Source organism: Paramormyrops kingsleyae, chromosome 12 (genome assembly GCF_048594095.1).
Source record: "Paramormyrops kingsleyae isolate MSU_618 chromosome 12, PKINGS_0.4, whole genome shotgun sequence".
Classification (NCBI taxonomy): domain Eukaryota; kingdom Metazoa; phylum Chordata; class Actinopteri; order Osteoglossiformes; family Mormyridae; genus Paramormyrops; species Paramormyrops kingsleyae.
This window is the reverse complement of record NC_132808.1, coordinates 22,630,499-22,702,500: the sequence shown is the minus strand read 5'-3', so window position 1 is coordinate 22,702,500 and position 72,002 is coordinate 22,630,499. Positions and strand designations below refer to the sequence as shown.

At 44.5% G+C, this 72,002-nt stretch overlaps 1 protein-coding gene across 3 annotated transcripts; it reads right to left on the bottom strand.

Annotated features, from left to right (window-relative positions):
- Positions 1–24,060: 24,060 nt before the first annotated feature.
- ankrd50 (ankyrin repeat domain 50) lies at positions 24,061–52,709 on the bottom strand. 3 transcript variants are annotated; one of them, XM_023795895.2, is made up of 5 exons: positions 52,260–52,709; positions 50,350–51,469; positions 43,990–44,219; positions 27,602–31,152; positions 24,061–25,823 (listed from the first exon to the last, which is right to left on the bottom strand). In XM_023795895.2, the coding sequence occupies exons 2-4, from the start codon at positions 50,826–50,828 to the stop codon at positions 27,605–27,607; spliced, it is 4,257 nt and encodes a 1,418-aa protein (XP_023651663.1). In that variant the 5' UTR covers positions 50,829–51,469; positions 52,260–52,709; the 3' UTR covers positions 24,061–25,823; positions 27,602–27,604. The 3 variants fall into 3 exon arrangements, with proteins under 3 accessions (XP_023651663.1, XP_023651662.1, XP_023651664.1); XM_023795894.2 differs by having other exon boundaries at positions 52,359–52,709; XM_023795896.2 differs by lacking the exons at positions 43,990–44,219; positions 50,350–51,469; positions 52,260–52,709 and adding an exon at positions 39,159–39,623.
- Between the last annotated feature and the right edge of the window lie 19,293 nt (positions 52,710–72,002).

The following is a 72,002-nucleotide window of genomic DNA, read 5'->3' as shown; positions in this document are numbered from 1 at the left end:
AGGTTTAAAAAAGATCATGCAAATGCACGCATACATGCAAAATCCAGATTTAATAAAGTCTTGTTTAGCATGGTCAAAAATACCTGAACACCATTGTGTATCATGAGCCTCAGTTCAGGGACTGACTCGCAAAGAAACTGTTTTGTAATTTGTGTTTTTGACACGTTCAGGCATTTAATGCTGACGTTGTACCAGAGGCTTATGCAGGGGCGGGGCCACAGGTCCCATCTGAAAGCTGATTGGTTCTTCGAGTGCTCACTCACCTGTCACTCATCCCCACCTTGAAACATCCTAGAATTGCCCCAGTACTAATCCATCATACAACCACATATTCAATACAGGGAGCTTGAGACAGGCTCCCCATAGGTCAAGGCAGGGGAACACCCCAAACAGGATGTCAGGCCACCAAAGAGCACACATACTCACACAGGGAGAGTGACACACACAGCGCAGGATTCAAAGGCCAAACCCAGGAGGTTTCAGGCAACGGCACAACCCACTGAGCCACATTGCCTCCCACATTGTGCGAATGTTCCCTGGAAATATTTTCCCACTGCTCTGCGTCTGAATTTAAGAACGGGATGCAATTAGGCAGCTCTATAACACAAATGAGAACATCGGTGGGGGGGGGGGGTAGATTGGCTTAGCTGAGAAAATGTACCCCCTCGATGCCTCCTCCAGCACCCTAGGTCACGGTCCATCCCCAAGCAAGTCGTGCAAAAACCATACAGTGTGACGCCCCCTACTGATTGGCCAGACATAACATGCTATTAAAGTAAATAATCAGTCATCATAATAATAATAATAATAAACACTAAAGAAAAATACAAATAAAAACTAATCTGTATGGCACTAATAATGTAATAATGAAGAAAAAGCAGCCTGGTTATTCAACGTCAGTGCTCTCCTCTGCTTCCTACAGTTTCATTATTTTTTATGAGGGCAAATAAAATTAGCGTTCAGGCTGTGAGAACAGCAGCATTTGCACGATTCAGGCTCTGTCCTTAGGCCCCAGTAAAGGGCCCAGAAACACGACGTGCATCTAAACTTTAATTAGGGAGAGGGAAATAAACAAAAATACTGCCTTTATTAGTGGAATTATGCTCCTATGATCTAATAACTGTGGTATGAGCTGTACTTTTATAAATCATTATTTATTTATAAGAATTCAAATGATGGCAGAGCTGACTCTCGAAAGGAACGCCAACCCACCCTTGAAGTTGCATTTTTTTTAAAGTAACATATTTAGCGTGCCACACACGATCAACAGACTCGCCATGCATTCTTCCGGGTTCCAGATTTTTCCCTGGGTTCCAGTAGCCATGATGCAGAGAAATGGGATGTGCGATGCCGTCTGTCTGACTGCTGTCACTGGACCAGTGAGGAGAAATGAAAACACATCAATCAGATGCTAGTGCCTTCGGTCAGGAGGACTACATCAGGCAAGCTGTGGTCCTATGCACTATTAATAGGGTTAGACCATACTGCCGGGGCAGTAATCTATGGGCCGGGCAGGACCTCTGCCCTGACGTCATTCATCATGCTCAGGCTGGGTCAGTCACCCCCTCCTTTCTCCATCTCCTCCTCCATGGCTCTGAGGATCCATGGTGATGAAGCTATAGCCAACTCCACAACCCTGATCAAAGAGAAGTCGAATAGCACAAATATGGGGTTATGGTATGGGATGGTGATATTGATGCGTGGTGGGTTGAGGGCAATAGCTCGTGGGAGTTCTTTGCACAAAAATGTTTTGAGGGCAGGAGGGAAAAAATGATTGGTTCAGAGAGATGACCAATCAGATTGTAGTGGAGATGGGTGCAAGCAACTAGAGACGGTTGGTTTCGCCTCCTCTGGTTGCTTGGACCCACCTCCTCTACAATCTGATTGGCCATTTCTCTGAACCAATCATTTTCCTCCTGCCCTCAGAACATTTAAAACTCCCATGGACTGGACAACAGTACCCTCTGTGGTGATCCTGTCCACGGGAGCATCAGCTCAACCTTATCAGAGGTCAGCTTGGTGTTTAATAACCTGTGAATGTAAATGCTGCTTAACCAGCCAACCTGGGTCCTGCTAATGGTAGTGTGACCTTTCTTCCCCCCTCCCAATTCATGACCCTTCATTAATTCGCATTAATTATATTTTTTTTTTACTTGGCCAGCAGAAGCAATTACCCATGGCATCCTTTACTGATGAAAGGGTGTGTCTCATGAGAAATTCAGCTGTGCGTTAAATGGAATGCTAGTTAATCTTAGCGTCGTTCATCATAATGATAGCCTAAGTGCAGTTAAAATCACGGTTTAGCCGCATAACACTGATGTCAGTGTGAGTAAATGTCTACAGAGAGATTATAAAGGAAAGAAACTAATCTGGTTTAGCCTTAATGCTGAAGAAAAATACAACTCAAAAGAAAAGAGGTATTAATTACTGCTTAGTCCAGCTTAGTATAGATATCTAAGAATTATGAGGAAAAAAGTCACATTAATGCATTGCAGCTACAGCTCTTGACAGCATTTGTGTGTAATATTTTCATTTTCTATACAGCTCTTGTCAAATTTGATATTTGTCTCTGTGTCCTGTAGCAAAAACACTAATATCACTTGACATTTTGCCATGAATTTATTCAGCAACACCGTATTCTGTACTTGCATTAATATACCAGTTTCCAGTTTTGTAAATGTTATGTGATGCCTTTTTATTTATTTGCCCCCATGTGTAATTGATTTAGAACCAAAATTCATTTGCAAACAGACTGACTTTAATTAGCTTTCATTGAAATGTTTGTAAGTGCATGTAAATGTAAATGAAATAAAAGCCCATTTTTATTAAAGCCCCCTGTAATTAAGCTGTACCGTGACCGCAGCGGGGACTGCGAGCTGTGGCACAGGTTACCTTGTCGTGCTGTAATTTCGTTCGCCTTGGAAACGTTCAAATCAGACGGGTCGTGGCTGGCAAGGGATGTTGTAGATTAGATCACATGGGTGTGTTGGGCCAATCAGCAATCAAGACAAACACACAACAGAATCAGTAGGGCTGCATGACCTTGTCAGGTTAATTGTTGCAGCGTTTACCTCTCAACTGCTTCCAGCTCGCTCGCTTCAGTATCTGCCACATAGCATGCTATCTTCCTGCATCCTGCACACGTAACATTCTTAAGGTGTTTGTTTTTTTTTTGGGGGGGGGGGGGGGTGGTTGATCAGATAAAAATGACTAAGTTTGGAGGACATTCGGGGAGCCGTTGTCCATAAGCTGGCTCTTTCAGTTTTCCTGGAATTTCAAGACGCTGGTAGCTTTATCACAACATTCCTGGAATGCCTGGAAATTGCTACCTGGGTGATGTGAACCTCACCCTGTCACAGACTCTGCTCCTCCCAGAGGCTTTCCTGGCTGTCATGGACGTCTGCTCCTCTGGCAGGGGTGTGGTGGGGTCCCACAAGCTCATATGTCACCCTAATCCTATTAGAGGCATGTCCGGGGAACTCCCTCTCACCCACCTGGAGTCAAGAAGCGCAAACCCTCAATTAGCAGAAATAAGAGTGATCCCACTGCTCCCAGGTGGCTCCACGGTCAGCCCCCCCCCCCCCCCCCCCCGTTTAACCAGCCGCTCCTTCACTGCACAGACTACCACCTTGCTGGCATTACCCATAAGCCATCGTGCTCCTAGTCAGGTCCATTAGCCAGCTAATCACTCTTTTTAAAACACAATGTGAACATAATCAGTTATGAATGACCCATTTAGTGTTTTCTACCAGATAACCAATTGGTGGCCACTAAAGACACAAGGGTGTTTGATTAATGTGGCCTTTAATCGATCCAGCACTTTGATAAGTCGTGCCTTACTGACAGGAAATATTCTTTCTTTTTCTTTAAATGAAGGCTGATCTCAGAAAGCCATTGGGCACGGCCTGAGCCTTTGTACTGCACAATGTGCTTTGCTGGTTCTTTCACAGTGAGTAGCGTTTCAGTAGCTCTGTAATAACCAGCACTTTAAGAAGGGAATGTCCACGTCCAACATCTCTTAAACAGACCCCCTGAATGGGTGAACATTAACATCTAACGTTGGCCTTTGATGTATGTGCGACGGTGTGCAAACGAAAGACACATGAAGGAACGGCATAATAATCCTTTTCTCGACACAGTGCGTGACTAATTGTTTTTATGTTATGAGGCTAATACCACATTTCATTATGTCTCAGCCCACCACGAAATTTCAAGCTGATTTGTTAGGTCAAATGAGAACAAATGCAAGCGTGCCTTGCCAAATTCTGCCCTGCAAACAGTGGTCTGGGGAGAGCTTTTACCCCATGAGAATGCACTTACCCAGACACTGAAGCATGTGCTTATTCCAAAAAATAAAATACTAGTGTTAAAAACCAGAAGGGTAACTTTGCTATCTTAAGTATTTAAGGAATTAAATCATTAGGGAATCATATTTGGGAATGTACTGTGTTTAAAATGGAAACACAAAGATTTCGAAAGCCTTGTTATTGGGAGGGTAAAGAAATACCTCAATAAATATGGAAGGTATTTTAAAAGTGGAGCTCCTTATGAAGGCAAAAGACTTCCTTTCGATATATGATAACCTCACTCACTTTACACGTTAAATATAAACTAGTAGAAACTGAACGGTTTGGAAATGCTACGACAATGGCTACCATTTCATGTTTACCGTTACGTAATGGCTGGATAGTTATGCCAGTACTCAAGACTGATTTGAGTTTTATTAACTACTGCATTATCGGTATTTCTGAAGTGTCTCTGGATTTCTACCAAAAACGATAAATTAATAATAAAGAGTCGTCAATCAAGTGCATAACAATAATACTCAAGTAGCTAAAGACAATGAGCCAAAATAGTGGTTATGTGACAGTTTAACGTTACCAGTGGGTGTTATTTTACCATTCGGAGAAATATAGTCAACCCTGAAATAGTAAGCTAAACCACTGACGCGTGGCCTAGTCAGCTAGGCTTAACCAGGCTAGGCACTGCGTATGGGTACGTGTGCATGTGCGCGCCTGTGTTTACATAGCTATTCCTAAGCGTGCTTCTTTGTCTCTCATTCAGCTCCACATCAAAGGTGCCTAATCCACTTTTAACATCTGCCTTCTTGACATTTTACACAGAAAAACGTTTTCTTCTTATTTCTGCTTCCCCTTGTGCCCAGGCCAGAGGCCCCCTGCTCCAGGCGAAAGCCGGGCTGCAGAATGCCCAAGGGGGGGGGGCAGCCCCAAGCTCTGGGGCGGTTACAGATGGCCGGCCCGATGACTGACGGCTCTGTGTCCAGCTTTGTCTCGATTGTGACAGCAGGTTTATTTTAATGGTAATGGGCCGATGACAGGCCGGGAATGCAGGTGACGCCGCTCGTGCGCATGTCAGAAGGGCAGACGTTGTGTAAACACTCCGCCCTTGGTAAGATGTCCGTATACTTGGGGGGGTGTTTCCTTCACGGTGGCAAGTGTTACCCATAGGGGAAGGAGCAAACAAAGCAGCCATGTAACTTTGGCTGTCCCCCACCCCCCACTCTGTTGCTGAGGCCTAGTCCCTCGACCAATCAAAGAGCCTTTGTCATCTGTCAACCCAAACTCAACAAACACCAAGACAAAGACACTTAAGAACTCATTATCCCTGAGTGTTTTAGATGTTTTCCCTGGTGAAACAAAGACTCCTTCAAAGTTTTTTTTTCTGCTGCTATGTATAGAAATGATCAGTCCTGGGAGGAAGCATTTCTTCTTCACAAAACAAAAGCATTTAGAGGCGCCAAATTCTTTGCGAGATTGATCATTTCCTCCACTCAGGAAGCCTTTGCATGTAAAAAGCTTCACATTAAAATATAAAACATTTATGCTGCGTGTGTGTTAAACGCTCCGATCTGAGCAGCATCCTAGACCACGATGGTTATAGGGAATAAGGTGTCCAGATAGAGCATGGTTCACAGGTATGCATACGCGGAACGTGCGTTACATCGTAGCATGAAAGCATTTTGGGTTTTTAATGGTGCAGCCTATTGGCCACCGTGAGGTAATGTGTGCTTGTCCTGACATCATGCAGGCTGGATGACTTGATGACTGGTTCCACTGTTACAGCTCATAAGGAGGTGTAGAATTTTCTATAAGCATTTGCATGGATAATTGACATTCCCAGGTTTTCGAAGCATATTTTGTTCTAGTCATTGAATTGTTTTATCTGTGGATGAAGTATCTTAGAGTTTACCTCCCAGACTATCTATCTATCTATCTATCTATCTATCAATGGGGGGTGTTTCTATACTCTTAATGGGGGGCATCTTAAGCACACTATTCCCATACATATCTTGCACATCTCATCCAAACCATACAGTCTGCTATTATCCTGAATATTATTCTGTTAAACACAGACCAAAAAAGAAAGATTTCACGATCAAAGACTTTCAATGTATGCTGCCTGAGAAATTGTCATGCATAAATATTGCTTGTATTTCCCACCAGGATCTGCATTGTGCTTTGTTGTCAGGCTGCATACATGTGAAATTAGTGATTTATTGTATACTTTCATAGCTGCGATTGCCAAATCTCGGGGCCCATAAGTTCCAGTCACATCGCAAAATCCCCAGATTCCAGAGAAAACACTGCACGAAAGTGCATTCATGGTAACTGGAAAGAATCAATAAATTACACATTATTCTCCAATAAAGCCATCTGAGCACATGTCTTCTCCAGCAAACTGGAATAATTTTCATACACAGAGATGTATTTCAGAGGCGGAGCGCGTGGTCTTGGAATGTGGCCACGGCATGCAGACGTTAGCCTCTGTTTAATTGCTGGCCTCCAGAGACTTTGCATGAAAATCAGATGCCCTTCTGAGAAATAAACTAGGCAGTTAACTGTCCTAATTTGACTTTAATATCTCAAAATGGCAGGCTATTCCGTCATTAAACTTGAAATTAGACTAGCTTATATTAATTATGATATTAATATAAGCAATATAAGCAATATTAATTATGATGAAAAATCCAATAAATCCTCAGTTTAAGTATACTAAAATGTTTTAAAGTTAATATTTCAGAAGTTCTGTTCATATACACAGTTGGTACATCGTGCCATTACTGTCAAAATGCAACGGCTGTGTCTTTCCTCTGTTTTGTAAACAGTAAGCAGTACTGGGGATGTTACTTGTCTAAGGTATGCCACGTATCATTGCATTCATGTTTATGTCTGTGATTTCCCCAATGGCCCGGCACGTATGACCTCTATTAAAGGGCCAGCGCTCCTCTAGACATGTATGCCCTGAAATATGTGCTCCTAACAGAGAGCTGATGTGCGCCATATGCAACTGTCTCATGTAGAGCCCCAGAGTTTGTCTCACGGGGACGCTTGTGTTTCCCTTCTGACCTTTGACGTGCTTTCTCAAACAGTCAAAGCAGACAATGGGAGAAGAGGCTGTGTCCATCCTTTTGGTGTAGGTCAGTGGGATACGTTATTAAATATTGTTTTAATGTTACCAAATAATGTTTTTAATGTTCCTACACAGATCCCCAGTATGGGTACGTGTGCATGTGCTCGCCTGTGTTTACATAGCTATTCCTGAAAACGTGTAATATTGCATATTCGATTTAAAAAAAGCACAAAATGGACTAATTAGCTTCCCTCATACATGAAAGAATAAGCAATTTCTAATCAAAATGAACCATTCAAACTGACAGACTGCAATGAATTGTTTTGAAATGTAAAAAAAAATTATGAAATAAAATGCTGAAATTAATAAGAAAAAAATGCATTCAAATGTACTAATTCCAGCTCAAACAATATTCCGTATTTGGAATACTGTACTCATACTCAATTTCATGGATGGAAAAAAAGACACTTCTGCTTCGGGAGTAACATACGAACATATGTTTTTTCTTATTATTTTCTTGTTTATGGCCACATAAAAATATCTTTCTTTTTAATCATTTTTATGTACTTGGCTAAATCTGATATATCTAAAGCTTGCTGCTGTGAGTGTTTCTGTGGATGAGGTTTTTATTGAAGTTATTTCTGCTAACTTAAAATATTTCCTTGTACTGATTACTGTAAAAAAAAAAAAAAGTTTTAGCTTGTGGGTTCAAAACCATATGACTTTGAAACTGCAAATTTGCAATGAGTTGCGAGACTCTAAAGATCTGAGAGAATTCAGAATGGTATTGTGTGGCAAGTAGTTTAATCCATCACCAAACCCCAACACTTTTTGAAATCACTTTTAAGACTCAACACATTGCAGTAACTTAACCGTCTCTGCCATTTAATTTCTGGAGCTAAAAGCCCGGTTTCAGCGATTAGCTGAGAGTAGACGGTGGTTCATACCCACGTATAAGTATGTGGATCTGTTTCTTAGCCCTACGTTCAAACGTCTGCCATTTCGCATGTATGGAGTGAGATATGACAGAAAAAAATATGGGAAATTACTGGATTTATACCATTCAAGTCACCTGAAAATGTTTTGTATGTATTAGTGAAAAAAAATATGAACAGCCAACGATCTTGTTTATAGGATGAGTGAGTATAGCATATTTAGCTGAGTTTAAGTCCTAGCCAGATCTATACTGATGGTGACTTAAATTACGGAAGTGTATGTCCCTGTCTTCTGCATGCTTCTTAACAGTTTCTCACAAAGAGAAAACTGACTTCTGCCCAAGTACAAAGTCCACTCACGGGGACTCGCAGGTAACTATAACTGGACCTTTGGTGTTGGACTGGAAAATCTGGAGACTCAGATTTGACCCTGGTTACTGAATGACGGGATCATGTAAAGTTTATACGGCGGATGGCATGTATTTGTTTAGTCGACGGAACAATCGATGACTAATTCGACAGAAATACGAAAGCACGCACATCTGCTGTTAACGGCTTTGTGGATGCTGAATGATGTTTATAAGCAACGCTCAGACTGCAACAACAGGCTACAGCAGATGGGTGGGTTTGGCAAAGGCAGAACACAGAGCATTGTGACTCACATTTTTGGACCCTCCAGTTCCGGTCTATAGAGCAGCCTTTCTTCAAAGCGTCATTTACATCCTGATCAGTTACTTCAGCGTGGCTCCCGGTGTGAACAAAGTTTCTGCAGAACATCTTTTCCGGTCTGGTGTTTTCACGTGCCACAAATATGACGTGAGACAAAACACGACAAAAAGATGGGAGAGAGACGGAGAGGAGAGACACGGACGAGCAAGGTGGTTAATCATCATATCCTTGCTGAATTATTTATCTCTGTAAACACAACTTAGCCTGGCTGTGTATTTTTTTTTTGTTTTGCCGTGAGACTGTGCAAACTGCAGCACCATTTACAGCGCCAGTAGAAGGTGTTGGAGATCAGCACCGACGGCTGGTTTGAATTAGGGAGGTTTATGTCACTTTCAAAATTAATGGGAGTTTTGGGTGAAAAGAAAAACGACCACTAGGGAAGGATGCTTGATAGCATAGCGGTTAAGGACATGCAGATTGTGGTGGTGTCGGCCATGTGTAAACCCCCCCCCCCCCCCCCCGTGATAGTACAGCCTCATCTCATCGTATGGATTAACCCACGTCAGTCTAGATACGGGAACACACACACGGGCGTCCGAAGCTGAGGAGACGGGAGAGACGAAAAGAGAGGAGAAGGAAGACAGAGCCATATGCCCCCTGGGGGGGGGGGAGTAGCGAGGCACCCCCACTGTGATTCGATAGCTTGGGGGGGCGAGAATTAATGTGCTGTGAAGGCAAACCAGCCAGGCCACTCTCACACGGGCCCAGACACCATTTCGGGGGGGGGGGCGAAGGAGTGAAGGAGACCCAGAAGTTTGCTGGTTAGAACCCTCCCCCCCTACCCTACCACCCCCCCCGGAAATGTTGGCACGGACAGGCCGGCGGTGGTAAATCATGCATGAGAGCTGTCGTCTGGTGATGCGGGCGGAGATGGGAAGGGACTGTCGTACTGCCTATAGTGCCCCCGACTGGACTGCACCTGCGGGCTGTTCTCCACCGCCATGGCTAATGATGAGGGCCACACCACGCTGGGATGAAGGTACTTTCCCCCAGTTGGGGTAGGGCACTCAGCTGTCTCCTGATGGAGGGAATGGGGGGAGGAGGGTCTTTTTCTGCTCCCTCCACATGCTGCGTGTGACGTTTCCTGCCCATATGCCGACACGGAGCGTAAGCCTCTCTTAAGGGAAGTGTGACGCTGCACAGCGACATGTGAAGTGGATCATTTACGGATTAGTGTTCAGCTTCATTCGAGAGAAAGTCAACTTCATACGCAAGAGAACAAACCAGGTTTAAATACACACACCGGTCTCGCTCTTACAAGGAATTTCACCCAGGTTTAGTCTTCCAAAGAGCCACCTACACAGACTTGCAAGGAAGAAACAGGAAGTGGCTTCAGTAACGATTTAAGCAGGCAACACTATATCAGTTTTTATTTAGTTTTAGTGATTACAGCAGAATTCAAAAGTGCGCAGTTAGCGGTAGCAAAACTGGGATTTCCTACATATCATGCACCCATTTTGACAATTTCCTCCGAACTCCACATGCTATTCATCTACCATTAAAGTCTAGACATGCAGTTTTGAACTAGGGTTTGAAAATTGCTCAGATGTAACATGAAAACGCGTTACAGAGAAACAGACGTCGCTTCAAGGGAAGAACACAAAGCATCTGTTAGGAACTGGCAGCACGAGGCCTCCTGTTCCCGTCTCATTTCTCTGCCCACAAAGCCGCAATTTCGACCGCAACGGAAAAGTGCGACGTCGGGTGACCGGCACACATGGCCGCCTGTCGTGGCACCCTGGGGGGGGGGGCACGTGGATGCGGTGCCGATGGCCCAAGAGCTACCGCAACCGAGGCCCGTTAATCACCGTGGAATGGGCTGCCTGTGTGATCCTTTGTGGGTGGTGAAGGGACGAGAAGACCGGAGTGGGTGGCTCGGCGTTACGCTATCATCTCCCACAATGCCTGGGGGCTGCTCGTTGGAACCGTGCCACGTGCTACAAGTCGCCCCGCTAGAAGCAGCCTGTGAAATGGCTTAATGATCACGACTAACAGAGAGGGCAAGCGGAGAGAGCGCAGAGTGCAGGGCACACGTTATTGTATTAAGCGGCCTCTCTGCCGGACGATAATCCAAGCAGACAGCTGAAGGAGAGGAGGATCCCGCACAGGCCGTCCGCTGGACCGATCGACACGTCGCAGCTGCGGCAGGGAGCTGGGAGCTATTGATTCACTTCACGACGCATTACACACAGAGCAGCGGGCAGCAGCAACGGCAGATGCAGTCATGGTTGAAAGAGCAACCCGACCTGCAGATAGTCCACCTTGGACCCCCCTCTTTTCTTTCTTTCTTTCTTTCTTTTTCATTACCACTCACAATTATCAAGCCCCTTCGGGTGATGAAAATTCCCACATTTTATCTTGCACTGTCATGTCTGTCATTACATTGCTATTTTGCCCCTTATTTCCACTGTTGTCAGAAGTATTGCCCCCCCCCCCCCCCCCATGCACCTGTCCTCTCCCCTGCAGCCAGCTGTGGCAGGAGAATTTCACTGTGTTCCTCAGAACACGTGACGATAAAACTTGAAACATGAAAACCTGGAACTTCTGAGAACATCAGAAGAAGGGGTCTACTACAGCATTGCTTCACATCTTGGGCCTTGGGGACCCACAGACAGTCCGTGTTTCTGCTTCCTCTTGTCGGGAGCTGGGGGGAGGAAAAACATGGACTGTGTGACTCCATGAGGATCGGGATGGGAAACACTGTACTACAGCATCCCCATGAAAGGCAGCACTGCACGGACGACTGCTATACAGATAAACATCTATGAATGTCTATAAAGACATTGTGAAACTGATTATAGGAACTTACGTGTGTATGTGCAAAATTTAAAGTCGATTTAGTTATAGAGGTCAGTTCATTAAATTCATAGCTAAAATTAAAACTAGCAGCTCTAACCGCATTTTGGAAGCACCTGACATAAGTGGCTTACTTGCCTTAAAATTAGCCATGTATTCACATTTTTCTCCCCCTACCTGTAAAATGCTGGCTTCCTTATAGACACGACAAATGAGGTCATTTAAGAGGTCATCCAAGCATCGTCTACCTAAACCCTACAACACAGGTATACTGTACCATAATGCTGTTAAACATTTGAGTTAGTTGATAAACATGCTTAAATTTCCATTTGCATTAACAAAAATAAGACGACGACCCCAAGAGGACCCCTAAATGCTTTAAGGATTTGGTGAGTGCTGAACTGACAGCAATTTTAAATCATTTCCTAAGCTACCCTGTAGATTACATGAATATTTTGCTGCTGTTTGAAGGCAGTTCAATGTTTGTAATGTTGTTTTCAACCCATCGCTGTCATTTTCCTATTTTCTGAGTAATTTGATTATTCTTTTTTTTTTGTTGTGGCGTGATTGGCTGCTTGCACTTTGTGTTCAGAAAAAGTAAATGTTAGGTAACAGCAAGATATGAAGATTTTGTTAAAGGTCAGCCTCGATTTTAATAGAGATTGCTGTCTCTATGGTGACCTTCTTGTTTGCTAACATCTGCACTGCAGGGATAAGTTTTAATCCCACAGTTCTTCCCTCACAGGGTAAGATTGGCCTGTGATTCGTCATGCCTCCTGGCTCATCCAATAATAATCAAGGTTCGAGGCTGTTGTTGAAAGGATTGCTTGTTTTATGGTCTGTTATCTGCACTGCAATGTGGTGGCCTGGCATGGCCTTCAGGGATTGGTCCAGATGTAATAGCTTATCGTGGTTACCTTCAGTCAGCTGGTCATGTCCAGGGTCTGCTTATGAGAATCACGAAAGTCAGAAGAATGAACATACATCTGCAGCCTAGGGGAATACAGTTTCTCTTGTGAGTTTGAAGGGTTTCCTGCATAAAAATGCTCGATTTCCTTGACGGCAGTACAGAGACTGGTTGACTTCACTATTTTATGTTTCTGTTCTCTCATTACATGCCTTCTGCGGGGAGCCCATGGCACAGCCAGAGACATTTCTGTCTAAGAAACATCCTTTTGAAATGTCACTTTCGTCCTTTAGCATGAATACATGCGTTTGACATGCCGGGTCGATTCGTATTCATGGATTTCGGTGAAAGGAATGAATGGTTCTCTGACGAGTACCGTCACCTGCCGGTGCAGGCTGCATGTTTTGAGTGTGAGAAAGCTGTACAGAGTGCATTTAACTCACATCTTTAAGGAGACTGACGTTTTTTAACTGTACTCTACCCCCATGAGACTTTCTGACACTTCTGACACACACACACACACTCACTCAAGCACACTCATATACTTATGTATGTATATACGTGTGGTTTATATATAGACTGCAGGATAAATGGTTGTTATACTTTTAATGTTTTTTTTTCCATTAAAAAATGTAATAATAAATTAAACTACCCCTCTGGTCAGGATTTTGTGCATATACAAGTCCTTGATTGTTTCCACTAAACTAGGCTGACATTGCAGATGATCTCCAACAAACACAAGGAAATGTTTTTTCCACCGAGAGATATCCGAGACGGTGTCTCCTAGCTGCGGTTCCTTGAATCCGGCCGTTTGCACATGGTCTGCTTACAGCTGCTGTGGGTAGTCATGCTGGCCGATTGCAACATCAGTTCGATGGCTTTTTATGAAGATATTACAGCTTCAGTTCTAGAGTAAGTCCGTCTGGATATGACAGTTGTAGTTGTCCGTCTGAAATTTAGATGTCACTGCTATGCTAAGCGTTCTGTAAGCCAGAGGCGGAAGTTTCAGATCCAGACAGTAAAAATCCAGACCAAGGTTTTGTTTCAAGCAGCCAGTCGTGTTTAAAAAGGCACAGGATACTTTGCGGCATGGTTCTTTGGATTTTTGCTTTCTGGACCTGAAATTTCCACCTCTGCTGTAAGCTAACAATGCAAACGATTAGTAAAACAATGCAGCTTGTGCCCTTTCTGCCCGGTAACTGTGCGTGTTGTAACGCTTTGGCCCGACTGCTGTGCCAACTATGTGTGAGACCTTCCTGTTGGTAGGACTGTGGCAATAAGGAAATAATTACCATGCTATGTGGCGGGGGGCTCCAAATCGAGCAAGGAAGTGTGAGTAAACCTAAGAACGACGCTGGAGTATCGTAAGGCATCATCTTGTAGATATGTAGGCCTCACGCCCAGCTTAAATTGTACCATTAACATGCTATTTGTTAGTAATAGGATGAATGAGGCGTCAAAGACGGAAGAGGATGGGATGCCTATAAATGGGAACCAATGAAATTAATTTTGGCGGGTGGGTTGAACCAATCAGCGATTGACACCTCATGGTGATCCTGCCCTCTGCGGTGTTCCCGAATTGTGCCGCTAGGACGGTTATAGGAATCAGAGCAACGGTTCACTCTCGTTTTGGGGAAAGCCAGTTGTGCTATTCTGAGAGTTCAGGGAAGGGAAACGAGGAAGCCATTTTCATTTATTTTCCTTCCTACTCGTAGCTAATTTACCCCAGGTTCATTAAAATTTCCTCACTCGGCTCATTCCTTTCTACGGTTGCCTGAGCAGTAAATCTGTCTTTGGTTCAGTGGCTTGAAAGAAACACACGTTACGCTGGGATGTGTGTGGAAAACCTGCAGCCAATGCTGCACAGTAGGTTTGCTCACAGTAAAAATAGCCAGTAGGGCTCTGATTTGACAGGAACATGTAAGATATATGTCTAGAAAATGGGGCTATACTGGAGATGAACCATCAGTAAATATCTCCTTGATAAAAAGCCAGCATAGACCAATATAGCTGGTTCCCAGCAGGACCAGCAAAATGCATGCTGGTTATTCCAGCGTATGTTGCGTTTTGGTGTTGGTGGGCCAGCATCATTAATGGCTCATGGGACTTTCACTTACACAAAAATGTTCTGAGGGCAGAATGAAGAATGATTGGTTCAGAGAGATGACCAATCAGTCTGTAGATGAAGTGGGTCCGAGCAACTAGAGGAGACGGGACCTTGACATCTAATTGGATGATCCGGCCTCCTCTAGTTACTTGGACCCACCTCCTCAATCTGATTGATTATCTCTCTGAACCAATCATTTTTTTGTTCTGCCCTCCGATCTCCCATGAGCTCATTAATGAAATATTGCTGGTGGGTTATAGCTTCATGTGCAGGTAGACCAGCTAACCAGCTACACCACCACCAAACTAGCACTAACCAGCATAGGCCAGCATGGAAATCATTATTTTTTTCAGCAGGACTCGCTTCAACTCTGGAAGGGTCTTGAGCATATCGACGGTATTGTTTTACAAGTCAGTCGTGCTGATGGATGCTTTAAACACGTGATACTTGCTTCATTGTGTGCGCAGCCGGAAAGCTCGGAGCTCATTTTTTTTTTTTTTTGTATAAAATATACAGTTGCCAGACTGGCCCGCGGGGTCCCATCTTTGGGTGTTGGCTTCTGAAGTGTCATATGTTAGCAACGGTACCATGGCAACATGGGCCAGTCCAGGCTAGTTAATGACTTTCAGGTGGGGGTTGGGTGTGGACCAGGGTGCATATTACAAGCCATTATATCCCCAGAAGGAGTGAGGGGGGAAAAGAAAGAGACTATCTAAACTGAACAGTTCTAATTTCACCGCTTCGCGCAGTAGGGCTACTTAACCTCCTGTTCGGATTTTGGATAAGATAGAAGCTGATGGTTAAGAAGTAAAAACATGTTTTCCAGTTTCTCGTGCATTTTCCATTTCCCAGCTTTTTTTCAAAAGATGCGTCGTGGTCAAATAATGGTGGTTTGAGTTTAACAGTGTCTAATATGTTTTCGTCAATGGTGATGCAATCTAATGACAGAAACATAACCCAAACAGGATTTATTTATGTCATTTGGGGCAGAAAGGGTGAGATCATTATTTTTTAGTTGAAGGCTATATTATGTCTCCCCTTGTACACAAAACAGATTTCAAGAATGAAGACTGTGAGTGAGTAATATAATTAATATGAAATATGTTTTATAATGATTAGTGTTTTATCCATCTATAGTAGCGAGCAGAAGTTTGGACACACCTACCCAAAGAAAGGTTAACTATACTTGTAGTATTTTCTACATTTTATAATAATTATAAAGACATCAAAACTATAAAATAACATTTATGGAATTATGCACTGGCCAAAAAAGTATTAAATTAACAAAAAAAAATTGTTGGGGGGGGGCAGCTCTGTGGGTTGGGACTCAGAAGGTTGCTGGTTCAAATCCCTGGGTTGGCACAGTGATCCCACCATTGGACCCCTGACCAAGGCCCTTAACCCCATCAGCTCCAGGTGTTGGCTGACCCTGCTTTCTCCTCTATGCCAGTTCCATGAGGTGGCCTCCTGGATGCTTTTCCAGCTGTCCTGAAGGAGGTCCCACATATACGCTGAGCACCCATTGGCCGCTTTTCCTTCACTCTCTGGTCAAACTCCTCCAAAACCATCTCTGTTGTGTTTAGGTCAGGTGGCCAGGTCATGTGACACTATCACTCTCCTTTGTAGGCGGCCTGGTGTGTCCAAACTGACAGTGTATATCAACTGTGTGTTGAATGTGAGTTTGCAGACGTTAAAGTAGCATGAACTGCATGGAACATGGTCATCATGTCTATGATAGGCTTGACGTATGTGCAAGTTCAGAGCAGTCCTAAATAAAAATAAGGACAAGTCTCCAAACCTCAAATTAAAAACTAACTTAGTAGAGCAGATCCCTTCTGAGGTAGAGCCCAAAACCTCTGCATGATTAAAAGTCCCCAAAAGCTTTGTAATTACCAATCTGAGGGGTGTGTCACTTCTGCTTTAGGTCCCCAATCCTACTCTGTTGTGAGTCCAGTCATCCTGCATTACACTCCCAGCAACTGCACTGTGTTATGCAAGATTTGTGGCTTATGCAACATATTGCACAATCTGTTTGCTGCTGAAATGCTTTAAACAATGCCTTAAATGAATGCACTGTTCTAGGTGTTTATTTTTGTGTCAATCTGTAAATTAGCTCCACTTCTCCTTATAGTTGCCACTGCCATTTTCCCCAGTGTCACATGAGAGCTGGATGACAGTGTACTGTGGTAATGGATTTCGGCAATTAAAAATGTGTGCCCTGTGATGGACTGACGTGCAGTCCAGAGGGATCCAATCCCAGTGCCTCCCTGGGATGGCATCCAAGCTCTCCGCTCCCCAGCAATGGCTTCGTGGTCGATAAAGGATGAGTGGGTAGCCAACAGATATTGACGTTCAGGATTGCACTGACATTTACGCATTTGGTGTCATTGAAAATGTATGTCAAACTTATACAGTAATGATCTGAACAGACGAATGGCTCTTTGGGGAACGACGTTGACAAAAGGGCGAGAATTTTTGACAGCACATGAAATTAAAGGAATAAAGCACAAGTCCTGAAAATTTTGTTTGCATATGCTCTCCGTGCTGCTGTGTTTTTTATCACTATCACTCGTACGGGACTTTGGGCTGTAGAGAGCGTGATTTTACACAAGTAGGAGGTGGCTTCCCATCTTGAGTCTGACATCTTCACCCAGCAAACGAAAGCATTGATGAAAACCCTTGCACCACAGACACAGATAAGGCTTTTTACTGTTTCCCTCGTTTCATCTGCCATCGCGTTTCAGAGTCATTTGTTGTTTAGTTTTCGTTGGGTATCAATCTTAAAGTTTCCAATAAACATGCCACAGCGGACGATGGGAAGTACGTGCAGCTGTTTTGCTGTGGGTGGGCTGCAGCACTTGCGAGTGAGAGACAAGCCGAGGCCGCGCACTGGGATGCGGATGATGCCGCTGGTCAGTGGGCTGTTTCGGGGCATTTCAGGCCGGGGATGTCAGGTCAATGCTGTCGAACACCACCCTGCACCCAGGCCAGGACGGCTGGCTCAGAGAGAGCCCCCAGCTACAGTATGCCATGTATTCACTGAGGGGGTGTAATGACCTGGAAGAGGAGGCTGTATGGTCATGTGACAAGGGTCCCGGGCGCGACGGGATGGAATGTCATGCACTGATTGTTTTCAATGGTGGTGACTTCTGGGGTCAGTGGCACAAGAGCTGGCCGTCAAGATGGTCGGGGGAGGGGCTGGGCGGTGGCTAACATGTAGCCAGATTAGAGGGACAGACAGGGGGTCAGCGAATTCGCAAGGGGGGGGGGGTGGTGGATACAATGTGGCGTTTGTGGCTAACAGAAACAGCCACGGCGTAACGCATTCGTCGTAAATTTTTAACAGTCCCACAGCCGTGTTTGCCGGAGCTTCTCTTCTTCTTCTCCTCGTATCTGCGAGATTCCTGCTCACAAAGACAACTTTTCTGCTGGTGAAATCACAGAGATGTTTCGCAGGGCCGCTGAGGTTTCCTGTCGCTGTCACTTTAAATGATTCATAAAGGCTGCGGTTCTTAGGTGACCCTTTCCACCTGTCCTCGTGCTGCGTGGCCACGCACCTCGGCTGGTCTACACTGGGATATGTGTCCTGGGCTGAACCTGTTAGCAGCTCCAGACAGAGGGAGAGTGAAATCCCGCCCTCTGAGGGTAATAAACCCAAAGTCTACCAGCTTACCCATTCCACATTCCATTTAACTTCAACCCTTCCCCTTGATTTGATCAGTTGTGCCATAAAGACCATTTAATTTAATTTCTGTTTATAACTAATGGCATTTTTTCCCCGTTTGTTTTCACGGTGGAGGCAGCACAATGTAGCTACTGTAAACTCTGTTCTTGCTCGACGATTTGGTATAAAAATACAGCCTTCTAGACATCCAGTTTATTATTTTAAAACATTTTTAGACTGATTGAAAGAGTCGTAAATCTGTATTACGCACGCGAGGCATTCTGTTCGGTTATTGAATTACAATTACGAATTACAATTCTGAAATACGATACCCTTCCGAGCTTAGAATTTATCGTTCGTCGTAAATCGAGCGGGTTTACCGAAAGGTCACCCCGCAACACAACGGGTCTCTTTGCTTTAGAAAAAATTCGCCCAGCAAAACTTGCTGCGGGTATCGTGTGTCACACAGAAGGAAAATGCCCCCCAGTGACCTGACATTGATGTCTTATGGCCTTCATGTTTTTATAAGGAAACCAATTTATGTTTTATAAGCTTAAGAGACAGTGAGACTTACTGACTGCCCTGTGCTATTTTAAGAGCAGCGACAACAAACAGTATTAAGCAACAGGCAGATGATTGGTGTGAGAACATACAGACATATAGTCTATTGTGCCAGGGGAGGGGTAATCTGGTTCCCATGTTTTCCATTTTTCCCGCACTGGTGTCTAGCGTAACTAGGGTTAGTGAGCTATTCGTAGGCTTCTTCTCAAGCAAGACTTGTTCCTATAAAAAAAAATGCTATTTGTTGAATGGCCTGTTGATAAATTGATTCTGTAATTAAAATAGGACAAACCAGTACCAATACAATGAGCGCATTGTTATTATGATGTAATTGCGTTCAATGCGTCCATCCATCTGCATGGCACTCATTCAGTACCAGGATTGGTGGGGCCGGGATCCCAGCAAACGTTCGCTACAGTGATGGCTGCTCTCAGAGAACCGGAATGCCCTGGATCTGTAAGGCATTTCTTTCATTGAGCTCTTCGCTGCTCCTGGATTAAGGGAACAAACAGCCCTTTCAGTCACAGCGGCTCGGGGTGTGAAAAACACCAGGTGTTTTGTTTTTTTCCCCCCTTTTGCTGTGTGTTGCTGCCATCATGTCTCGTAATTCAGGCACAGTAATGAGGAACGCATCAGCTTCGCTCAGTGTCTGCCGTCGGAGGAGCAATAAATCTCTGTAAAGAGCATTTGAATCATTATCATTTCAGACGGTAAATTATCTTCTCGTTGGGCAACTCGCGTGCCCCGCTCTAATTACGCAATAATTTTGCGAGACCTCTGGTTTATTATTTTGTGCAGGCCGATCTTTTCACCACGTATATGTAACACCAAACTCAACTGAACACTGCCCTCAGCTTTACTGCATCAGTAGTGCCTTGAGTTCACAACCTGATGCCAAGAAGGTCATCCGAGTCGGTCAGGCGATCAGGAATCCTCATACACTATTGTTTAACGCAAAAAGGCATGGATGGATGGATTGATGGTTAAATAAATATATATGGATAAAACCTAAATTGATGGATAGATTAATGATGGATGGATGGGTGGATGATGGATGGATTACATACGGATAAATAAATAAATGGAATGATGGATGACTGTTGGATGATAGATGTTATATGGATGAATGGATGGATTGATGCATACTTTATTGATCCCAAGTAGAAATTTGCTTGTGTGCAGTAGCAAAGGAACATAATATAATTATGTATTATTATTATTATTATTATTATTAGGAACAGACATAAACACAATGCAAACTGTAAGACAATCTGTGAGACAAAACACAAACTCCCTTCCGTGAAAAGATACCTAGAGGCTGAATTGTGCGATGACACTATGATTCATGGCAAGTATGGAGAGAAAGCATGTGTGCTTTAGACCTGGGGCGAGTGTCACTGTGTTAATGAGCAAACCAGCTGCTGCTGATGTTACAGCTACATGTGAAAGGAGTGTCCAGGGATGTCTCCACCAAGAAGACACTTCCCAGGTCTCTCTACCAGCTTACATCTAAATGCTCGTCGGAGTGTTACTTACACAAAAATGTTCTAGGGGCAGACTGAAAAATGATTGGTTCAGAGAGAGAACCAATCACATTGTAGAGGAGGCGGGGCCAATCAATCAGGTGTCTTGGTCCTGCCTCCTTTAGTTACTTAGACCCGCCTCCTCTGCAATCTGATTTATTATCTCTCTGAACCATCATTTTCTGCCCTCAGAACATTTTTGTGTAAGTAAAACTCCCATGAGCCATCTAAATCCAAATGTTTGCATATGAAAAGTTCTTGATTCAACTTATATTTCTTCACAGGAATCCTCACCATAAAAGCATTTATAGGTATTTTTTTGTTGCTGTCTTCTGAACAAATGTAGACCCAATGCATAGAGAAGAAATGCATTGACAAAATAGGGATTTTTTTTTAGCTGTTTTACAGTTGGTGCTAAAACCCCTTTAAGGGAAACAAACAGTGGTGTATAAGATGTACACTCTATATGACGATGCACTTCGCATTGATTGGAAAGCGTCGCATGCTCCTTTAAGCGGCGCCAGCGACACGCACGGGGGAGTCTCTCTGGGTCACCATTTACAACGTTAACCCGAGGAATGGATCTGGCAAATGGGCTGACAAGCGAGATTCCCGAGCTGGAGAAAGTCAGAGACGGACCTCGCGTCGTGTGTTTACGGGGAAACTCTCTCTGCTTCACAGCTGGCTCTCTTTCATAAAAGGAACGTCTTCCTGGAAAAAATAAACCATTCTTTAAAAAATAAGGTTGTAACTTTTTCCACAACCCCCATCTCTCACTACAAACAGTAGTTTATCTGACGGTTTCTGGATTTCATCAGTAGTTATGTAGAATTCAACTATTATTCCTTTTGTTCTGTAGTGGATACTTCAATAGTTGTAAACATAATTACAGGGCAGGGTTTGCAAATGTACACATACTGCTTTCAGATGATTTAGCTTCATATTAGTGTTTTAATGTTTCACACGTCCATTGATTGCTTTCATATCTAGTAAACATTCTTTGGAAATACTTCCAAGGAGAGCCGTTTCCAGTCCTTTGTGTGTTTTTTTTTTTTTTTTGGATGTCACTCTCGTTTCCTTACTGTTGGCCTCCCTGAAGGTAGATTTTAGTTGGTTAATCTCTATGTAAATCTGAGTTCTCTTGGGATTTCACGTGAAATGTGGCAAGACGGCGGCAGGGGAGCAGATGAAAGCAGATCAATCGTTGCTAGGAGAATATGGATTTTTGTGCTTGTTTGCGCTATTACGCAAGCTCACTGAGCAAGGGATTAAGCAGGAAGGAAGTTCCGCCTCATTTGTCAAAGGGATTCTTCTGAATCTACATCTTCACCTGTCTTCAAAGGTACAGATTCCCATGACTCAATATTACATCAAATTGTAATATAATGGCTGGGAAAAAAAATGCATTTTGTCTGTCACCTGTTGTTTTGTTAACTGGTGCTTCTTATCAGGTACGTCTAACATTTGAAAGAATACTTTACAACGTATTCCATAGTCATCAATCTGAAGAATCTTTCATGAGGATTTCAGTGGAAAATCCAAAAACTAAACTCAGCCATGAGGGCACCAAAGGAAAATGTATTAATGCATGAACAAAAAAGCCTAATGAAAGGTTTCCAAATTTGACATCAGTGATGAATACAAAACAGACAGTATCACCGCTTTCCTGCAATTTTGCACGGCACTGTGGGATGCCACTGAATACTAATCAATTCAATAAGCTAAACCCGTGTCTGGAAGCAATTGTTGGGGGATGTGACTGAAAGGGCCAGCTCGTGCCGGGGGATTCAGAGCCCCTGCCTTCCTGCTGCTGAATTCTGCACTGTCATGTGTTTCGTCCGGATCAATAGGCACTGTGGGATTTCATTTGTTTTAAAAGCTGCTCCACTGCAGGATATCTCCTATAACACCTAACTACCAAAAAGAGTTTATTATATAACTAGAGAATTTTAAGAAATTACGTCAACCTCTTCCAGGAACAACTGACCCAAAAATGTTGTACTAGAACTCCGCTAACACAAATTAAAGGATGCTTTAATCGCATTTTCAGCCGCTGTGAATATAATTGTACCATTCTGAATATAAGCATTGATTTTTTTTTCAGCGAATGACAATCCTCATTGCAGATCCCATATCCAGTCATAGGAGTACCGTTGACTTTCAGTGCTTCTCCAAAAAGCCAACTGACCACATGAGTTGAACTGGGTTTTTGTAATAAAAATCAATGAAATCAATAAAATCACACTGCGACTTGGGAATGGTTTTTGGGAATGTTGGGCAGCCATGCAGATAAGGCCCCTTGGCAGAAGCAGGGACGTGAATCTGAAGGCATGGAGACCTATGGAGCCTCAGTAGGTTCCCAGGACCATCAAGACCTCAAAGTGGGAGATCATTGTGCTGGAGGGACCGTCAAGACCTCCGAGTGGGAGATCATTGTGCTGGAGGGACTGTCAAGACCTCTGAGTGGGATATCATTGTGCTGGGTAGATTTGCAGTGCACTGTTTTCCTAGAACAAAATCCTTGGCTTTGGAAGGATAAGTGCAGTTTATAAAGTGCAGAAGTAGCTTTGGTCTATTACTATGAGGTGATAATATGACCAGTAGATACATGTAAAGTACGCAGCAAGTAACAGGCACGAATGTAGAAGTTACTGTGACAAGAGTGGATGTGGCCATATCATCTGAAGATTTCCCAGTATGTAACACTATGACAGGCAGGTTTTAGGATGGGTCACGCTACATTTACACCTTCCTTCCTGCGACGAGGCTGGAAGGACGGTTTGTTTTTTGTTTGACAGATCTAAACAAATTGCAATAGAGGCCAACTATATCGATCATCCCTCTATCTGGAGTTCAATCACAGCATCTATCCATGGCTATAATGTTATTGCTGATATTCTGCAGTGCGGCAGCCCACGGGTGTGTCTAGACAAATCTAGGAATCCCACCGAACGCTTTGAAATGGTTCCTCTCCTTTACGTAAGTTTGTATGAAGCAATGCTGTTTTTCTGCTGCACATTCTGGAATCCCAAAAGGTGTTTCCCAGGTGCCAGTTAGCAATTTATCAAAATCTTAAGGTCTTAACCAAAGCCTTCCTCATAATATTTCAGAACTATTAAAGATAATCCATATTTCTTAAACAGTGGATTCTCACTTAAATAGTCAAGCACTGCATGATTTCCCCCCCCCCCCCCCCGTTTCGTCTTGCCTATGCTGAATTATGCACAGCAGATTTTCCTGTTGTTGGCTGGTATCCATGCCAGGAGAAGTGGATGAAAATGTCCCGAAGGTGCGCAGGGTCCACAGCCATTGTGCGCATCACCATGACGACCAGCACCTGCACGCTCGTTTGTGCCGATTTTCTCATTCCGCCCTATGAAGGCCATGCGGCTACAGCGTTCCACACGGACGCGGTCCCGCTACACGCGTGTCGCCGCGATAGTACGGCAGCTACGTTAACACAGCACTTTTTTGTTTCTGCAGTAAAGCAAATAGATTTATTAAGCACTTTAAGATACATCAGGAAATTCAGCTCAATATAATACAGGAAATAAAATTTGGAAATGAAGTTTAATGTACATTGTAAGCTATTTACAATCACCCGATTTAAATGAAACTGAAAAACATAAAAATGACATTTTGCAGAAGAAACCAAAATGAACTTCAGGGCCTAACGAATGACTCAACAATTATTCACTGTTCAGTCCAACATGCCCTTCTGTTTTTTATTTACAGTTCTCACTTCAACTTCTTGTCCAAAGGGGCGGAGGAGAGTTAGACCTTTATCTGACAGATTGCCACGTTTCGCCTTCTTTAAGTGTAATTGTGCATCAAAGACAATGATTTTTCCGTTCTGCTTTCCATTTTCTTCTCGGCGAGGCGGCACACTGACAGGGCTCTGAAAAGCCAGCAAAAATATGACGTTACAGAAAAATGCTCACACACGCCTCCCGCTGGCCCAGGAGAAACAGCTGCTTGCAGTCCCGCAGCCCGTCCCGTTCCAAAGCCCAGCGCCCGACTTTCCGGAAAGCTCACACACATCTTCCACCCACTCTGTCTCACGTTTTAACACAAATGTAATGCAACACTTTGAACGATGCTTCACAAATATTTTGGTTTCAAGACTGCTGCCTGGAGAGAAGTTTATCTTGGGGCGGGTGTGTGTGTGTCTGGGGGGTGGTGGGGTTGTGCTGCAAAGTCAGCCATTTTGAAAACGGGAAAAACCTGTGCTGTTTAAAGTAAACTGTGCAGCCTTGTCAGACATATAGTCCAACTGCCATCTGGGGTGGGGGGAGGGGCTATGTTTGCATTTTTTTCTTGCATTGCAGAGCACACATGGGGGAGTATCACTACTTTAAATGAAATGTCATATTTAGCACCAAACTTGCACGTGATGAGATTGTTGTTCAAATTTAAAATGGGATTTAAAAAAAACAACAACAACAACAACAACAACAAGTAAACGTCCCACAGGGACAAAACAAAACCAAGTGAGTTTGAGTTCCATGACTTCTGTTCCCTTGCAGCCAGTAACACTATGTGTAACAAACAAAAGTCATTCACTAGGATGGAGTCCTGCATTTCTGCAGGCAAAATATAGACACAGCACCATGTTAAAAAAAAAACAATACAATACAAAGTGGCTTTTTCCATAATAAATATGCTTGATTACACCCATATTGCAAATTAGCAGTGCTACTATACATACAATGTACTAGATGTTCAGCGCATAGATGTGAAACTCTGGATGGTCAAAGAGGCGGAGATTCAATGATGTTACCCGGTGTCATGAAATGCATTAATACTACGATGTTGTTGCGATACTGTACTTGCCAGTACATTGTCCCAAGCACGTACATTTGCAGGCAAAAAAATTAAACACACAAAAGGAAATGGGGGGGGGGCGGGGGGAAACATTGTACAAATTCGACAATTAGTTTGTTAGGAAACAAGCAAAAAAAACAAAAAACAAACACACACATGAGAAACCAAACCAAACAAAAATGAAAAGTGCATCCTCTACGCATTAAATATTGATATGTTAAATAAAATGGTAGCGTGCAGGGTTACACTGAAAACGCCGTCCCAACCGTAGGCACATTGCAGCATCAGTCTACATTATCCGTGTGCAGAGACCAGAGTTTTTTTGCAAGCTTCTGAGGTGCAAGATCAGTAATATGCAGACTACTGATCATCTCCTCCTGAACAACAGATGCTCCTCTTGACAAGCCTGAAACAAGAACACAGAAACTTGTTTAAAACTTAGCAAAGATGGTTTCCTGGTGCTATTTTTTGTGCTCAGGCTTTTCTGCAGTACGTGTTAAAATACTCGCAGCGGCCGAGAAGTGTCACGTAAATCCCTTGGCTGTAAGATAACACTGTTAACAAAAGATTCTCACTGACAAAAGCAAAAGGCAAGATTAACTATTTTGTAACAAAGCAACTACATTGAAGTCACAGCAAGCAAGAGCTGAATGGCATGAAGGAGAAAAAAAAAGTAAATCTAAGTCACTGCTGGGTTTGTTCCAGGTGCAGCAATTAAAAAACAGCAATGAAAGTGTACGCCGTGCTTAAACTGCTACTTTAACGCGCTTCCAGCTGGACATTTCATTGGCTCCTATTGGTCCAAGTCAGGCAGTGATTGGCAGCAAAATATAAATCCACCCGCTAGCTTTCAGGTCATTTTCCACAGCTACTTTTTTTTTTTTTAATCCATTAAAGATATACTCTACATATGAAATAAGGGAAATTTCCCATTCTTTCTCAGGTCATTTATCAATTTAATGAGAAGAATCTACAAGAAATAATAATTAATTGTGCAACATTTAATAAATTAATCTTCAATATGCTAGGCTTCTTAGGGTGGGGGTGACAGTCAACACCTGACCATTTCATATGCCTTGGAGTGCATTTCATCACCATCTGGCCAACTTGTGACCTGAAAAGCTAAATGGATTCATAAAAAAAAATACATATTAATTTAGGAGCTGTAAGGTCCAGGAAAGGGCCTTTCTAGCTCAATACTGGCATTTTCTCATTGAATGTTTCATGTTTAACAAGCTGACTAGCTATAATGCAGAATACTGACAGGCTTGGTGTTACAATACTAAAAATTTGACACCGACGTATGGAACTCCTCCAGATTTGACAGTGGCCTGGACAGTCTTACGGTCGAGGCGAATGCCAAAATGAATGATTATTTGTAAACGCACAGAATTGTCTGAAGAGGAACAGTGGAGCCTTTATGTTTGTGTGGAATTTCCCGCTTAACACCTGACTGACAAGCAGCTGTTACACAGCAGAACCACTCACCAGTTTTTGGACATACAAGTGAGCGGACACACACACACACACACACACACACACACACACACACACACACACACACACGCACACGCACACATACGCGCAAACAAACACACACACACACACACACACACACACACGTGCGCACCAACACATGCACGCGCAAACACACACATGCACGCGCAAACACACACATGCACGCGCAAACACACACATGCACGCGCAAACACACAACCCAAAGTTCACTTCAGCTGCTTAATTCATAAAGGCCTTTTGTTTCAAACAAACAGCTGCTAATTCAAAATGACTGATGAAAGCAGTTGCTTTGGCTCACAATTAAAGTATATTTATGTGGCACATGGCACAATGAAATTTAATCTTATAATAGCACTTACATTTGCATAATCTAAAATACCATCTCTGTACAGTAAAAATGATTTTATACATGGCATTTCCTATTAGAGTTAAAGTAGATTAGACTCCTATATTGCCAACTTCAAGTTGAAGGCTGACTTCCTGCTGGTAAGTAGTTGAACAGTTTCCCCCCTCAACAGCTAAAACAGATTAAATGTTACCATACGAAGAAAAAAAAAAAAGAGTATACTTTCTCATTCACGTGCGGGGGGCGGCAGCGGGGGGTTACTTTAAGATCAACATATTCCAACATATTCAAAACCAACTAACAATTATTGACAAACTTACCAGTTACAATGGGGTCTCTTTTTTGTAGTTAAAGCCAGATTCTGATCCTTCAATCTGTAGTTTGAGGGCTTGTTTAAGGCTTAATTCTGTCTCACCAATTGGGTAGCCATCAAGGACATCCTGGTGCCCTCTATCTTGTACAGTCCTGGGAACAGACACTCTGCCAAGGAACACCTGATTGCCCTGTAGGTGGTAATTAGGGTTGGTCATGATGCCGTTCCGCTTCTTCTCTGAACTACTCTGCTGCTGGATGAGGAATTGCTGTTGCGAGCGTCCCACTTCTTGCTGGGCGGAGGATGGGACGACGATCTTGCACTGTGGATCCTTCAATCCGATGTTTGAGACTGGTTTTGTAAGGGCGTTTCTTTTGTCCAACTGGGTCATCTCGTATTCTAACACAGGACCCTGGGTTGAACTACTGTTCTTAGACTTCTTCTTCTCTCCCGAAAGTCCTTTGCTCGAGGTGTTGGATGTGCCATTTCCAATTTTACTTCCTTTGGTTGATTTTAGACTGGATTTCACTTGGCTCCATTCAAATTCACTGGATGGAGAGCTAGGCTGTAGTCCGATGGACTTAGTGGTGGAGGACGGGGAAACAATAGACTGTCTACTTCGGCTACGAGGCAGAGAATGCTGCTGTATCTGCTCGGTGAATGTGAGCCCGTGGAAACTGTCTATTGGAACAGTCTGGGCTGTCGCAGTGGATGATGTTGTCCTCAGGGATGAATTCTTAGAACTTTTGAGGGAATTATTTGAGAGGGAGGACTTCTGCCGGTCTACTGTAGAGTCGGGGGACTCCGACGGGGAGCTGAAGGCGTGGCCCGGCCCATTCGACAGACCTCGTCCTGATGGCTGGAGGTCGCCTGCTCCTGTGCTACCGGAGCTGTTTGACTTTATTGTGAGTGACTGCATCTTTCCAGAAACAGAGATGGGAGTCTTCTCTTCCATCGTGTGTACTGGGGAGGGGCTGCAGCCATTCAAGCTTGAGGCACCATACTTTTCCAGGAGCTTTATGATTTGAGAGTGCCCCCCTTTCGCGGCCACCCGCATGGCCGTGCGGCCAAACTGATCGGCATGGTTGGGGTCCGCGCCGTGCTCAAGTAGGATCTGGACGACATCGATGTGTCCTTCCTGGGCTGCAATGCAGAGTGCAGTTGCCCCCTGGTTGCACGTGTGGTCCACATGGGTGCCGTTTTCGATCAGGAACTGGACAACTTTGGTATGACCCTGCCAGGCTGCAGACTGCAGGGCAGACCGCTTCTCGTTGTCGCAAGAGTTGACATTCGCATGACAATTGACCAGCATCCTAACCATTTCCATATGCCCCTGCCAGCAGGAAACATGGAGGGCCGTTCTCCCCTCTGTGTCACTAGCCTCAACATTGGCCCCATTCTCGAGGAAGTATTCTGCCATAGCCAGCTGGTTTTCAAGTGCCAAGATGTATAGTGTGGGGCGTCCATCTGCATCTTTAAAGTCTATGTCAGAACCATGGCTGAGGAGAAGTTCCACTATATCCCTGTGGCCTTCCAGTGCAGCCACCCGAAGCGAGTTCCTCCCATCATAGCCTCTCTGATCGATGTTGGACTTGTTTTCTAAAAGGATTTGCACACAGTCATAATGGCCCTCTTGTGCGGACAGTATTAGCGGGACGCGTCCATCATTATCTACTTCCGAACATCGTGCTCCTTGCTCAATTAGAGCTTCGCAGACTTGCCGGTGTCCCTCGAACGCAGCCATGTGGAGAGGGGTCCAGCCAGCATCATCCCGGTGATTCTCATCCAGTCCTCTGTCCAGCAGAGTCCGAACAACCTCCACATTCCCCTGAGCAGAAGCTATGCTCAACACTGTCCTACCCTCGCTGTCGATGCTGTCCACAGCCGCGCCCCAGAACAGCAAGGTGTTTACAACTGACGCATGGCCCATGGATGCCGCCGCGAGGAGCGGGGTCCTGCCGTTGTTGTCCGTGTGATCCACGTCCGCACCACCCTCCAGAAGTAGATCAACAACGTCCACATGTCCTTCATAGCCAGCCACCAATAGAGGGGTCATACAATCCTTGTCGCAGTGGTCAACTTCTGCCCCCCGTTCGATGAGGAGGCTGACGACCGAGGCGTGCCCTTTGCTGGCGGGGACACACAGAGCTGCAACCGAAAGGGCAGTTCTCCCATCGACGTCCTCATGGTTCACTTCTGCTCCATGGTCCAGTAGGTGCTCCACAATCTCCCGGTGGCCCATATACGCTGCAGCAATGAGTGCCGTCCTTCCTTCATTATCGGCTTTGTTAACCTCTGCCCCATGCTGGAGCAGGTTCAGCACTATGTCCTCATGACCGCCCCAAGCTGCAGCCCTCAGGGCCGTCCTGCTGTCAGCATCTGCACAGTCCACTTTTGCACCAGCATACAAAAGGGCAGACACTACTTCTGAATGACCCCCCCAAGCAGCCGACCTCAGGGCTGTCCAGCCATCATGGTCCGTGTGATTGATGTTCGCCCCACAGCCAATGAGACAGTTCACTACTTTAGTGTGCCCTTGCCTTGCTGCCAGCGTAAGTGCCGTCTGTCCATTGCTGTCTTCGAGCTCCAAGTTTGCTCTTCTGGAGATTAGAAGGTTTACTACGTCTAGGTTACCACTGTATGCCGCATTGGCTAGCAAAGTTCTACCGTTGGAGTCGCTTTGGTTCACGGGGGCCCCATTGTCCAGCAAAGTCCGAATCGAGTCTTCTCTTTCCAAGGCTTGCTGCACAATGCAAGATGCACGGTCATCCTCACTATTGACGTGGGCACCAGCTTTGACCAGGAGCTGCAATACCTCCTGTTCTTTGGGTATGGATGTTGTCAAGGAGTCCTTTGCTGGTGTGCCATTCCATACCATCCAGAGTGCAAGATTAAAGGGCTCTATCTGCAGGTTTGAGTTAATCAAATGCAATGCAAACTCTTGCACCTCCTGTGGCTTGAGCTCTTTGGCCCGGCAGGTGAAGCTCATTGCCATCATTCTGTGTCCTTCTGCCGCATTGCAGAGATATTTCTGAGTGCAGTGCTTGACATCCAACAGCCATTCAGCAAAACTATAGTGAAAAAGAATCTTTGTGCTGCCCAAGCCGTTGACCAGCAACTTCGAGAGGATGTCCATTTTCCTTTGAAACTCTTCCATGGTCAACGTCATGTTTTTCGTCCAGACAGCATGGTAAAGCTCCTTGACTGTCAGGGGCCTACATGAGGCTAGGATCACGTTGAGGATGGGCTGCACTTTGGTGAACTGCTTCCTTACAAACAGTCTCTGGCACAGCCACAGGTAAAGGCCGTTCAGTGTCCCAGGGATGTCGCGGATCTCACGCAGCATGATGAAGTTCTCCACCACTCCATCGAGTACCCGCTCTAAGTACAGGAAACAGCCGCTGCTCTTGATGTGAAGCTGGTTCAACATCTCGGCCGTCTCCTTGGTTAGGTGCTGCCTGAGAGCCTCCTCCTGGTCCAGGCGGTGCAGGATGTACTGCTGCACGTCTTTGACGATGTACGCTTTCCGGAGGTCATCCAGGCTGATCTTGCGAAATCCTGCAAGAGACCAAGAAGAATGGAAGTCAATTAGAAGTGAGCACTGCAATTTCATTAAATTCTGGGCATCAAAGGATTGCCTTATCTTAAAACAGATTCCACTTCCCTGAATTGCCAAGGTGTATTTACAACATTTTCTTTGTATACATAAAGTGGTTTTGTATCCCAATGGCCATACAATTATTTAATGCAGCCTCCCGCTGTCAGGTTTTATTCAGCAGTTAGACACTTTATCCTAACCCTTCACTCCTTAAAAGTAGCCATTAAAAGGACACTCCTTTCAGAGAGTGTAAGCCATTTAGTGATAATGCACTGATGGTGCAACCTTAGCTTCTTACCAGTGGTTTTTATAGCAGGGATATAGACATGGAAAGTCATGGTTCAATATCAGCTTTTATATAAGCAGCCAGAGAACATTTAAAATCTTTTAAGCACTGAGATACCTGTATGTGCAAAAGCCCTTTCCCAACTATAATCAGAAGAAAGAGAACTCTGCTGAAAAGTACTAAATATGATAGGTCCAAAAACATGACGACCATAACAGACTTCTAAATAACTTCATGCTTGGACCACCAGTAGTTGTGCAGCACATTCATTGCAGAGGCAGGGACAGATATTTTCTGTTAATCTGAATACACCACAACGTTTTTTATAAAAGAAAAAAGAAAAAAAAAAGAACATGATGAACAAACACAAAGTCTGGCACAGATGTCCGGCACCAACGTCAATTGGCACAGCAATGAATGTGTGACATAAGCAAGTTTAGTAAGATCACTCTGGAATGAAGAGTTCCGGGCTATAGAAAAGCTAATGTTGCAATAAGAAATAAGCCCTCCTGCAGAAGCTTATTACAGATACAAATATCCAGACAATAAAGCCGATATAATTACTTAACTCAATAAAACCCAGAGTTACTAGCTACTTCATACATACAGTCATTCCCACATTTACGCCTTTAATGTACACAATGCATGTAACTACCAGAAGTTGGACTGCCAGTATAATTTGGTTCTCTACATTAATGAATGCCTATTATTTCCTGTAAGTGCTATTAGACCCGTTGAAAGCGGAAATGATTCGTTTCAGCTCTCCAAGCCACACTGGAGGAAGTGCTCTAAGTAAACCAGTCCGTTCAGTGCTGGAACCCAAGGGAAGTGTGGAGGAATCTGGAGACTGGGGCTTTCCCATGGGCTGAAGATTGGAGGAGCTTCACTTGGAGGGAGGTGAAAACGTGCACATGCACGGCTCTGGCGTTGCTCACATATTCTGCAAACGCAGTCCGGATGGACTCAGTGGGACTGAAGCACAGCACTCTACCATTATTCATCTCCCTTGTGAGTCCGTTTACTTCCTTACGGTCACTCTCCGTTAAACAAATGGAGCCAGACTCACATCGTCCACAGGCCGTACAAGGTAAAGAATCAGGCGGGAGCTCCTCGGGAACACAAGAACAAGGAAGGTGTTGGAGTGAAATTTTACACCGAAAATTGTCTACAATTGTCCACAATCTGATAATGACCATATAGCTGCTATGTAGATAAAAAATTGAAACTGAACTGCATAGGAGATGTATAGGAATTCCTAAGCACATGCACTAACCCATCCTTCAATGACAATGCAATCCCAACCACTGAGGTCAGTAACCTGTGTGAGTTCAGCTGGAAACCTTATGGAGGCCCATCACAAACACATTGTCTCAGCACTAGGCCATGATGTGCTCCAGCACCTGGGAGGCAACCCAGGCAGGACAGTGGGGAAGGATGGAACTGATGCTCCTGGTCCGAAGCATTTCCAACCAAACGGAAAGGCTAGCCGTCTCACCGAACTTTGAGATGCAGCTACTTGCGTGACATGCAGCTACTTGCGTGACATGCATACACTTTCGGGGGGCAGCACCAAGCTGCAACTAAGATCAGCTCACCTGTGCACCAGATCAACGCATATCCGTAAGCAAACTGAGCGAATCTGCTGACCGACTCGCAGCAACCTCAAGGGAACGACAGGGCAAAGGTCACAGATGGATTTCTGGCATTCTCGAAACTCAAATGGAGCCGATATTTTGCTCGCGTTCAGGTCATCTTCTGGCAGTACAGTGAAAATGGGAAAATCCCCAGGAACAGCAGAAACCCTAAAAGCAATGCTTTTAAAGCAATTTGAAGCTGTCCAAAAAAAGACCACCAGCTGGGAGCCAAAGAACCGCAGAGAAAAGGCCTGTGATTGAAGGAGACCTGAAAGCCCTTTCATTCAGCCGCTGAGGACGGGGGCTGCCAGGCTCACACCTGGGCTCACGTCACGCGCCGCGGCCCGCGCCAAGCTCCGCGCCTGTTCTCGCCACGGGCTCTCTGGCTGGGCAGAGAAACCCTCCGCTTCACACGTGGCCCTCTAGCCACATGATTGGTAGGGTGTAGGGGAGGAAGAGACACCATAACGCTTCAACATCTAGACTCGGCATCAGAGCTCTCTTTTCTTGCCCGTTTTTTCTCGACAGCAGGCCACAATAATACGGCGATGATGCATGGAAAATCCACCCTGGTTCCTCTTATTTATGAAGTGTTAAATATGGCCATACACCCAACAGCCCCGTGAACAGAGAAAAGAGGCTGCTCATATGGGTCCAACTCATTGTTTATGGGTCTGAATCAATGCTAACGTAACAGATGTCCCTGCTACAAAAGATGCAGGGAATGAAAGGGAAGCTGGAACTGGACTCCAGCATGTCCATCCTCTTTTTGTATGACGTTTATAATGGTTACCCTTATCTTTAAATGAAAGCCCAGTAAGTCTTTTGAACTTTTGCCAACTATGGAAACCCATTAGTCTTCATTGTGCAACTGCCTCTGGTCATCACTAATTGACTTCCTCCGGTTGGTCATCCGGTAGTCATCGCCAGGGATCACACGAGGTTACAGGTTTACTGCAATATCGTTTTTTTTTTTTCCATACCCAGCAATCAGATCATTTTTTTAAGCCCGGAACAAAAGTCTATGCACATTAGCACCAACTGCATTTACTGATTATAACTATACAGTAAAGTACTACAGAACCGTTCATTAGAGTAGAACCCTCGATGACCCCCTCAAGCGTGTTTATGGCCTATAGGATGTACTCCACGTGGCTCGGGTACTGCAACCAGCTGTTGATCGTTACGAGCAGGAAACACACAGGCCCGGGACCGAAGCGGATGCACAGAGCAGAGCCGCCGGCCTAACTAATCCTGCAGATGACGAAGGAGGAGCAAGCGGCTTCTCTGGAGGTCCGAGCCCAAAAATCACGGCTAAGTCTGGCTTCGATTTCAGACCTTTTGAGGTGCGCGAGCTGTATACGTGCCCGGGTAGGGTTTGGTCTTCAATGACACACGATAGCGCGGCATGGGAGGGTGTAGACAAACCCATAACCTCAGGTATTTCACACTGCCCTCCAATAAACACCTTCCACCAAGTCAGTAGTATTCAGGTTCCTAACATATCATCATGGGCCACCAAAGACAACTGAAGACATTTATAAGGGCTCTGTCACCACTGTTTATGGGCAATATGCAATTAAACTCATGTTGTAAAGCCAATATAATTTTAGTAACCTTATGTAATTTGCTCCATTTTCTTTCTATAGTTTATTCGAAGCAAACTTTTTTAACCACTTGATAGCCATTAAAGCATTTTAGGTTAGGAACCAACACCAAGGTACAACACCCAGACTGGAAATGGGCACACATGAGGTCAAGGTCTATTTTCATCTTGATGACTACAGACGGTCCCGGTCCCGGGTTATGACGGTCCGCGTTACATTTCAATTTTACGATGGGTAAATGTTTTTCACTATCAGTACATTATTCAATAAATTACAGGAGATATTCAACACTTTTTTTCTATATAAATTAGGCTTCATGTTAATGATTTTGCCCAACTGTAGGCTAATGTACGTGTTTTAAGCATGTTTAAGGTAGGCTAGGCTATGATGTTTGTTAGGTTAGGTGTACTGTATTAAAATGCATATTCGGCTTACGATGGGGTTACGTTCCGGCAAACCTATCATAACCTGGGGAGAGGCTGTAGGGTTATGTTACTTGGCATATGACAAATTCGGGGAACAGAAGAACTAAACAAGAGAAGCATCCTGCGCACATATATACTACATGATAAAAGGGAACCATTTTGCCTTTAATAAACTATGAAAAGGTCTCATGCATACAGGGTATCTGAATCAACTTTGGAAACAGACGGTCTAGACACGTCCCATTCTGACATTTAAAACACCAGCTTCCAGAGCTACAGGAACGCACAGTCAGTAATTCCTGGAGCGATATCTGCAGACAGATTTATTTATTGGAATTACAACATAAGAGGCATAGTCAAATAAATATGTAGAGGAGAAGCGTTCCCATTGAGATGTCGGGGCTTCGAGGTGAAATAACCAGTCTGAGTCGAGACAGGCAGCTCATTCGCAGCAGACGGTTCCCAGCGCTTGGTCTGTGAAATGCCTAAGACGATCCGTCGTGATAAGTCTGCTGTACCATGTGATATTCCCATCTCAATCGTTGACTCGAAATACCAGGCTCAGCGGAGATTAATCCAGCACGAAATCATGTATGTGGGAGTGCATAAGCCACACGCTTCGGGAGAGCGCGAACTGCTCCACGGCAAGAAAATGCTCACGTCTTAACGCTTGGGCAGAGTATGGATACTGCTTGCAAATTTCTGATGCCATTTCTGCCAGGACTCCCAGATTACAGCCAGAGCAGACAAGACGGGGGGGGGGAGGTTGGGACTTGTGTTACACTGCTTCTCACTGGCCTGATAGATTTCCCACCCCCATCTAACTCAGTACCAGCATCTGCATCTATTCCCTAACAAATGCACCACACCAAGATGGAAGAGGGAACATTTTGCTATAGCAAACATATGTACATCGCTGCTGCCCATAGGGCGAGGCAAGTCAATGACTTCTGGAACTTTCCGGACCTTTCTAGGTTGTGACATTCCTGGCAGGTCACGCTACGAATGACCTCCACGTGACCTCGGTTTGCACGATCTTCAGGTCGTGCGTTCGCCGTTCCACATCCGACATCCTGCAGCAGAGCTGGAATCTCGAACCAGCCGCTACCCCTCCCCAGACCCAAATGACAAACCGCGAAATTATTTATAAACGTCTAAAGCCTCCCCGCTCTGTAGACGTGGGGTCCGGCCCCTGTATGAGTCGACTCCAAATCAGCAACTCACCCAGCTATTCTTGGCATCCCTGCACATGCCTCAGGCGACTGTTGACACCACCCAGGCATTAAAGGCCTCTCCTTAACCTCTCATCAGCCCAAAGCGGGGCTTCTTCAACATTTATTTAACACCAATCAAACAATCACCTAACCTAATTGGTGAATCAATCAAATTTGATTCACCAATCAAATTAAGCGGCATTAACCCCATAACCTGGATAAACAGTATCTATTCATGCACTTCCTGTTATGTCTATCCATAGAGTCCATCCTCCTGGTTTTATTATTCCTATACATGCATCCGTTTAGAGGCAACCAGTGTCAACAAATATACAACCATGGGGAACCAAGCGTTTACCCCTTTCTGGAATTCACCCATTCTGTCAATGGGAGAGCAAATTTTAATAATAAATGGAGGTGAAAATTGAGAGACTAGCGTCTCGCATCCAACAGGATTCTCACCCGGCACAACACCAAAGGTATTTTTACAAAACAAAAGGGGGAGAAAACAAAGTAGACCTATAATTTGTGCGGCTGTCAGGCGCTAAAGCGTAAATTATAGTGTTCGGAGGATGACGGTTGCCTTCGAGGCGGCGCAAGTTAACCTGAATGCGTGAATAACAGCCCATGAGCAGAACACGAGCCTCTCGTTCATCCCCAACACTGACAATAAAACAGAACAAAGTGCTTCTCTCTACCTAGGAGGTTCATTTCATCTCTATATAGTCTCATGACAAATGATAGAGGTGCGCTTGGATGCCGGAATGTTAACTCAGACTGAAACTCAGCAGTTATTAAGCAGAGACAACAACTATTGATAAAATCTGAAATCACGCTTATTAAGTTACCCAACTCGGAAGGATGGACATCTTCAAGAAACAGAAGCAAAATGTGTTATGAAGTCCACCGATAGCTAGCTGTTCCTGAGGGGTAAATTTGTTTGTTTCTGTGCACTTTCTTGATTTGCTTCCGTAATCAAACACTGCAAGACAATACAAAGTGCAATACATTGTGCAAATGAATAAATGGATAAATTAGAAAATGCGAATTAAGAGGGGTACCATAGTCTGCTCTAAAGGCTTAAAATGTTCCCAAAAGGTTTTATGGCTGGGTGGGCAGCAAGCTTGGGCATGTCAGGTGATATTATTTTACAAATAAAAATCATAATGGTTCCCAATCGCATCCCAATGTTTTGCAAATCACTTAATTGCATTCCATATCCCATAACCACATGTGAAGCACAAAGTTTTACAATGGAGGGCCAAGGTTAAATGATCCTGCACCGACGCCCCCCATACCTGCCCATATCCAACAGAGATGCCCCCCCCCCCCCCAACCCCCCATGAGTGGGTGGACGGGACAGTTTTAGGTGCTTTAACAGCAGTATGTGTGTTGTCAGAAGGCCAGAGTTTCCCTGTATGCCTGCCAACCCCCCCCCCCCCCCCCCCCGAAGAGTTATCCAAAAGCCACCCGGGACGGCAATGTGAGGAATGCTGTGACCCCGGCCAAAGACCTATGTGTGGATGAGGGGGCAGGGAGGACCTGAAAACGGCTGGGGGGGCGGGGGGGGGGTCACCCAGTTAAGACAGGCCTGCTATGTTCCCCTGCGATCCGCAGCGGTAAATCAGGCCTGTCAGCTGGGCGGCGGTGGACGCTGAAAAGGCCCATTCATGCCCAGCGCAGGGCGGGAGCGGCGCAGCCTCTGGAGGAAACAGGCACAGATCCTCAGCCGTTACTGGTATTTAGGGAGACACCGTATGAAGAGCCGGGTGGCAATAGGAAACGAAACGAAAGCTCAGGAGAGGTGCGGTTGTGCCCAAGCATGACATATTCCAGGCACCACACAAACGGAACTTGCAGGGACTTGTTACACTTAACAAGAACTCTTCTGTTAATCTGCTAAACGAACCACATAAATTTAATATGCTGGTTCTTTCTCCCTCTCACTATGCAAAGAGCATGTACACTCATTTACAGCTTCTGTATGCTGTGATAAGTGTTTAAACTATCAGTTGGGTTATCTTGCAGTTCTGTTCTTATCCATCTATGCATCAATCTATATCTTTCAGTTGCTTTTCTGCTATTTGGTCAAGGGGTAGAAACATACCGCATCGCAAACACACACTGTGGGTAATTAAGAGAGACCAGTTTACTTAACTGCATGTCTTTGGACAGTGGGAGGAGACCCATGTGACATGCAAAGCAGATGCAAACTGTGGAGTGGTCTGTGTCGCTGTGGGTTAGGGCTATATGCCTGTGATGGGTTGGTCATCGGTTCAAATCCCATGGCCGGCAGAGTGATTTCACCCTCGGGCCCTTGAGCGGGGCCGTTAAGCCACAATTTCTCCAGGGACTGACCCCGCTTCCTCAACCGCATGTCACTTTGTATAAAAGCATCTCCCACACAAATAAATGTGAACTCCACACACACAGATCAGGGGTGAAAAATCCAATCCGCAACCCTGGAGGTGATGGAACCATCGTACGAGACAGACAGATATTTTTAATATTCTCCAATTTCACGCCCGAACCCTTCACACTGAGGTCTACCTGTGGGCAACCCTGTTTCACTAAAACATTACTCTCTAAAGCCAATCAAAACAGAAATAGTCTGCCCCCATATCTGACTTGTGTTGGTGAAGGAAACTGGAAGCAATCATCTAAACACTCAGAACGTGCAAAGGGACTGTAATCATAGCACTTAATCCCAATAAACCCTTGTAATAACACCCTTCAGTGTATTATGAAGATAATGTAGCATGTAACCAACAACAAGATGCAAATAGCACCAAATCCGTACCTTATGGCTTTCTGCGGTGTCTTTTTGTGTCCGACGGCGACTTCCTGATTTGCATAACGTTCAGCCACGTCCCACCGAAGCGTCACGCAAAATAACGGCTGCCTTTCAGTTGGAAGGGAACAGTCGGCCTATGCCGTTAGAATGCACTGTTGTTAATTACATTTTATTTATGTGCTTTTAGCTTTTCTCAGTTGGATTCCAGGTCTGCGTTCAATTTTCTACCACCCACTGTTTCTATGGAGAGAAAAAACTTCAGTGCCAAGCCAACATAAAATGGACGAGATGTACAAGGGAAGGAGTTGAAACACTCGTTTTAAAATTCAAATATAAATAGAAAATAAAAAAAAAACGTACCCAGGGATTACGGAGTAGTGCTAATGTAGGCCGCTATACACCTAAAGGACAATTTAGAAAAGCACAGCACAACAAGCAATGGTGTTAAAGTACATGATGTAAATGATACTGTTAGTTGGATGAGTGAAGAATGGCTGGCTAAAATGAGATGTGGCTTTCAAAGGGAAATATAAATATATATATATATATATATATATATATATATATATACCCAGGGCTCCTGCCTAGACCTTCAAATCCCAGACCTTTGCTCTGCCTAAATTACTAAGTCGATTTCATCTCCAACCCTGCGCTCTCCACTCGTTCTGCCTCAGGCCTTGTCAAAATTGGCATCCCTTCGAAGATCCTCTGAGATCACTCGCAGTCCCACAATTTCACTTACCTAGCGATGGCTCCAAGACAAGGTGGAAAACGAAAGGGGAAAGCTATATTTATATCACTGCCCACCGCCCAGGAGACGATCAAGCGGCTAGTCCAGCACTCAATCACGGACACGGCTGACGCCAAAAATCGCAGGGTTAGTTTTGCATCCTCAATTCCTACACCGAGTTTAACGGCTTTTCGCGTTTCCTGCCTCTGTGTCCCAAGCAGAAAAGTAACAAAAATAAAATTAGGGGGACCGTTTTATGTGCACTGCGGGTACAAGGGGCTAAGGATCATGAGACTCGGCCGAGGAAAACCCATTCCACCTTGTTAATGCCAGCATCCTTTTAAACAGCTCACGGCTTATTTATAAAACTAACAGGCCGGACTGCGAGGGTAATGGAAATCTGCAGTGGCTGGCTTTAATGGACTTTTGGAGCACATTGACTTCCAGGCTCAAACTGGTTGGGGGAAATTCACCCCTCAGTTCAGCGTCAAGCTGAGGGGCCGAACAGCCAGACCCCAAACCACTGACTGCTGAGCGAATCACGACCCAGGATTCCAACAGCCAATGAAACAGCAACCCTCCGACAAAGCACCGCCCACTCAGCCAGGTCCAGCAGGAGGTCAGGCCAGCCAAGGCACCACCAACATAAAACTGGCCTTCTAAACAGGGATAGTATTTTTAGTGAAGGTTGGCTTTTGTTTGACCGGCCTTTTCCATCTTAACAAAACCATGGTCGTTGCTCAAGCAATTAAAAATGGGCAGTGCGGGAGCTACCATCTCAGCAGGCGGGGGAGACGGGCATGACGAGTAGTAAGCTTCAGTGGTGTTACTCCTCAGCCTTCAGGCTTGTTGTAACATATCAAAACGCCGCCTCTTGGGCCATCTAAAATTAACCGTCTTCTTTATTTCTTTATTCACTCCAGAACATTTTTCTCCATCTAACATACACTCAGATCTCCATGTCACCTTGGTATGTTCCGTCTCTGACAAAACAGAAGCTGAAGAACAAAATATCAACAAATATCAACAAATATAAGCAAAATATCAATGGCAGCAAGGCGAGTGACGACTGTAGATACAGTAAATATTAGTGACTGAATGGGAGACTCGCCGTTCGTTTTATGGGGCACATCGTTTATCTAGATGTTCATCAGAAAGTTTGATATTTGAAGAGTGAAGCTGTATCGGAGGAGCTGTGGAAATGGCACCAGACTATAAATGTCACAATGCCGGCAGCCTTTACCCTACAAGCACGACATTCCTAACAACAATTTGGATATTAAGTTACTTCACCATCCCCCATACATGCCTCTGAATGATCACATCCTTCTGCTCGCATTTAAAGGGAGTCTTCATGGAAATAAAGGGGCAGATTTCGCTCTTCTAACGACAACCATGAACAAACATCACAGAGGCCTCCTAGAATATTAAACTCCTGTGACAGACAGACAAAATACATCCCTTTATCTTTCGAGATGCCCAACGGTCTCTGACAGGATGACAAGGAGTCGCTCGTAATCAGAAGACGCTAAGAGCAAAAGACAGCGTGTACACATGAAGTACAATATAGGACAGGTGACAAAGTTGACCGCTGCCCCAAATGATAACAACAATCAAATTCGGCAAGAGGTAGGGCCTGATTGCTCCAGATTCTCCCCCAGCAGCTTTTCAGCAATAAATGGCCTTGAAAGAAGTAAAAGGACAAACTACTTCAAGTACAAAAATAAAACTGTTGTATTTTCCATTTTGGTATCAGTTTGCTGCTGCAGCACAAAATTCCATTAAGTCCAACAGTAAGCACTCAAATCCTAGTCTTACCAAAACTTATGGCATCCTGGCTCAAATAAAGCCACACAGGTCAGGGTTTCCCATCTCCTGTCACCCCCACTATTATGGTCTGAAGCTGGTATTGACAGTAGCTGCTGAGAGCTTCAGGGAGACCCACGGAGGAAGCTGAAACCTTAACCCTTCGGCTGATCGGCAGGGCCGACAACACTCCGATCGATTTCTGCGACCGCGGAAGCGTCCCGCAAGCCCCAAAGCTGTACTCTCTCTTTGCACCCACCAGAGAGAGCACAGGAAGAAAAAAAAATATATATTGATTGCTACATTCTCAGAAACAAAGCAATTAGACGTCTTACAATGGGGTATTTGAATTACAGGCTCTCTGAGCTGCTAGAGGAGAAAAAAATAAACCGTTAACTGAAGTGCCCACATGTCTGGATTGGCACAGAGTTACAGAGCCTGGGGCTCTCCATGATTGGCAGGATTGGGATTCTGTGCCATTTTACATGCCTCCAACTGAAAAGAGCCTTAATCTGAAATATATCGGCATTCATGACCAAAGACAAGCTGCACTCTGATCACTCAAGGGTCCCAACAGCTTGCGATCGGGAGCTGGAAGACCAGCCATGGATCAGTACCAAACTCAAAGTGAACTCTCACACAAGCTGAAATTTACAAGAGGCTTTCACTGTGACTCTCACCCAGAGTGGAAGATAGAGGGTAAGAGAGTTCTCATGGATATATATAGATACAAAAAAAAAAAATCAACATACCTATGGTGATAAAAGGACAATCCTATTCGGATAATGGCCGAACAACATTAGGCAGAACCATCAAAATGGTCCTTGAAAAGATTTCCCACAATCCCACACAGAGGAATATAATGCACGTGTGTGATGCTCACTGATTCAAATCAATTCAAAGTGAGTGAAAGCCGCCCTAAACACCTCAATTCAACTAAAAAATATAAACGTTAAAACATCTTTCACTTCTGGCACGCAAACCTGCCAGTGCACATCAGCTCACAGTGCAGTGCCAGTGATCTTCAGCACCACCAAACACTCTCAGGAAAAAAAGGGCAAAAATTTGTACCTTTGCTTGTCACTGGGGGTGTACCCTCAAGGATCTGCCAATTATACCCTTGGCTGTAGGTACCTGTACCTTTTACAGACTCTGCAGTGGACTTATTGATGGTACATTAATGCTGTTTGTACGTTTGGGATGTGCCTCGGAGTCCATTTCTGTACCTTAAAAGGTACAATTACAAGGATTCAGCCCGCTGACAAGCAACGGTACAAATTTTTACCCTTTTTTCTGAGAGTGTATGCTCCGTGCCATTTCTGACTGTCACTCTTCATCATTAAAACGTTTAATCAGAAGGGTAGATACGGTACATATTTATGGCAAAACTGTGCTAATGAATTCACATCACATACATTTCCCTTCTAGCTATTATCTTTAAAATAACGGGGTGGAAAAAAAATACAAGTTCAATAGTTGCCCCTGAGAAGATATATAATTCAAAATAGAGCCAATTTGACACTCGATTCCCACCCTTATTGAATCAAATATTATATAATGTAATGCGTTTATGAGCTTTACAATCCCCCGCGACTGGGAACTGGAGAGGCAGCGTGGACACAGAAAAGGTTATAAGAAGCAGCTACTCCCACACAGGGAAGCATGAGTCACGCTTCTGCTGCCCAGCTTAACAACACGGGACCCAGGGGCCCCGACAGCCACGCCACTTCGGACGCGTCGGGGGGGGGGGGGGGGGGGGGGCGGCGTCAAGCGGAAGCCTTCCTCGGAGACACTGGCACATCGAATCACTTCCGGGGTGCTGATTTTCCCCAAATCGGCGTTTCCTCAGAATTTAGTGACAGCTCGCGCACTCGGACATCTGCGGCGTTAACCGGCTTGAGGAATGAGCCAGTGGTGGTGCAGCTCTCGTGCAAGACGGCCAATGCGAGAGAGCCGGCTTCGAGACGCTTGTCAGAATCACACTACGCTACGGCAGACTGGCTTTAATCACTCGGCGACACTGGATTCACACTGGCTCATCTTCTTCTTCTGAACTCATATCGATACTTGCTCCTGGATTAGTTAAGCAGAGGAATTTATCTAAAATCACATACCACATGGGACGGTATGAGGCTCTGTAGGCTAGGACGCTGTACCCATGACCAGTAGGTTGCCAGTGCAGATCTACGCGCTTCTTAAGGGTACAAGGAAGGAGCTCCAGCTGGTGCTTACATCTAGCACCTTCTGACCTTCAGAGAGTGGAATGCTTCAGTCTGCATGACGGGCAAAACGGCGGTTTACCTGTAAACAGCTTGGTGATGGCCTTGTTCTGGCGGCGGGCAGAGCAGATAAGCAACAGCCAAGGCGGCAGGAACTCGTGGTGGCTGGCCAGAAGCTCGGCGATGGTGCGGGGGGCCCCCGAGGCCCGCGATTCGCCCTCGCCCAGCTGGCAGCCCTCGTCGATGGAGTCCACCAGGATGAAGAGGGACTGCTGTGGGGGCTGGACGCCCAGGAGCGGCAGGAGGACGCATCTGTGGACAAGCAAGGAGAAAACTTGGAAACATTCCCATGATGCAGCAGGTACCAGCACAGGCACTGGCAAAGGTCTGGCAGTCAGGGAAAGGTAAAATCCAGGTTTCCAAGATTAAAGTGCCCTTCAGCCAAGGTACTCGTAAGGAATCTGAAAACAGCTTGTTTACCAAGCGCAGCAGTAAAAATCGCTGACTGGCACTCAGTGCTTAGCAAATCTGTAGCATTTGCTGCATATTCTCCTGGAGGATTACAGAAGGCCACACTCTGAAAGCGGCTGTGAGTTCCGGGGCCTAACTGAGAATGCGCATTACTATTCACCATAAGAGACCTTCAGCAGTGTGTTTGTGTGCCCGTTTGCACGAGCGAGCTAAAGAGAGAGAGAGAGAGGATTATCTCAGCTGATGAGGTTCCTTCCCTGCCATCTTTGGCTATGGTTGCACCTAGTCCCCAAACCCCCCTTGCACTCCTTAGTAAAACACTCATAAAAATAAACAAAAAAATTGCTCCAAAAATATAAATAAATAAATAAAAATTCAACAAAAGCTTCCTACACAGAAAACGTTTTAAATCGGCAGAGCTGCCCATTCCTCATATGTAACACGCTGTAAAATAGTTATGCTTTACGGCACATGCTTTTAGGGAGCTTGCAAACTGCTTCCGACTGTGTCCCGCTTACTGCGCTGCACCTACGCCAAGTGATCACACACAGAGCCAGACTAAGCACCATTTCTGCCCGGAAATCCATCCGCATCCAAATCGAAGGTGATAAGTCTGATTACTCTGACTGCCGCTGAAAGGGCTGGGGACCAATGGGACAAGCGGAGGAGCAGGACGTGCAGGTCCCTGAACAGCCAGTGACAGAAGGGAACCCCTTTCCTGGCCAGGCACAAAGCTGGGCTGCTTGGTCACCTCTCAGCTAAATGTAAATACATCAACATAGAGTTTTTATCTGCCAACAACATCTGAGAGACAAAACTGAATCTGTGATGTTTTCCAAATGTTAGCGAAAGGCTTGGGTTGCGATAACATTCGGAACATTCCTCTAGACCTCCTTGAAATACTATAATGACGTCGAGTAAATAAAGTCCTGGAAGAACACAAACACAGTTTTAGTTAAAACTGTATTCAGTTATTTAAATAAGATCAATAAATCATGGGCTGTTTACTTGCAGTTAATTAGCTTCGATTCCACTGTATTCAGAATATAATACTGCAGATGAATCTACCGGGGATCATTTTGGGCAAATATTACGACAAGCTACAGGATGTTGTAAATCAGCATATACCCCCAAAGATACAGCATAAATATGGATGAGTTACAGAAATGTGCAGTCGGCAGCTGAATCGATGAATAGCTACATGTAAAATCTCCCTTTGACGTACCACACAGTGCAAACGTGGGCAGGGACGGGTATTTGTCACACAGCGGCTGACTGGTCCCTCTGCTGAAAACCCAGCGCTGAGTAACATTTTACAGTCAGATTCGAAAATGACGCAGGTCCCAGTCACCCAGACTGTTGGCTTTAGGCCACGCCAGACTCATTTCCTGTACTGGGTTTATGGTGTGGGCACCATTCCGAAACGTTTGCCCCCACCATGGAAAAAGTAAGGGAATGGTGGTCGAGCCCCCCCCCACCCACCGACCCACAACCTGGTGGGAGGAGCACAGCTGGTCAAACACTGATGTGGCCAACTCCCCCGACAGCTACAGTGCTACGGTAACGGCCGCTACAGAAATAGCCAACAAATTTGTTCTTCTAATTGCCGCCAATAATTGTAGGAACCAAAGAGAGCAAAAGTAAAGCTTCCAAAAGCAATAGCCTGATAATGATCAACCACTTGATATAGGTGTGGACTGTACAGATTAGCTGCTGTAATCTTATTAATTACCGGAAAATGTCAAAAGCTAATACCCTAACAATGAGAAAAGAATTAAAAGATTAAACCACTTATGTTTTTCCTTTCATGATCCCTAAGGAGACAAAGGCAGAGGAGCACCATAAAAACCACACAAATAAAGAGTTTTTGTTTCTTTTTGCTTGTTAATAGCTACACAATATCCAACACGATTACACAGCTTGATTTGTTCCCAGAGTTCATTCCAGGTCCAACGATCCTGTTACAGCACTGTGCTGACGGGGGGGGGGGGATCCTTTCTGCTGACTCACAGCACTCAACGACGACAGAAAGAGCTCACAGACAACGCACCCTCGGACTGGAGAGGGGCTGCAACCATCTTGATCCATTACAAGGGGGAACAAAAAAAAAAGTTGTTGCCACAAACTCTAAATGCTAGAACGAAAGTCAACCGGCCTAAACGTGCACAGATATACAGGGGGGCGGGGGGCAATTAACCAATGATTAAGATTTCAGAATGCACCAATTAAGAATTTTCACAGATGAATGTGCACAAGCAACACATTTAATGGCAAACAAGCTGAACAGGATGGATGGGGCTCGGAAGGAAGCCTGCACTGTAAGGCAGAACAATAGGTGCTCTTCCATAAAGGCCGAAATGAACTTAAAACCGGGGTCATCTCAAGGAAATTCTGCAAGGCACCTTTGAAACACCAGTGAAGACCAACTGTAAACATGGGGCCTCAGAAGCTGAAACACATCCTTCGGACAACACCGCTGCAAGAACATTTAGCAGCCGGTTTTATATTGGACATTAAGTAGCATTGAGTGACTCAGATTGCACACAGACTCCAATCTAATGACACTATAGAGAGTACAGAGAAATGCACATCCTTGTAACTAGAGGCAAAGGTGACAGAGTTACTTAAGTAACGTCTTCTGTCCAAGTAAGACTGAACGTATAACTTTAAATAGGATTATAAGAGACAAGACGAGAGTCAACCCTACACGGCAAAGATATTACTCTAACGTGCAATTGGGTAAATGTTACGACATCAAGATCGCAATGGTTCCCTATAGAAATCTGGTTTTCTATATTCAATTTACCGACCATATCCGAGGTATCGGAATACTTCGCATGGCTCGTAGGAATAGAGGCTGCCAGGGGAAGTGAAAGGGGACACGGAAGGTACAAATCCTGACAGATGAAGATGATCATCTAATGAGGGCCTTCTGCCTCCAACCACCTGGGAACACTGGTGTCTTTTTCCAGATTTCATGATACTGGTTCAACTATGCAACAGCATGTAAAACATTCTCAAAGAATCTCTGAATGAAAGCCCAGAAGAATCTTTCCGGAAATTTCCCCAGTGCCTCCTTGCCATAAGACAACTTGGAATGGTTTACGAAATTAAATGCAAATTTGCCTTTTTCATACACTGAACAATGATCTTGGGGAGTACATAAAGCTTCTAAATTAATTTAAGTCCAGCTGAAAGAGCTTCTCTGTTAGCTTTTTCCACCCAGGGCAATCACCCCACCCCCCTCCCCAATACCATAAGGCTCGCTGAACTTCTATTCAAGAGAAAGACTCGGTGTCAACGTCGGACCTCAGGGCTCAAAGTGCCAAACAATAAGATGTTTGCATTTGGTTAAATCTTAAATTTCACTCCCTCGAGAGCCCCCCTTCCTTCTCGACTTGAAAACTGACCTTGGAAGCTCTAAGAGAGACGCTCATGTGCTCCTCACATGTGGCCTGACTGTATTTCCCCATGATGAGAGACCCAGGGTTTGAAGGGGGGGGGGGGGGGGGGGGGTCTGCAGTGCTCTCATACTACAGCTGGATCTTCCCTTCCGCTTACTTAACTCCTGGACCTGGACCAAGCCGTCGGCTGGGAAAAGGTCCGGCTGCCGCTCTGCCAATACCCGTATCGTTTATATCATTATGCCAAAACAGATTTACTCTAAGCCCCGCAAATCTGGCGTATTTTAAGGCACGTTTTGGAATCCTTCGGATGCAAGAACTTTACGAGATTAGAGACCTGCGAAGGTACGTGCACTTCCAGAGACCCCAATAGGTTCATTTCTGCCCACTGCAACAAAACAAAACAAAGACCAGCCAAATTATCTTTGTTCGAAAGAGTCACCGCCAGCCAACCGACCATCTGATAAGGATCATCAATTTGCTCCGTTTGAAATGAAGTCTCAAACAAGTCTTGGTTTGTAACAGTGTGAACGAACATCCTTCATACCTTGTAACGTTAGTCTGACTCCTGCATGTTACCCTCGACAGTAATCATACTCTTAGTTAAATATTTACTGTTGTAAAAAGCACAAGGATACACGGATTCCTGACACGCACTCAAGTGATCTAACCAGATCAAAAAACGCACGGCATTAGAACCAGTATCCTTTAATTAAATATAAAAGCGCATCTCAAACTAACTTCCTGCCCATGCCCACATAGATAGAAAGTTGCGACTTCGCGAGCACATGCGTCCCCCGTGAACGAGAAGGGGGGGGGCTTTCTGGGTCAGATGCGGCTGCCTGCTTGTTTCACAAGCTAAGGCCAAACCTTCAAGGCTAATCATTCCACCAGATAGGCCTGCAGTCAAAACATTCTTAAGAGGAGCCGATTGATGGGGGCAGCTCTTCACGGGCGACAACAAGCAAGGCCAACGCCGCCCAAGCGATAACATCACCTCCATCGCAGCTCCATCCAGTCGTGGGAATTTGGCCCAATGCAGCACATGCACCGCCATCAAGGGGGAAACAAGGCTTGTTTTGGGACGTGAAGAAAAGTCAGTAAAGCACGTGCAGGTTTAGCACACAAACGTTACCTGCAGGCAAACTGGGTGACCGCAAAGTCAACTTGGATTGTGACTCATGCAACTGCAAAGGTTACCTCAGGATGCAGTCGCGACATTCCATACAAGAACCAATTTTCATTAGCTGGCTAGAATAATCTAGCAATAGCTTTCATTTGCAAATACTAAGAAAAAAAGAGCTAGGGTTCGCAAATCAAATGGCAGTGTTTAAGAGTATTTCCTATGTCACATTACTCTTAAAATGACATTTCGTTTTTACTTTGTGGAGCCTTTGTGCAGTTCTCATACCTTAAAAATTCAGTTCTATGGCCAGATTCTCTTTTTCTCAGGTAATACAAACCATGGAAGAAGGTCCCACGTTTTAATAAATTTAAGGCTGCAAGCACTTTCCAAAGAGCCGATTTCAAATGCTCCTCTTATGCATTCCAGTCCTCTCAGACTTGATAAATTCCTTTCACTTTTCAGTAGATTATCTAAGAAGTCAATGACTTGACACCAAAGATAATGATAAAGCTTTCGGCTCCATTCATTTTTCAAACAGAGTCTCTCAGTCAAGGCTGATAAAGTGTATCACGTTCCCCTTGGACCATGCTAGCATCTCCCCACCCACATAGACCGAAAAACAAAGGTCCTTCTTAACCTGCAAACTGGCTGTTTGAGCTGACAGAAGGAAAACAGTGAATGAAGTCCAACAGCGCATAAACAAACGCAGAGAAATGCCTGAAACAGCTCAGAGACCAGGCAAGTTCCCATTTTGTTTCGATGCAGAAATTTGACACTTTTGTCTATCTAACAGGTCCACAGAGAAGTTCCACATCATGCCGTTGGTGCTACCACCGCGTTCACATCATCTGGAATGGCGGGGCGGCCAAAAAAACACCCCTTTTCACCAAAACAGATTTTCTGTGCCACGGCTTCAAAATGATTTACCTTTGTGAATGTTTGACCTATTTTTCCAGCACCGAAACGGTACATTTAGCACAAACAGATGGCGGGAGAGACAGCAGCACTTGTGCTCGACGCTGCATTCCAGACAACGCAGACGGGCCTGATCAGACTAAACTAGTCGAGTGGGTAATCCATTCAGAGGGCAGCCTCACCAGGCCAACGGTAACGCTTACATTAACGACTTGATCGTGTTACACGCGATACAAGGACACAATTTTCCTTTTTCTCTACAGGAGGTAGCACTGCATAGAAGTGTAACACAACCCACAAAAAAAAAAACAAATATATATGAATGTTCCCTTTAAACACCAAGATCTGAATGATAGATTACGGCACTGACCTTTCCCTGTCTGGGACCGGCCAAGCCAGGGGGCACAGCATGTTGGCACAGAGAGGGAACGATAGCAAACATACCACAGCAATAGGGGGCCAACTGGAAGGGTAGAGCATGAGGAGGGGGTCAGGAAGTGTGCAGGAGCAGGGACGGGCTACGTACCTCTTGAAGGCCTCTGTGGGGTTCCTCTCACACTCCCCAGGCAGCAAGGCGCTCTGGGCGGCCGGCTCTCGCACCTTCTCCTCGTATCCCGGAAGCAGCCCGCTGCAGGAGATCTGGCCCACCAGGGTCCGCACGAAGCCGCCGGCGCACAGCGTGCCCACGTCGTCTGCCCGGCAGAAGTGGAATGCCAGGCCCTGGCGGTGCAGGCCGCGGTGCATGCCCTGCGGCGAGCTGGGCCACAGCAGCTCCGTGCACAGCGCCGTCTTGCCGCTGCCGGGACCTCCCACCAGGAGCACCCCCCACGCCAAACCCTTCCCCGAGGAGGAGCCGGCGGGGCCCGTCCCGGTCGCCTGCTTGTTCGGGGTGCCGCTCACGCCACACAGGCTGTTCGTCTTCTCCTGCAGACAGTGCTGCAGCTTGTGGAAAACCCATTCCCTGCAGTAGAACCGCTTCCCCTGCAGCAAACTGGTTTGTGCCATCGTGAAAACACGCCGCGCCCGCAAGTCCTCATGCGCTTCCCCGCATCGTCTGTGGTGCGGACGCAGGCAGCCCGGCGTTCACTTCAGCCACGCAGCACGATCGCCGGGGTCTCTCCCACACGTGGACATTTGACGGAGGATGCCGGCCGTCACTGCGAGTTGGCCGTCTCTTTTTATCCCTTTATGCCAGCGTGCAGTTACCACTCTCCGCAGGTGAAAGAGGAGAAAACACCGAAAGGCATCTCTGAGTGAGTGTTTACGGCTTTCTCGATCCCATAACCATCTCTTGGCGCGCAGCCCAACTGCATCGAACCCGGAGCCACTCCAGAAAAGCGGCAGCTTCACTGCAGCATCGTTTCTCGCTGGTGAACTCACTGGAGACCCTTCAGTGAAATATTAGCCAAGAGTATCACAGTTATCCCTGAAAGTTGGCCTTTTCTCTCCGTGGAAGTGTCAAAGCTGACCACGAGCCATTAAAAGTAGGCATTGTCTTCATCATCAGACGGACACAGGGACAAGATTAACAAGATGCTCCGGTACCAAAGACCCGAACTTATAGACGCTTGTCCCACAGACTGCTTTCATCCGTCATGCTCCAGGTTCATGAACGGCAGGACTTGTGAGGAGAGAAATCCAATTCACTGCAAAAATACATATCGCAGATAATTAAAAATCGCAGATAAGTTACACGGGAGGGAAATGAGGCACTCGATTGTTTTGCCCCTACAGCCTGCCGAGCCCCCTCGCAGCTCCCATCTGACACCCGGTTCCGTCTGCATTATACCCGGAGAAATTCACCCATTAAATCGCCCGATTGCTCAGCCAATGCAACACATGCGGCCCCGGCGATTTGCTGGCGGCGCTTCGCCTCTTTATTTCATGTGGCTTTAAGGTCGCAAATAATTCGCATCTGTCCTGCACGGAAAAAGGCTGAAAACCCCAAAACACACACAGGTCCTACGCCTACGGCTTTTCCAAGAGTCCCCCCATAATGCATTATAACTATACTGCATTAAATAAAAACAGTCAAAAAATACCTAGAAGCCCAAAGCAATAGATTAGTGTCTAAGGATCATGAATACATCGCTAGGGAATCGTGTCTCTCCCAAACGTGCCATTTCTGCTGATCTTCTTGTCACCCCGGTGCTCCCCTTCAATATGTATTGTTAATCGGTGTAGCACTATAAACTACTGATGCTGCGGAAGGGAAAGGAATAAAAAGATTGGAATTCAAATGCAATCTAATTTTTAAAAATCACGGGCACCTACGTAAAATCGTAATAAAAACAGACAACATAACTGCACATGCAGCTACGGTTTATAATCCCAAATTAAAAATTAAAAACGGGATATTCTAAAAGACAAAAAACCTCACCCATATATTTATCACCTTTGATTTCACAGTTTGAAATATATTTGCAATGAACCTACCTTTTTATTTTCTCTCTATCGTTTTAATAATAGCACTCGTGATATGCCAAACCTTTGTTCGTTTTTACTTTTTTGGATCAAATATTTACGGCTGCTCACCTCGGCTGCGGTTGATTTCTTTTTTCCCCTTTTCGTATACGCCGATTAAACCGTGGAGTGATCAGCACCTTCCTTTCGGTAATCTGCAACGCTGTCTTCAGCTCCAAACGTTATCGGTCGTTTTTTTTTATTGAATGTTAGTTTACTTAACCCCGTAGTTTCCAATCCAGCCTCTTTTTTCCTCCTCTTTCAGTTTATCCGCTCGCGTCTTCCCCCCTTCTCTTTCTTTAGGCTGGAGCTCCTCCTGCCATCCCACATTGTGCTGGACTGGATTGCTTTCTCCTCCTCCAAACATTCAAAGCGGCTCGCCTGCATTACAGGGAACACATGCACCGACAGCACGTGCACGGAGCGCGCACGCAGGAGAGACGCGTGCCCGCGCCCTAATGGGAGTTGTAGTCTCTGCGCTCGGGGCTTTTCCTGAAAGCGTCGTGAACTGGGACGTTTGGTGCCTGAAGTGGAGACCAAATCTGATTCCAGATTTAAAATGGTATCGCTGGGAAAACGTTTTATGTGATGAACTACTGTATTAACCATGCACAATGAAAATAAACTACCCTAATATTTATATTTATTAAGGAAAAAATTATACACTCTCGATATATAGAGAGATATAGTCTAGCATGTATTCATATACGTCCCTGGCATCATATCTTGTGCTGTCTGCAATAGGCTCCAGGCCCTGTACTGGATGGATGGATGGATGGATGGATGGATGGATGATGTGCATCCTATCCAGGCTACGCCCTGCCTCACACCCTGCGATACTGACTTCGGCATTTCCACGATGCTGTGCTGCATAAATGGTTGGAAGATGGACGGATGAATCACATCTTTATTATGAAAACACACACCGTTTACCTTAGAGACACATCTTACAATAGCTTTCCTAACGTAAAAACGGTTCACACAAGCCTCGTGGTTTCCTTGTGGACATGCTGCAGGCTTCAGATAATTATGGGTAACAACATTAATATCCCAAAGCACTTTGCGTTGGACCAGAAGATAAGTCACGGGTTGCATTACCAGCAATGAAAGATTCATAACTATAAACTAAATACTTTTTTTTTTACATTACTGGAAAATCAAATATAGTTGCATCCAGATTTTGGTTACTGTTGTGTTCTGTAATACAGAAAAGGCTGCACTGGGTTGGGTCACAACAATTTGACAAGGAAATTGGAATAGGTTAACCCCATAAATATAAAACCCAATGCTCATAACTGATCATTTTTTTGGACAGGGACTTTTTCTCTGCTTTGCTGGTTTAAGTGTATCAGTCTATTCTTGTGTTTTGGCAAATAATAAAAGTCAGTTTATTCCTTACTTGCTATGATGGTAGAGGGTATAAACTCACTGAATCGACCAATAATCAGGTTAGGCTTACATCAGTTTTAAAGCATACAAATTTACTTTATTATGATATTACAAAATACTAAATATACTAAAATTGTAACAGAAAATGGCAGGATTTCGCACCTAAATGTCAGTCATGCAAGACCTTCCGGTTAAAGGGGGCAGAATTACAGTAGTTATGAATTACACAACATTGCTCTGGCATTTCAGTCCTCTTTAATTGATAATATTCCAATGATGCAAATCTGCATCTGGCACAGCGCAATCAGTGGCAAGTTTTTTAGGCACGCATAGCTACTGTTTGCCACTTTTGCCTTCAGAACTGCTTCAAGGGTGGACGAGTTGTGTGTTTAGAGCAGCCCTTGGGTACGCCACTCTGGAACTGAGCTGTTCTTTTTGTACTTCCTGTCAGCTTTAATGAGTCTGGCCGTTCTCCTCTCACCTCTCTCATTAGCAAGGTGTTTGCAGCCACAGAATTGCTCCCGACTGGATTTTTGTAATCACACAATTTTCTGCAAATTGTAAACACTGTTCCCAATGAAAGTCCTATAAGGGCGACTGTTTCTGAGATGCTGGAACCACCATGTCTGACACCAACAATCACGCCAGGTCCAGGTCTTATATCAGGACACTTCAGGCCATTCTACAGCAGAACCGGACAATCAGTTAACCTCCTGGCTCTCTATGCATTCTCCAAATTTCTAGGTACAGCCACGATTCACTCTTCGCAAGTGTACCTAATAAAGTGGCCACTGCATGTGCGTACTCTGTTTTATTACATTTTACAAGTTATTTAAAGCTCCCTGTATTTATTTATAGTAAAACTATATTGTGTGTGTTTTTACAGACTCTTATTTCAGCTTTGAGTAATCCCGCTCTGTTTTTTAACAGGTCCAGATGAAACAGAGCCAGCAGAGTTAGGCTTAGAGGCCTTTGAGCCCAGCTACTGCCTGTAAGTTTTAAACAAACAGTATTTGCAGATAAGTGAAACACGGCGGATGCGAACACATGCCACAGCTGACAGCTGGCTAGATCTCTGAATGATGGAAAACTCCGTGGTCTTGGATAGATTGGCAGGTTGAATATGACAGATCATTAATCTGCATGCTGCATGTATGTCTTTTTATTATAGAGACAGGTGTGATGTTGTAAAATATCTGTGTATATACAGGGATCAGGCAGCATATATATTACAGTGCATGGCCAGCAAAACTGTAGGATGCATTCTGGAAATTATTTTAGATGAAGCCTTTTCTATTGACTTTTGGCATGATATATCATTCATAATAGCCTGCTGTTAAAAAAGGCATTAATGCTGTGTGACAGGATTTGCTATACTGCTGGCATTGTTAAGACATGGTGAATCTTTTCCTTAACTTACAGTTTGCCAAGATGAGCCAGTTCAAAAACTCTTAAACATGAATGGCTTGTGTGTTTTGCTTTCTTGAGCTATTTAAACATATTTATGATTTGCCGCTGATGTAACGAAACGCAGGCCTGCTCAGATAAGCCGGCAGAAGTTATCGGTTCATTATGATGACTAATTTATATTGTCTACATACAAACGGCCTTGGCTCCAATCAGACAGCCTTCAGGAGGGTCTCCCACACACACCCAACAAATAAGATGAGTTCGTAGGTGCATTTACAATTCCTGAAGCCCCCCTGTTTGTGAAATTGGCGGGCAGCCTTGTTAGCGTGTCTGCCGGGCACGAGTAAAGAACCCATTCCGCTGTGGAGGCAGCAAAGTTTAGCTGCACAGAAAGGCCACCGTGGGAATCAGATCAGCTAATCTGGATAATATCTGTAATTTCCTTGCAGCTTTCTAAATACAAGCTGGGTTTCAGCCATAATAAAATGGATTCAGGGCTTATAACCAAGCCTGACAATTGTTTTTTCATTTTTCCATTTGTGAACGTGTACCACAATCACAAGCCTAATTCACTATTTTTACTCTAGGAAATAATAAAACATTTACATCAATACATAATATGTCATATGCATGATAATGAAGAACGTGATGTTACATTATACAGAACATTGATGTCATTTGATGTCTATATGATTATAAAAATCTTGTGATTGTAGTTAAATGAATTGTGTATTTATGTTGCTTTTCAGCCATCCGTGAACATAAAAACTTCATAGAATGAATTTTACGATTGATCAAAAATGATCTAGATAATAATATTAAGTACTGATGAGGTCCAGTCTATAACCAGAACCTTGCTGCAGCAAATTTGAATGTAAACAGCTTTTGAATGATGTAATTGGTAACCAGCAAACTTGGCAGCAATCTGGCCAGAGAGCACATTACAATTACAATTACAATTACAGGGCTGAGGCCCTCAATGGCACCAATCTCATTCCTTCATAAATGCTGATCATGACTGGAATTCAGTGGGCAGTGGACCTGCAGGCTTTTCCGGCACATTCTGTAGGCTTCCATTGTGACTGCCATGTCTGCTGACAGATAATGGCATTTTTTCAGTGAATATAAAACAAATAACAATAACAAAACTACATTCTCCATAAAGGTGAGACGTTTCAATGTCTCATACAATTATAAACACATTAAGTCTGTCAGTGTATATGCCAGTGTAACATGTAACATTATCAATGTTTTTTTTTTTCCCACAAAATCTGGATTAGATTTAACTTTTAAATTTGTAGATGGTTGTGCCATGCAGGTGTTGATAATTCGATGGCTTGCAGTCACTGTCTATGGGCACCCACACGACTAACCCTTCTTTTGTGATCGGTTCATGAAAAAAATTCTCTTTAGAATTAGGAAAAACCCACTACTACAAACACCCTTGGACAGAAAACATGGAACGAATACAATTTAAAAAAAAACAAGCACTTGTGTAACTAAATACCCTAAAACAACGTGTGATGCTGGAAATACAATGAATGAGTCTGTTATGCTTTCACAATAGCAGAAAACATTTGCTTAGTGCATTTCCCAGTTCCAATCGTGGGCTGTAAGTACACAGAAAAGGATATTCTATGCTGATTCAGGGGCTGGGAGAGTTTGGGAGATCAAAACATAGTCCTGCCAAAACATTCCCCTAGATTCTTCTTGCCACACTTAAAATCGCTGGATTCATTTTTTTTAATCCAGATTAAGTGACACTGAAACATGTTATGCAGTTAACGTGTTAAAGACATGATGCAGCATGAGACTCTGTGATACTGTTCCCATTTGTCCGAATGAAGATGACAGCATGCTGAAGAACCCTTCATGTGATTGTGATTGATATTGTGAACACAGACACATTAAAGTCAAATAAACGTTGTAGGCCATACCTCACACACCCCTCCGGCCCAGTATCTTCCTCTGTCAGCCTGGAGGGTCCAGTAGACTGTAACGAACAGCATCTCTTTGAAACATTTATATCCCAGGAGTCTGACTTCATGGTTGGTGAGCAGATGAGAAGGCATGGGTGAGCCATTATTAGATGGAAGAGAAGGACCCCCCACTGTACAGTCTTCATTCCTTTCTTCCCTTCATTGCACCTCCTGCTTCTTGAACATTGTTTGTTCATAGTATACTCCTTGTTCATATCATACTCCTTGTTCATATCATACTGTTTGTTTAAGTCACTGTGCTGACAGACTTGCCATGTCATTTTTATGTATGGTTTGTTTAACCTTGATACTGAGAAAATGTGTTCATTATGCTGTTCAGAAGCACGTTTAAACGTGGACTTGTGGATTACATCTGGTTATGCGGATTATAGTAATACTGGAATATCCATCCATCCATCAATCCATCCATTCATCCATCGTTCAGTCTTCCTTAACTGCTTATCCAATATATTTTTTTTAAATTTGCATATTCATCTTGCATATTTTCAACTATATAACGTTCACCATATGGTCAAAAGTATTGTGACACACCTCTTAATCATTGAATTCAGGTGTTTCATTCAGACCCTTTGCCACAGATGTATGAAATCAAGCACTGAATCATGCAGTCAGGTTTACAAATATTTGTGAAATAATGGGTTGTTCTGAAGAGCTCAGTGAATTCAAGCGTGATACTGTCATAGGAGGCCACCTTTGCGATAAGTCAGTTTATGAAATTTCATCCCCGCTTGATATTCCACAGTGGAAGCGTTTAGAAACAGCAGAAACTCGGCCATGTAGTGACAGACCATGTAAAGTAACAGAGCAGGACTCTGAATGCTGAGACGCATAGTGGGTAAAAGTCAGCAATGCTGTGTTGACTCAGTGACTGCAGAGTTCCACACTTCCTCTGGCATTAACTCCAGCATAAAACCTGTGTGCTGGGAGCTTCATGGACTGGGCTTCCATGGCCGAGCAACTGGATGCAAGCCAGACATCACCAAGCGCAGTGCCAAAGTGTCGGATGGAGTGGAGTAAAGCACGCTGCCACTGGACTCTGGAGCTGTGGAAATGTGCTCTGTGGAGTGACAAATCACGCTTCTATGTCTGACAGTCTGATAGAGGAGTCTGGGTTTGGCGAATGCCAGGAGAACGTTACCTGCCTGACTGCATTGTGCCAACTGTAAAGTTTGGTGGAGGAGGGATAATGGTTTGGGGTTGTTTTTCAGGGGGTTGGCTAGATGTCTTAGTTCTAATGAAGGGAACACTTCACGTTTTAGCATACCAAGACATTTTGACAATTCTATGCTTCCAACTTTCGGACCAGTTTGGGGAAGGTTCTTTTCTGTTCCAGCATGACTGTGCCCCAGTGCACAAAGCAAGGTCCATAAAGACATGGTTGGCTAAGTTTGGTGTGGAAGAACTTGACCGGCCCGCACAGAGCCCTGACCTCAACCCCATCAAACACCTTTGCGATGAACTAGAACGGAGATTGTGAGCCAGACTTTCACGCCTAATATCAGTGCCTGACCGCACAAATGCTCTTCTGGATGAATGGGAAAGGTTCCCACAGACACACCCAAAATCTTGGGGAAAGCCTCCCCAGCAGAGCGGCAACTGTAAATGCTGCAAAGGGGGGGGGAGGGGTGCAACTCTATATCCATGCCTATGGATTTAGAATGGGATGTCATTAAAGTTGCCGTAGGTGTAAAGGCCAATTGTCCCAATACATCTGTCAATATCTTGTATATATTCAATGGACATAAATATGGACTATTGCCAAATTGTATACGATATTTTATAAACAGCTCAAGGATCAGAGTCCAGTAAACCTCTGAGACAACCTTAAGTCTCAATACCTTAACACGTCATAATTTTTAACAACTAAACATCAATATTAATAGATTAAAGGTATTAAGTGCCACAGATCAAACTGCTATGGTAAACTGGGTCACAGAGCTGGATAGTACAAATGGTAAAACAATGTGGGCTTGAATAATTGATTAGGAAGTTGCTAGAACAGAAAAACTCGCAGTGGGAACTGCGGCTGAGATAGATGTGGTGGATTTCTCATGGATGTTCCTTTGTGCCACATGAGGAGGGGGGGTTGTTTAAAAATAACCACTTGCTCCTGGTTTAGGACTTGCATAACCACTGCTTCCTGTAGAAAATGAGAAGACGAGCAGAAGTGGAACAGTGCCAGTCTTATTTTTATTACTGGGGAACCGTACGGAGAGTCTATGGATTTTCCCATTCATGAGCATTGTTACATTGAGTGCAAGGTTAACAATCTTAAACAATACATATAAATTAAGATTTCTTGTGCCCTCCTGAGAGAAAGGAGACTGAAGTCACCATCCTAACAAGCTATCACTCTTGTTTTCCATATGCCTTAGCCATTCCAGTCGGTGGAAGAATGCAATCAATAGTAATTAACACACAGGATACTAAGCATTACACAGGTAGGGTCTGTAATGGCTCTAAGGACTGCAGGTGTGTGTGCAAAGGGCCCATCCCATAGTTGTCCTCATTCTTGCTTGAGAAAACAGCTATGTGGCCTCCAGCCAACCTCCCCACCCCCTCATCACTCGACCACTATGTGGGGGGGGGATGCACACTGCCTGCACACTTTGTGCATATGTGGGTCATTAACCTTTTCTTCAGAGGTCACAGGCTGCCTTTGAAGTCTCTCTCATGCGCACACTGTGAAAATGCAAAACTGAAAATACTGTGAAAAATTAGGTTACCGTTTATAGTGTTTGTATTTGAACATTCTGTCATAGAGAGGGCAAGGAGGTTAGACTACTGGAAAGCAGCACTGTGCAGATCATTAATGTTGGTATTAAAAGGCGTAAATAGGTAATCTGCTGCAGGCTACGTTAGGCTGTTATTTCATTCCCACCGAAAGCAGCTGCTGACTTAGTGTGTTTGTGATGTTTGTCAGGGTGAATGACTTTATTATTTATGGAGTTACGGTCATGCACATTCTCCAGCTAACCTGTAGGCTGTAAACTCTCACTTAAGGTTGTGTAGGTCATGAGGATAAAGTGCACTCGGCAGACCAACAATATAATGTGTTTTCCAGAGACCAGACACTTTGGTGCTTAAGACACATTACAGCTGAAAACTGTTATTTGATTAAGGCACACGAATAATCGGGTGACCAGATAATCCATGTTAGCGAGTAACTCTGAGATACTTCAGGTTTTATAAATCACTTTAAAACTGAAAGGCTCCTGTGCTTGGCTAATTGTTTCAGTTCTTCTTGTGCTTTTACTGGTGTGTTTCCTTGATTGACAGACTCATTCAGCTGTTTCACATCAACATTAGTGACAAATGCACGATTATAGGAGATCAGAGGCCAATCAGCACACAGCAAGAACTCAGTGCTTAAGTGAAATCCATGTCCTTTTAATTAGAATGGTAGTTTACAAATCTGTCCTACCTAGCGCAAAGTGTTCTCCTTGACATGGATTATCTGGTCACCCTAACTAATAAGCTGGACCAATATGTACCATTCACAACAGACATAACTAACAATTATCTTTCTAATCTTGAGCTTCAACATCAGTTTATCAGCTAGGAACCCACTTTGTGTCTCACAACAATGTTCATCCCCTGCAGTGATTTTTCGCTTTTCTGAGGATTCACTAAATCCCCAAGCAGTTCCCAATAGATTCTTCAATGCCGAGTCCACGAGCAAGTTGTACTTCTTGTCTGCAGTAAAGATATACAAGGAAGGCTCTGCTCAATTCATTAGCATGGCAGCTCAGAACGGCATTACAAACGGACACACACAAGGTTTAGTGATGCAGGGGGGGGAGGCGGTACTAATATTCACACCGTGTTTCTACTTTGAATACTCCAGCCTCTTACACAGATGGTGATAGTTTCTGTAACCCAAAACACGACCAAGACCATCACCAGTTCCGGATTCCACACTCAAGTCACATTTTTAGGCCTAATTTACACAAACTACCGCCAGCCATGGAGCTGAAAAGCACATATGCTGGTTATCAAACTTTCACTCTGATATGCAAAATGTTGACGGTGTGTGAAATGATTTTGACCCCAGCCTTTTCTTAAAATGACACGGGGGGGGGGAACTATTCCTCATCCCTCCCCCACAGAATTATTTATCCAAGCCCACATCTACCATCCATCAGGTGCCACAAACTGTAAGATGATGAAGAACGACGTCCATTCAAACAGTAATCAGAGGTCCTTCCTCTCGATGTAGCGCAGATTAATCAGACTCTTTACCATCATGTGATTGTCAGAGGGAATCAGAACGACAGCGGGAAGCGGCATTACGGAAACGGCACTGTCATGTTCAAGCGACGCTGCTGATGTTCCAGGTATGGGGAAAGGATCTTACCTGCCCGTCACTCAGCACTGCGTGTTCTCTACTGTCTGCTCAAGTGTCACGAAATGCGCCGACATCGTCTCCCTTTGATTAAACCACCTGTCACGATTCTGCACATCCCTGTACTGCCCGTCACTCATGCCATGAAGAAATCCGGTCGATGTGACACACGTCGCACTGAAAATAATTGCATGAAAGACAGAAAACTCGTCCTGTTCATAATCTCAACAACTGCACAGACCACACTTATCTACAATACTTTAAATACTGTTCCCCTTGAGACACAAACCTTGGACTTTGGCCTTACTAGTTTTAGGGGTTCTGTTGATTCTAGAACCAAATCCTATATTGGTTTTCCTCCCATTGGTAATTAAAGACAAAGGTTTAGGATGGAGGCCTGTAAGTCCATGGGGAAATCATGAGCTTACATCAGTGACAACCAGCTCCTGTAAATAGTTTATGATAATTTAAAAAACATGTATAAACAAGCAATTTCCCATGAGACCATGCAATTTCCCCTGGGTTCATAAGGCCAAACAATCACAGCATTCTTTCCAGGCCGTCACTTCGAACCCTGATCCAAGGGGGGCATGCAATTTAAAAGTTTGTAGCTGTAGTTCTGTTGCTGAATTCTGTTTATGGTACCGTTGCAGACCTTCACAGAAATTCCCCAAAAATCTCTTTGAAGTGATAACCACACATGCTGTCGTCTTTTTTTTTATATACGTGCTCCTTAATTTTGGTTCTCATTTGGAATTTTGAATAGGAATCATCATTACACTATGCAGTTCAATCTGTGTATAAGCAAAACATTTTTTTTTTGTTTTCTTCTTTTGAAACTATGAGTAATTTCTTGGATATAATGAAAACTCAATGTTTAAAGTATTCTAAAATCAATATTTGCAGTAAAGGCAGGAATTCTGAAGAATGAACCCAAAGGACTTGCTCATTCCAGATAAATGGTTTTTCAATTTTCCAGACCTTAACGAGGCCAAAGCAGTATTGATTTCCCATACATAAAAACCACAAATTATCAGCAAATATATCAGCATGCTGACAGTTGTAGATACTTAAAGAAGTTATATGTTTTTTTAACAGTACTAATGCCCGTGTGATTCAGATACCTTCCCATCAGTTGAACAGCATATGAATTACTTCAGGTCGGAGACTTGTAATATTCAGAATATCTGTAACTGCTGTTAGAGGCATATATGCAATTCCTGCATGTTTTGTTGAAGTGTTCATGGTACAATAACCGTATTATCCGCGTACAGTGCGTACAGCTCCGTTCTGCAAGGGTTGCAGTGCCGCTCTTGTTTTTGTCTGTTGCCTTGTTTGTCTTCCAGCAAGAATGGATGGCATTCTCTCTGAAGTGCTCCATGAGTAAAAAAAAAAAGCTCTCTTTATGCTCTAGCGGCCATGCCGAGGACCACGCATGACTGATGGTGGGGAGGATGTGTGGGGGGTGGGGTGGGGTGTGGGGGGGGGTTTGTTGCATCTTTAATAAATCAGCCGCAATCTGCTGGGATGCAGAGGCTGGGATCCAATCTGGCAGTGGCTCCAGTAGTGGGGGGGGGGGGGATCACATTGTGGTATCATTCGTGGGGAGACGTTGCGACACCGAAGTCGTCTGAACATAGGAGGGTCACACTGCGGATGGAGACGCGGCGGTGGGCAGTGCGCAGATACTTCTGCTTAACAAACCACACAACTGTAAGGCAGAGAGTTGGGCCTCAGCTGTCTGTCCAACAGCTGGGGGGGGGGGGGGGGTGAAGCAAGGCGAGAAATGGCGGATTCTTGGCGTGCGGCTCCTTCAGCCAGGAGGTGGATTCTGCTGGAAACAGCTGGTCTGGGCTGACATGGACACTGATGCGGTCCTCAGCTACTTCTTCAGATGTAGGCAGAATCCACAACAGCACATCACATTTCCCTGGCAGCAGGCCTGAAGCTCATTTTTACCGTGGTAGGATACGCTTCACTGGGACAAGGTCTAATTCAGAGGATTACCAACCAGGCAGAACTCAGTAAATAGGGAGAGGAAGGGCATATTTCACTGCACAGCCTGTGCACAACTAATCTGTTAATATAATTTATCAGAGAAAACATATCTTCTCTCCTTTCCAAACTACAACACAAAATATGCTTTTTACATAAAATGTTCTACGGTTAACATTCAGCATAATCACTTGGCAACCATACAAATAAACATGCTCATTATAGGTTAATTAACTTTTAGTCCAAGAATAATATCTGTTGAAAGTGTTTGTAATGCGATATTTGTCTCACTTATGTCGCTTTGGACAAAAGCCTCTGCTAAATGTATACAAATGTAAATTCCAAGTGCCATCAGATGAATTATTCATTTTGAAAATCTAAAATCATTAAAGGGAGAGCTAACCGCTAAAGACTTGAAATGAAACTCCGATACACTGTATAAAAGACATACACAACTTGGCACAAAGGTTGAATGCAACATATCATAGTGAACGGTAGTCGATAGATTATGGTTTACAGGTACTGTTGCTGGAGACAGTAAAATTGATGATGGTGTAACTGTGGGTTTCACTATGTGGATGTGTGTTCCAAAACATAAAGAAAGGATCCGCTCTTTATTGTACGGTATTATTACATTAAAGGAAGTAATGATAGCTAACCACAAGAACGGATTAAAAATGCTAAGCTCAGTAGCCGTGCATGCTGACTGCAAAAGGCAGAGGAAATTTCCAAGGATTGCTCATATACTCACTGGCCGATGTACTACTCTCTTTAAGCAACAGGCCAACGGCCGGCCTCGCCCTTTGTTGAAACATTTGTACTCACTGCAAATCAGAGGCGAAATCACACCGATGGATTCGTTGTGACTGATGGAATATTTCGTTGCGTTTTGGGGTAATTCAGTCCTCACCACCAGCTGTCCTCCCCCCCCCCTCCACCCCTGATAAGCATCTGCCTCTGCTCTGCTCGCGTGACAGGCAACGAGAGTGCGCACGGGGGAGCACGACCCTGAGAATCGAGGAGGAGGGCAGTTTCAGGTGGGGGGTGGTTGGGGACATGCGTGCGGCCCACTGCCACAGGAGCAGGACGGATGAAGTGACGACAGATGAGCCAAAAGCAGCCTTTTCTGGTGTCTGCTTATACCTGCCATCTTCCTAACTGCATGCACTGGTACAAACCAATGCTATTCATGTTTAAATCCTATATACTACAAATGCAGTGATATATAATACAACACTGCATGCTCCCTGAATGCAACACCCGGTTACTATTTGCCTGGAAGACAATCACACTCTTCGTACTGTCTAGTTCTGCTCTGTCTGGGATGCCGGTTATTAATAATTTACTGGCTGTTGAGGCACGATGTCTTCCACACATATTTATAAGAGACTTCGGAAGAGTAGGTAAGAATGAACGCTGTATGCTACCAAACCGCCATATGAGGGCTTTACGTCAGGACTGCTGTCAGCTGGAGAGCGAGCAGTGCTACAGATCCATGGGCCCGGGATGGAAGGGGGTGGGGGGGGGAGTGCGGCGGTATCTTCCCCGGGGCGTCCAGATGAAAGGTTCGGCTCATGGCTCCCCGCTGGCTCAACAAACACGGGCTGTAAATGTCCCCCGGCCGTCAGGAAGATGAACCGCCTTCGCGTAAACACTGCTGTCTGTCGGCAGGGCACTGGAAGAGAGCAAGGGATGGGATGACGGGATCACCTATTCCACACGGAGCGGAAGATATTCCGAGATGGCGGTGTGTGCGTGTGAAGCAGGAAGCGGCAGAGTATAGGTGCTAAGCAACAGATCACCTTATACAGCAGGCGCTATACTGAAGTGCAGGGTACTTCACTGGTGCAGTGACAATGAGGTATTTATATAGTACATAGTATAGTAACCAGTATGTATACTGTATAGCTGGCTATAAAGTAATGCGCAGGGATACCCGGGCTGAAAGCCAGGGGCCACTGCTTAGAAGGGGCCTCAATGAACCTTTTTTAACAAAATTTTAACTCCTCCAGTATAGGCCTGTCTGACCACGTTAATGAGCTTCAGCCTGAGTAACATACTGCATATACTGTAGTACACATTAATAATTGGCGAACAGCACGCACGTAGCAGCATTTAAAGATGCCGTGCCTATGCATAGGGACCCTACGGGACATACTGGAACTCTTTTTCAACAGTAGCTAGGCCCAACACGACACTATAGCATAGGTTATTATTGTCATCTGAACTGAATAGCTACTCAGAATCATCTGTTAAAAATAATACGAACAATAGCTTTTTCCTAAGAGCAGTAACATTACTTAATAGTCTATAGTGCAAAGTTGACCTTGTTTACACACGGAATCGATAAATAGATAGATGTTCACCATGCATTTATATTAATATATTTGATAGTTATTAACATATCCTGAAAAAACTCAAATTTCGCTGGGTGCACCCCCATGATATTCTGCCCCCCCCCCGTTTATAAGTCTTGTACTCTGTGTCCACGCTGACGGCGAGTCACTTTGACTTCATTACAGCAACATGTGCACCAATTTGTTCTGAGCTGTAGTTATATAATCTCAATTAGCGGACTTCAAAGACGCTTCTTTCCTCCTTTCGTCAGGCACACATCATCAAAGTTGGTTCTGGTATCGAGCGGACCATCCAGACGCCTTCATTACTTACAGGAGGCTATTTTTCCATGCCCCCCCTCCCCCAGTCCCCCTCCCGCCTGCTGTTATTGACTTAGAGGCCAGTAGTTGTCTAACACCTGGCACATTTGAATGGCTTACAGACGCAAGCAGTCAGGTAGCTGTCCTGGATATTCAGCTGAATGTGCTGGCTGATGAACCATGAGACAGGCCTGCTTATAGGGGGGATAACACCTGTGTGATACTGGCTAACAGGTGCAGGGTGTCGGGGGTGTGGGGGTGAATCAGAAATTAGTAGGGGACCACTTCCTTCCATCCTCAACTCATCCCCTTGGCTCCACTTGGCCTAGATTGGTTCAACAATCTTTAGCTTCTCCTAGGGAAAGCAGAGCCCCATTAGCTGACTTTATAAGGGCAAGTCTAGGAGTTTTTTTTAAGATGAGGGGCCTAAAAGGGGCCATAATTCATACAGACAGGACCAACGTTATCATGAGCCAATGATATGTTTTGAATTGGTAAGTGACAGGTGACGGACACTCTAGGGGCCAATAAGCTTTCAGTTGGGGCCAGTGCTCCTGTGACCCCGCCCCTGTTTACATTCTCATGTTACTAAAGAAGAGTCATTCTTTATGTTTGACTTCTGGGTCCTTGCCATTGCAGAAATAGAACAGGTGAAGCATGGGGTCACTATAATATTTTTTGACAGCACAAATGGATTTTAAATACCAAAGATCTAGACCTATAAGAGTCACGTCACAACATTGCCTGCTGCTAGTGCTGATTTTTTCATTAAAGAAACTCATTAGGCTGCTTAGAATTTCTCTGTTAATGGGAGATGCACGGATGAAGATGTTCTGGGTTTTTTTCAAGTTGTTTATAGGAGAGACCAGAATAGTTCCGCTTCTATCTGAAGCTACTGTGGGTGACAAAATTACGTGCTTTTCTATTCCACGGTGGAAAGTTCTTGGGTAATTAAAAAGGTTACCTGAAAGGCACAAAATAATGAATTTCTCCTTCACACCTTTTCTTGAATAAACAAGGCACTTCCTGTGCTTGAAGTCAAAAGCTGAAAATTCAGCATTTAATTTGGTTAAGTCGGGAATACACAGGCAGGAACTCCTGTGTAATGGAAACAGGTTTGGCTGGTCTCCCTTGTTCTATTTCCTTGTGTCAGGATTGGATGTAAATGCTTTTGAAGAAAAGCCAGATTTAGGACAGACCATCCTGGGTTTTACAGCGCCCCCTGTAGAGTGAACAAATAGTGCACTCTGGCAAAGAGTGGGTATTCTGCCTCATAGAGCAGAGCCAAGTGAAATATTGTTCTGATTTTTATCAATGGTATTTTCCACAGTGCACATGGTCTGTCTACCTGTAGGACCATGGCTCAGTTATTCATATTTATCCATGGAAATATGGATAAACTCTTCATCCTTGGAACACTAAACCTTTAACTCTGCTAGTCTGGTACAAGTTTAATGCATCAGCAGTGAGCACCACAGGAAGCACATTGTAAATCAGAATTACATAGATTTCCATATTTAGCATTTTAAAAAGTGACATTGCTTCAAATTAACAGTACAGGAATCTGTAGTTTCCAAATATAATTATGACGACTGAGATGATATTTCTTTTCAGAGCTGTTAAGAAAACTTAAAGGGATATTAAAGATTCATTAAGGAAATGCAGTAATACTTCACAGCTCTTTCAAATGTAACAAATTAAAACATTATATTACATTCAAACCAAAAATAAATGCTGTGGCAAGAGTTGGTAAAAAAAAAAACATTTTACAACAGTAATTCTCCTCTTGTAACAAAATAGGATGTTGAATATTGGGATTTTAAATTTACCTTAATGGGGATTCCAGGAACCTGTGAGACTGACTCTATGCGCAGTGTCAAGCCGCTATAAAACAGGCTGAATGTAGTGTGTATATTTATTACTCACGATTCCCCTTTACGGAATAGTGAATGTTCCTGCAAGCACAACCAGAACTGCAAGTGAACGGTGGGACATTGAATGAAAGTGCGTGTGCCTGATTCAGCTGTCAGGATTATTTTTTTTATTTTCCGAAAATAAAACGACAGAGCAGCAAAAATGGAAAGTAGGTAGAGGATCACAGCGGATGGAGCCGTTCCAAATGTATCAACGTCAAAAGCAAACATATTACAAACCCTAGATCACAGATCTTGGCAAAACCATCTTTAATGATGGACAAGCTGGAAATACATTAAAAAATTGTGGTGTTTATGTAAAATATCTGTCATGGTCGAAAAAATAAACTCATTGTTTTCAGTCGGATAGAGAAAAAAATGAATCTTTCCAGAAAGACCTTAATAGAAAATTCCTGACCACTAAAATCTGGAACCTCATCTGGCATCCCAGTCTTTGGAGCCCTGACAGCTTGTACTGGTAAACACAGGAAGCCATGCAAGCCAATGGATCCTAACTCCAGTTCTATTTAAACGTTGTAAAAGCACAGTCTGTATTTGTGTAGCACGTGTCCCATTGGCTGTGGGGTGCCAGTACAATGCTAACGAGACAGCATGATGCAAAAATTTGTTTGCTTTTACCATCCACTTGCTAAACCATTCCTACAACTATTACTGAGAGGTGTATGTAGGTGAGCAATAACAATTATCTGAAGGGAAAAATGATGTCATAGGCTTCCTCTACACTTAATTACAGGTCAAATTTTCACATAAAGCAGATTTTGAGCTGAGTATTCATTTCTCTTTTTCTGGCTCCCTGGATGAGAAAGTTGGGGTTATAAAATAACTTTTTTAAACTAAAAAAAAAGAAATAACGAAATGTCTGACTAATGGATCCACCCATCTATCTTCAAACCTCTTACCAGGGACAGGGTCAGGGAGGGCACCGGGAACGTATCCCAGGAGGCACAGGGGCACGAGGCAGGGGTACACCGTGAATAAGATATGAGATTCTCTGTTTTATGAGCACGATAGGGCCCATTGATTATTCAGTGGCCAGGACTGAGAAGCTGCCGAAGTCAGCCTGCTGTAGAGTCACCTCTGTTTTTGGCGCCGAGGCGTAAACGCAGCCTGAATGAAAAACGGCTGGCCGGCCACACAACCGCCCCGCTCTGCGTCCACAAAGTTATGAATGATTAAACACGCAGGAAACCTGCAGACCTACATCTCTGTCCACGGTAATGAAGTATGAAACAGGGAGGTGGCGCCGTGCCGTCGGACCGTACGCGATTATGAACATAATGGGCGGCTCTCTGTGAAAGACCCCCAGTGCTGCCTGTAACTCCCTGAAAATCCTCATCCGAACGTCGTAGGGTGGCGATAACATTCCGGGTAGCCGAAGCATGACACGTCAACGTCAAACAACAAGAAAGAGATTAGATCAGCCAGAAGATGAAGCCCAGAGACTCCGGGAACGACGCATGTGCGTTGTATCCTCGAATAGCCCCTGTGTGATAGCAGCCAAGCAGTTTACAATTGAAGCAGATGCGAGGTTTATTACAAACACGTGTCGTGGCTCTGGACAAAACATTCTTTATGAGCTCGCAGTGAAAATGTTAGTGGCTAAAAAAGCAAAGGTCGTGATGGGCTGACACTGCGTTAAAGCACATCTATGTCTGAATGGATTTCGACATCTTGGTTTGAAAAATGCTTCCGATGGGGTAGAGAATGTGGACATTCTGTGTGGTAGCTGAGAAAACGGCGGCTATTGGCTTTTCCAAGCCATTCAGCTTCCTGATAAAGGTCTCAAATTCAGGAAGTCATTCTGTCTATTTCACATGACTGGTTGCTTTCCATTGTACTTGCATCCATCCTTCACTATAATTGCTTCTCTTGTTCAGGGTTGTGAGGGGTTTGGAGCCTATCCCAGAGGCTGCAGGGAACAATCTGGGACAGGGTGCCAACCCATCAGAGGGCACCCCGTTCACACCTACGGGCAATTTGGTACCCTCAGCATATTTTTGGACTGTGGAGTGGGGGGGTAGAACTGAAGTACCCAGAGGAAACCCCACAATGACATGGGGAGAATGTGCAAACTCCACTCACAGAGCCATGGCAGAGACTCGAACCTGGGTCCCAGAGGACCCCACTGTGCTTCCAAACAAACAATAAGTGGTTAGCTGAGAATGAGTGGAAGTGGCATGGTGGCTCATTGCAAATTACTGTTCCTCACACCTCCGGGGCTGGGAGCTGAAATCTAGCTTCCTCACTGTATGTAAAGAGGCCTTGTTCTCCACTTGTTATGTGGGTTGGCTCTGGGTACTCCCGCTTTCTCTAGAAGCCCAAAGACAAGCATTTAGGCTAATTGGCATCCTTAGATTGCCCATAATGTCTGTGTGTGTCCTGCGATGGAAAAGCACCACACAGAGGGTGCTCCCCAGCCTCATGCTGCCTGGGTTAGGGTCCAAGCCCCCCACCGCCCTAACCAGGGTAATCAAGCCAAATCACTTTATTTCTACAGGACATTTAAAAACACTAAACTGACCAAAGTTATGAATAAACACAAATTAACATAAAAGCATAAAGCAAATTAAAATAACATATCCAAAAAAATAACATACAAGACACAGAAAACATTTAAAACCATGCTAATGAACACCAAATGGATGCGAGTGAAAATGAGCTTTCAGTCTAGTCTTAAAACACTCTTAACAAGAAGACCTAACGTGCAGTGGAAGGCTTTTAGGAGGGTAATACGTATTACATAAGTAAGGCTTTCTTTAGCCAGAGCTGTGACTGAACCTAAATGTCCTCGCACTATCTAGTGGCTGTACATTGATTGATTCTCATTTACATTAAGCATTAAAAAGTACTTACACAGAGTGACACTGTGACATGTGCCAGGACTCTGGGGAAATTACTCTGTTGGTTCTATGCTAGCACCGTGGAGGTCAGTACCACTGAGCTCTAGGGTAATTGGCCAACAGACAAATTTTTCATCCAGGGTGTCCCTCTGCCTCTGGCACTGACTCCACACTGCCTCAGACAAGCCCTGCACTCACAGCAGTGCCGCACTGGATAACGGCTCTGGAAGATGGATGAATATATTTGTCAGAGGAGGATGGATTCATTTAAAGGGGGGCAGCAGAGCTGCCAGGAACAAACAATGTAAAATCTTTTTTACAAGGAAAAAGAAAGTTTCTAAAGCTGAACAAAGTGTCAATAGATTTTTTTATAAAATCTATCGTTTCTTAATTGATGCTTTTTTCCCCAAAGTTGCTTAACTTTTTTTCTTGAATAATTCAGGCTAAATATCGATGATTCAGCCCCCCCCCCCCCCCCCAAACAATTTGCCACAATTTACTCACTATTAGGCCTTTTACCATCATGCTGTCTAGTGGTCTTACAGCTCGCGATCAATAGAAAAGAAATACAAGCCTTTTAAAAAGCAGGATAAGATCAGAACGGCTGGATAGAGCAAACTGCTGTTCAGTGCATGCAAACCAACAATATCTGGGCAGTCAGTGGGTGTGCATCACCTCCAGGGGCGGGTCCCAGCTGTCAGGATCGGTCCCTGCCCTGTCCTGTCCGTTGTTTCCCTGTTTGGCCAGCAGATGTCACTGGCCAGCCCGTTACTAATGTTTGAGTCCATTCTGATTATTGATTGCCCACACCTGTTTGTTGTTACTTGTAGTTCCCAATGTTTGGTTCATTGTCAATGGCCCTGTTCCTTGTCTAAGTCTCGTTGTCAGGATTGGTGCCTGTCTGGCCCTGTTACATGTGGTATTTCCCTGTTTGGCTAGCAGTTCTTGCTGGCCATACCATTTGGTGTTTCCCTGGTCCCTGGGCTGCCATGTAAGTCTATGGGTTGAGCATGCAGCTTAGAGACAGACATCCCTCCATTATGCGTTCAAAGCTGGCCTTTGGTCAGCCTCATGTTTATTTAATACTTTAGTTTTATTTTATCCCCTAGTGTCTGGTATTGTTAATTTATGTCTTTGTTTTGTATC

What these genes read in the sequence shown, in the direction of transcription:
- ankrd50 (XM_023795895.2), bottom strand. Translation starts at nt 50,828, where the DNA reads ATGGCACAAACCAGTTTGCTGCAGGGGAAGCGGTTCTACTGCAGGGAA. An exon ending in CCCACAGAGGCCTTCAAGAG is followed by an intron (nt 44,220 to 50,349) that starts GTACGTAGCCCG and finishes GCTTGTCCACAG; the next exon opens with ATGCGTCCTCCTGCCGCTCC. An exon ending in CATCACCAAGCTGTTTACAG is followed by an intron (nt 31,153 to 43,989) that starts GTAAACCGCCGT and finishes GGTCTCTTGCAG; the next exon opens with GATTTCGCAAGATCAGCCTG.